At 34.0% G+C, this 72,089-nt stretch overlaps 1 protein-coding gene across 1 annotated transcript; it reads left to right on the top strand.

The window, feature by feature from the left end:
• The first annotated feature begins 36,337 nt into the window (after positions 1–36,337).
• Positions 36,338–70,695, top strand: LOC113491883. Its single transcript, XM_026869078.1, has 4 exons — positions 36,338–37,120; positions 60,879–60,983; positions 61,392–61,490; positions 70,100–70,695. Exons 2-4 carry the CDS (start codon positions 60,968–60,970, stop codon positions 70,243–70,245), a joined length of 261 nt encoding a protein of 86 aa, XP_026724879.1. The 5' UTR covers positions 36,338–37,120; positions 60,879–60,967; the 3' UTR covers positions 70,246–70,695.
• Positions 70,696–72,089: the final 1,394 nt, after the last annotated feature.

Genomic DNA, 72,089 nt, shown 5'->3' with positions numbered 1-72,089 from the left:
CTAATCTTTACAATTCCATTTCAAATGTAAATAATATTTGTTCATTTGGATACAAGAACAATCCTTCTTGATTCTGATTTAGTAGAATACATATACTCAAATCAACCAATACAATCATATTCATTCATCAGTCGACGTCGACTACCAATTTACGATTTCTTTTGCAAAATTTATTCTGGTGAGAGTAAATTACCTCGGTATTTTTATCTTTTGACTTACAGGTTTATATTGCATATTATTCTCGTTGTGCAGCATACAGCAAAGATGTAAAACAAATGTCATTCACCGGAGATTGTCATATCATTTTTCACAGAACACTAGAAAATTAAATCCTATTTCACGTTCTTTAATTTTATCATTTCGTTTAGCGCAGTTATAGCTACTGCTTTCACTGATATACATTTACAAAGAACTTATTGCTTGTCTTCTTCCAAGAAAATATCAACAAGACCTGTTTTCTTGATTAAATTTAAAACGAAGTTTTATTTTATTTATTTTTATTACAATTTGAAGTTTACTATATTATAATACATATATTTCTCTTTACGTTGATTGTCTATTGTTATAAGTTGTCAAGTCTTATTAAGGTCTGACTGCAATTATTTAAAGTATCAAACATTTTACAGTAAACTTTTCACAAACTGGCACCTGTCAATCTTTGTCGGATAAGTAGTCTTAGTTGGAGGGCTTGTTTTGTCCAAGTTTTAGAGGTTGAATAAAATTTTCAATTAAACATCAGAATTCTTTACATATTTATATTGTACGTAATTTTATGGCCTCGAATCGTGTCCTACCATAAATATGCTACTCAAGGTCTCTCCTGCTGTAGCAATGTAATGTGTGTGAATATCATAAATCGTTGTCTATTGGGCGTGAAAATAAACCCTTATCCTTACGCGCACCCCTCAGCGCTCTCACTATGAACTCCTTAGGCGGGACTGATTCCACTGTGGAAGCGAGACGCCGTTACATAGAGCAAGAGCAACAAGCTCTTTCTCCTACAATAGCTGTAGAGTTTTTTTTAGATCTCATCCCATAGTACGGGTAAAGAATCTGATAACAATATCTGTTGTGAAAACCTTCACCACGAACCTTCAAAGATAATTACTATAATTCAAACTCCTTGTTATTTTTTAATCTGTACCTCAAATTTACCAATTAATTTGGTATACAGCTCCCGTATAGGATTGGCGCCGGACTACGTAAACAGAAAATTAAGTGGAAAGTATTTGTTTACTGGTGTGGGTAAATTAGAAGGCACTTTTCATTAATCGAATAATTTATCTCAGGTAGATATTTCTATTGTTTTCTTTTTTACTGCTCCGAAATTTAAAAAGCTAAAAATACGTTAACATTTCAGACCTTACATTACTAATATAATAATGGAATATAATACCGATATTCTTCTATTCAAGCCTTAAATTTCGTGACGTAAGAAAAAAGGAATTATTTTTAATGGCCATCATAGCATCCCAATATTACAGCCGCCGTCTTTTTACAGATTTCTGGGAAGCGGAGCTTTTGTAACTGTAGTTAAAGAAAAATGATGTAGGTAGTAGTAAAAATAAAAATCTTTTTTTATTTTTCTTTCTCGTCAGTACATATACCCCAATTTTTAAAAGTAAAAATTTCAAATTATTTCATTCATTGTATTCTAACCACACACAAGCGCGAGTAAAACAACACTCCAGAATATTTACTATGAAAATTAGAATTTAAATGACGCTTTGAAATAATAATGGTGTACAAGTAAACGTGCTATCTGCATATTCACGTAGTAAAATTAATTCTAGTGAAATATAGTTATTACTTATTATATATGTTATCTTGTGTACGCTGAATTTATGGGAAAATGTATTATACAGTCGATTTAACTCGGGTATGGCGTTATTCACCGATAATCTCTTGTTTCAGAGAGTTACCGTAAATTTGATAACGCCTATTATGAAATATGGTCTGCTCCCAAGATTGCGCGGGTGGAATGAAGTTAGTCGATGCTTCCGTTGGAGCAGAAGTCACAGACCTAAATACTTAGTGAACTTAGTAATATTTGGTCTAGCTTTGATATAACCTTTGTGATGTTAAAATGAAGTTCACTCATAGAAGTCTCTATTTTATCGATTGAGTTTTCTGTCAAAACTGATATCTAAATATTTATATAAAGAATGTTAACACATAATAAAATGTATTCGGAACACAACATCTTGTTAACTTTTTCTCTATTTTTAACATTTGTGATGCATACATTGTGTATGCTACTGACAAATATGAACAAGATTTGAGCTTCTGATTTTCTTGGCTCTACATATCAAATGTAGAGCCACAATTTAGTACTCATAACGCTACTATTACGTGCTGAAATTCACAAATACAAGTAAATTTTAAAGTGAAGCCTTGATAAAAAAAGAGTTTTCTGTAATAGCTTCTACCTACTCACATCTTTTGTCTTTTACCGATAGAATAGAATTGAAGTAAGATAAACACTGTAATATATTTAAGATCCATTCTAGAGTAAATTGATACTGTAAAAATTCAGTCTTCTTAACAAAAGTGCTCCGTTTAAGGTTACGTAATTGAATCTAAAAGGCTGCCAACTCCAGATGTGTTTAACGTTCATCCTTTACATGTAGAATTTTGATAAGAGTTTCCAACATCTTATTTTGTATATCTGTTTTAACTAATTCATTATTTGACACATTGACAAATGCTTAAACTCCTATAAAAACAGATAATCTTTATCGTTATTTGGTGATAAAATGATAAAAACATTTCAATCCAATTTGCGACAAGCATTTTCCTGTTCTTACCCTTATTCCATTATACTCAGGTGAAAACGTCTTCCACGATATCGGACCCTTCGTATATAAGTTCATCTAAATGTGGAGAGTACCTTTTCAACGCAGCTTCGTTATTTGAAAGGGTTTCTCGTGACTGGAGTTTACGGTATATGTGATTGCTGATAAGGATTAGAAAAAACATGATTGGAGAGGGAAATAAAAGTTTGGCTTGCATCATTGCCGTTGCGATGATGCAAGTTGCGCGTTCGGTTTATGATTAACGACTTATTTACACATCAGCTGAAATAAATCTTAAGTATTTGAGAAAACTATAAAAGAATATAGTTTCATAAAAATCCATAACAATCAATAATTTTCTAAATTATAGTTCAAATATTTTCGCCACTCTGTTGCACAATAAGGGTTCGAGAAAAAGAAAACAATTTTATTACGAAGCTTATGAGCGAACGTTTTATTCGTCAATAAATTGTTCGATCTGTCAACCACAAAGAAGCATCGTATAAAATGCCAATACTCTTTAATTCAAGGAAAGTTGACGAAATGTTTACTTCGTTTTACGAGGTGCTACTTCGAATACAATAAAACAGAAGGAATCATTCGTCACCCAGGGTTGCGAGGAAATGTATTTCCGAAGCTGGCGACCAATTAATTAGTCCGTAAAAGTGCCGTCACATGGCCCACCAGCAGTATGTAATAAACTTGATTACAGGGAATATTTTTAAGTAAAATTTGGTAAACATGTTGCTTATTGTATTTAATTTTGACATTCGGGAAAGGCTTATTATTATCTATTTATTAAAGAAGCAACAAACGAAATTCAACTATCTATCCAACAGGAAACCAAGTCACATATGATTAAAGTAGTCTGATAGGTTACTTCAAATAGTAGCGGGAAATACTATTATACAATGTGTACATTTGCTTCACGCCTCCTACTGTAGGAGTGGATACTCCCCGGTGCGACAAGCTTATTTACGAGCTGTGGTATCCTGGCCATAATTACGACTGTTAGATCCTCAAAATACGTATAAAATGTTATAGCTGAGTAAACGACTGACTCCCGGAGGTTGAACGACGTCATATAATATAAGGGTATGGTGGTTCTCTTACGATAATAATTACGTTACGTTTTTCCCCATGAGAAACAACTTGCAGCTTTGAATGAAGGTGCGATGGCGATGATTTTACTGCATGATACTGGTCTGAAGAACAGATATGGAGGCGAGTTTACAGATAATCTGAAATTTGAAGTACCGATAGTACGGAATCATGAGGATTCGATATTAAACCAGCTGACAGTTGCGTTTCTGATTTGTATGTGTGTGTGCGTGCATGCACCGCCATCTTGTGACCTTGGTCATTCATAAATTATCTAGAATACATTGACTAGAGTGGTTTTATTTGGAAGTTGATAGTTCAGTTTCATGTTGCTATTAGGAATTTAAAATTATAAACTTTAAAACTACCGTTTAGCTCTTTTCCTCTAAGCTATGATCTCTCGCCTAACTTTTCTAGAACCCCGTGTGGATCGATTAACTTCATTAGTGGTCTCGTACCCCTCCGAAACGTCTCCCCAGCGACTACCCTCACTACGCTGGTACAAATCGAATCCATTTGCATTTCTAAGTTTCGTACTAATCACTAAATGTAGCACTTGAAACTAAGGTATATATACATTGTATGTGTACTTAAACATACATATAAACATGTACAAGTGAACATAATTTAATTACAATACAATGTAGGTATTGATATGTGGGTTCAACCGTTTTTACCAAAGAACCCTTGCAGGTACATAAGTCAACTTTATTAAAAAAAAAACTATATCGAAATCGCTTCATCCGTTCTTGACCTACGGTGCCACAGAGAAACACACACGTCAAACGTATAACAACCATCTTTTTGCGTCAGGGATAAAAAGTATGTACAATTTAAAACTGTGTGTATACAATAAGAATACAATGGTATACCTTCGTTAATACATAATACATACATATATGATATGAATGTATGTTGTATATTTTGTTAGGGGAAACCCACTTCACACGAGTGCCCATTCTATTGGATTGTACGGATGTGAAGGTTAGAGGAAAGATTGGTACTCAATGAGGAAATATATTTACGTTGTTCAATGATATACTTTTAAAATTTCTTTAATATTTTTTTATGTGACTTACATCATGTATTGAGTAAAAGGCTAGGGATGATTACGTTTTTAATGCTAATAAGGCGTGTTGCAAAAGAGGGTTCTATAACTATGCGAGTATACTGCGAAAAACACTATTAAAAGCGTCATCATTCAAACGTAACGATTCGCCCAGTCGTAAATATTTAAAAGCATAAAATAAAACAATATAGATATACAAAATACATAGCTGGGAACAAAATTGGTAAACAGTTGCGCACTTTACTGGAAATGTAGTGATGTAAAAAACAGTTTCGAAATACGATTGGAATTCAAATATCGAAAATGTAAACAAACTTTTTCGAAAACAAATCCACTATGAAAAATATGATGGAACAATTTTTTTTTTGTAATCTTGTTGAGGTTGAATATGTAGTTTTTACTTACATTTTTTGTTTTAATTAACTGAGTACAAAAAGGTTTATCGGATGTTAATCAAATAAGATAAATGCAAAGGGTTTATTATACAAAAATGTAAACATAGATAACACAAATACAAAGAGTTTATAATACAAATAAGATATGCGTATCCACTAAGACATTTTACAACTATTGTATTCACAAGACATAAGTTGTGGCTTTAGTATCGCTTTAGTTTACAAGTACGCAACAGCATCTACTAGTACCTAACTATAGGTGTTTATTAAATTGGTTCATAACCTGTTTGTTACAATCCGAGGAGAATTAATATCAAGGAGATTTCCACGAGAGCATTAATGGAAGCGTGACAGCGCATTACAAGGTGAGCGCGGCTTCTCTCTCTCACAACTGCAATAAATATTTTGATAGTAACTATCACTATATTCACGATATTTGATCACATAGTGTCGCTACCATTAACTTATCAAAATAATGTAATCGTATATCGTAATGTTGGTATGTCCGTCTTTTTCAATCTGATTCCGTGTACCGTTTTGACCGCACCTTTTGTGTTGTTTGCTTGCTTTTGTTTGATGAAAACGTTCAAACGCTTCCGATATGATCGCAATTTAGCTCTAATTACAGTTTGTGTACTGATCTCATCAGCTAATATGGCTGGAAACTTCCTCTTCGGAGGGGGGGGGGGGGTTGCCAGGACGTGATGGGGTTGTGTTCAGTGAATCGTTATTGCTAAGTTTTGAAGTATTTGTAATTGTGACAGGATAAATGAGCCTGCTAATGAGATAGGCGATTTACAACAGCACCGGTATGCCTTGACCCAGACCTCATGTCACATAGGTACGTAAAACATCCTGTGACGCCTAACACGTGAATATTCACTTGACGGTATGGTCTAGTGGTGCCTTTTCCTTTATTACAATCGTTCATCGTGTACCAGGTATACCACTTATTATTCTTGAAAGAAAAGGTAACCTTTTGAAGGAGATAACACATCTACTCCTTCAACTTACTGCTTTTAAAGAAGCAGTCATGGAAAAGGAATTTATAATACAGAAAAACATGCATACGAACCTTCTCTTTTTGAAAAAGAAAAATAAAATGTGGATTGTTGAGCTAGTTACCAAATGACGGTACACCCGGACGGACTAAGTGCATCTATCGATTGGTATAAAGTAACATTAGGTAAAGTGCTCACGTAGTGACAGTTCCCGGCTTACGAGCACCGGCCAGCCCGCATCAGCTGACGTGTGACACGCTTACCTTAAAAACTTGGGACGAAATACTCGAGAAGAGATGAGAGACAGTTTCAACCTGTTTGGTTTCTTTTTGTTTGTTTGTTGTCATTTACACAACTGGTAATTATATAAGGTACTTTCCGTTTATTTAATGAAAATTCTTGCGGTAGATCTGCCAAAAGTGATTTTAGTCCGATATGAAAACAAAAACGCGCTTCTATACTCAAGTATTACAAGAGCGTAGAGTCACGCATTTTTTTTTTAACTGGATAAAAAATTCCAAGCAAATAACATCAAGTAAAACCTACTTGCTGTACAAGTAGTGGCAACTAACCTTGATTTATTAAACATTGAGCTCCGCAAATGCACTAGATATTATTTTAATATTTATAGTTTTAATGCATACTTAAGAAGCAAATATCTTTATACCTGTTCTATCATAAATCTCTATTTCACGTTTAATCATGAACGCTACGAACTTGGTCAGTATGATAGGCTATGTTTGAAGCAGAATTATTAGGATCTGTTAGCCTTTAACTTGACGTAGCCGTCCACTTTCACAGTGAGTCTGTGCCGATCAGAGGCCTTTGACGTGGCCTAATTACTAGTCAGCTCGTTAGTGACGCCCACCGGGACCGACTCACACAGCCTCAACACTTCTGTCATATAGAAATTATTGTAAACTGAACGTGCTATGGGAATGGGTACAATGTTATTGATGACGCTCAAAGACTGATCGTTACAAAAATATGTAGGCACTTCTTCTAATAGATCAGTTGTTGTTATCTGGTTTTAGAGTTTAAGTCAAATGTTTGACCAACAGATTCGTGAAAAAGCTTGGCTGTCTTGGTATCCATACGAACAAAAACTGTTCCGAATAAAAAAAAGACTGTTTGAATTTAAAGGATTGTTATGTTCCATTTTCAAGATTTAACAAACGTGGGAATGTTGACATAGTGTATGCACAATAACCGGGCGTAATCATTCAGTGCCCGGAGGGAGTCCTATCGCGCCGGCAACATGTAACGTATATACAGCTTTACAACCTTCTCCGTATAAAGTGTTATCGCCATTTTATGCTCCTCCACATATGTACAACTGAGATAAGCATATACAACCCGTATACTGTTGTCTTCTAAATGGGGTAATAACATCGGTATGTACCTACCTATTCATAAACAATAGGTTTTAATTGCAACCTTCGTTCGACGTAATAACCTTAGATTCCTCTCAATGCCTCTTTGCATACATAAGCAAGTTTTGAATCCATACGACCCACAATCTTGACACATGAAACTTATCTCATTAATTATTACTTTCTAACTTCTACTGATTACACGCGTCGAATAAAGTAATTCAATTACTGACAAGTTCTCGATTCTCGCGGGAAACGAGCGAAAAAACGAGCAGCGATAAATAGGCGAACAAACAAACTCGACGAGTGAAATTGAGTTTCGCAGAGGCTGCGGGACCTTGGCCGAAAATAAACAATTGAGGAAGGAGTAGGATAAAGTAGGTTGGTGTTAGAATTCTGCACTATGACCACACGGAGAAGTAATTAGACTACGACCTGATTAGCCGGCTAGGTGGCGAGTTAATTTCCGGACGGAACAAATATCTATTCCTATTGCATCGGGTTTCGGTCTCTGTAAATGTTATTTAATTTAATTCTTTATTATACACAAATACATATCAATAATGAAGTAACATTGAACGTAAGTAGAATATGCGAGCTTAACCCAGTAATGGGTTTTCTTCCAGCAAATCTTAATGAAAGAAAATATTAACGTTAATGTAATATTAATTTACAAAAATTACTTTATTATGTGTAGAAATTAGAAATGCCTTATTGCGTATCTATTAAATTACCCATAATCCCTGTAGTAACTTGTATTTTTCTTTTTGTGTTATTACTTTAACCACGTCTAAGACAATTATTTCGCAAAGACACTAATTAGACGTGAGGTAAACTCAAGAAATGTAAAGTCTTTTCTCTTTATTTTTCTTTAGGTAAGTCTTGTAACAAAGACTCGTTTTCTTTTTGTAGTCGTTCTAGGACAGCAATATTTTCTGTGTCGTGCACCCTTTTTCTTTGTAGTGTTAGAAAATACAAATAATATCTGTGTTGTATTGAGCCAGCACAAATATGGGGTGAAAAATAATCCTGCTCCTTATGTGGCATTTTGAGTTGATACTTGGCGATGACAGATGACAGTCTCAAGACTAATTGACACGAAATGTCATATGTATATATACATTTGAGCTACCGATTTCAGTAGAAATGTTACGGCGCTACGGTGGCCGGAGTCCTTGAGAGAGCGTGGCGTGTGCAGAATACTTTGTTAGTGCAAATTGTATGTTATTCAGGTCGAGTGCGTATAATCTGCAACCACCATTTGCCTCGAAGCCTAAAAAGCAAATGGCGGATTATGAAAGCAATTTTGGTTTTGTTGTTTACTCTTTTATATGACGAGAAGTTTTGGTTATTTAAATACTATTTTTTTTCAGTGGTTTTTATTTTGAGAATGAAATACAAAACGATAGTTAAGTACAAGAATAAGTTCATCACAAATCAAATGATATTGCATTTTTTCGGAACCTTTTTTATTTCTACTTCATACTTCGTTTCTATGTTCAAATGTAATTGCTAGATTCAAAATTTACTATAAAAGTCCCGCTCAACAGTGTTACTTTGGACGTGATAGAAATACAGAAAACAGGGATCGTAAACACTTGGGTACCATAAATCTTCTAATCATGAACGCAATGCTTGAAAACGTAGAGAAAAATGTAGGTGTTTTTGAAAGGTGCGATATATTCTGGTCAATTGAAGAGTTCCAATTTGTTGAATCTGCAAATGACGCAACTTGGCATCAAATAAGTATCGCTTTAAACGGTGAATGTTTCGCGAATCGCATGACATCTGGCCGTCCGGGCGCGGCAACAGCTGCCACATATTGGACGGGTTCCATCACAACCATAAAAATCCCACTGTTTATTGCCTTTGAAAATCCTTACTATACCTCGTACAATTTTGGGATGAACATAAAATGACTATTACTTTCCCACTTTGTTAGACCGTTATAAACCTGTCCTCACAGTAATAAAGTGTTTTGATCGGAAAACTTCGTCGCTGATGTTAATATCTACCCGTTTATTCTATATTGCTGAAGTTTTCCTGTGTAATTGCTTTAGTTTGATCCGATAATCAGATTCATTAGTACGGAAATTACATTGAACCGTTATAATTCCTTGGAGAATGTAGAACGTTTCGGCCTCATTAGTGGATACGTGGTTGGTATAGTTCTAGCCTAGATTTTACAATTTTCAGCACTTGTGGAGGAGTTCTTAAGAGTAAACGAGGAAAAGGCGGTCGCGAACGCTGCGCTCGAGTGATCTTGACTTACCATCTTTACCACACTCTTAAATTATAGCCGATTCGTTTTTAATTTTACATAAGTCAAGATAAGAGCCATTGACTATTAACTTTGTTGGTTTACTTGAACATATTAATGTAAGCTTTTTTAAGAGAATCATATCCAATTCTTTTTATTCGATATATTCAGAATGCAAGTCGTGAAATCTTTTAGACGGGTGTGCTTGGAAGTGGAAGGAACTGGAATATGTTTTCGTTGTCAAGTTAAATGCAAAAGCTATATGAATATACCGACTTGGATCTTATGTAACAGTTTAAAACGACTTTATGTCCAGTAACTTTACTAAATTTGGTTTTAAATCAAATTGTTGTTGATTTATCTAAGTTGGTTGCTGTGTTTGCTTAGTGTCCGAAAGCAGTAGAATTTGACCGCAACGCTTCGAATTACTTCGCCAAACTAACTAGAAACTTGTACGTGACAAATGGTACTGATGCGTTCATCTCACTAGCGGGATATTTATTCAGAGCGTGTCAGCGATTTATGTAGTGATGATGTAAGGCCGCGTCGTTAACGTACGCATGACGTATTCTAACCTAGTAATCAAAATATATTCATCTCCCTTTCGTATATACATAGAGTGGTAATGAAGTATCGTGGGCAAACAAGGAGTCTTTGAGAGTCATTATGTGGTACTATCCTTTTCATGCATATAAAGTGGTGTGAAAGTTTTGGACAGCCAAACTAAGTATTTCCAAGATATCAGTAAAACCTCTTTAAAAGTCATTACGGTACGGTGAAGTATCGAAACTCGTAAAAAAATGTTTCTTCTTCGGACTTTTGTGGAATACAATTGGGATTTGAATCTCAAATTCATTTCGCAAAGTTTTCGAAAAAGGTACGATTAAGGTGGGCGTGCCGATAAAAGTTGTATTCCAACAATTAAAACTTTTTTGGTTACGTTTTGATATTTATAATTTTACTCAACCTCGGCAACTTGAGATGTCAAGACTAAATCTCAGTTCATTTAAGTAAATAGGTAAGTAGGTACCTATATTTAAGTTAGATTTATTCTCAAAGTGAAACTGATCTTCTTGATCGAGTTATTATTAAAACTCTACTTTTGGGAAAACAATAAACTTTCACTAGAATTTGACACTGTTGATCAGAATTTGGCGAAAATGTTTTCAACAAGATCCATCGTTTAAACTCCGTTTCATCTTTGTAGCTCTCAGTAGGCTTTAAATGACAGCTACAAAGAAGACTAAATACTTTTCAACCTTTTCTTACCGAAATATTTACGGAAATCAGTTAAATATGTAGCGTATACTTTGTTATTAACCTCCTTACCAATTCATAACTGAGTAGTTGCGTCTTGCGATTCTCATGTTTATTAGCCGTGCTTATTACCGTCATATATCACATTACCCAACGTAATTAATGTTCTAATAACGACGTGGCCTGCGTATTGTGTAAGTGGAGCCGTGCAACATTAGTTACGTAGACTCTGACGTCACGAAAACTTTGTAGGCTACCAGTAAGTTGTGAAGATCTACAACCTAGGGTCCTAGCACTAACTCCTACAATTATACTGTTGACTTGTGGGAGCGAGACGATGCGCTACACTGTACGTATGCTGTCTCGTTTTTACTTCTTCAACTGAATTTCATTGAGAGGTAGTGGCAGGACTTAGTAACAAGATTATCGTTCTCCGATTTCCAGAAGCTAATTTATAGTGTGGAATTAAATATATGTGTTTTCAAAGAAAAGTGACTGTTTACAGAAACATGTAGTATAGAAGGCAAAAGCTATAAGTATTGTTCCACAAAGGCGGAAAATGAAAGACTTGCTGACGTTATAAGCCATTAGGGAAATGTTTCTAATGCGAGTGCATTAGAGCATGGTAACAACATCTTCATAATGAGTAACTATACTTCGTCCATATACTGGTCTTTTGAAGAATTTCTTTGTGTGTTCTATGTGTATTAGAAAAAACTGCTACAAATAATAAGTACGTGAATAATAAATGCTATAATGTTAATAATGATAAATTGCAATTTAATGTTGCGAAAACCCGTTCCCTTTTATAAATGTCGCTTCGGACTTTAGAATGCTTACTTGGACTCGACACCATTAAGGCCACCTTTCGGCCCACGCTGTATATTTATTATCTTGTTTACTCACGTCCGTAACAAATGGAACTACTCACTTATATTATGCTTATATTGAAAGTTTGTGTTTTAATTCATAGTGATGTCAAAATTGTAACTATAGCCGCAACAGTTCAGCGGTTATACGTCTGACACTCGTTCCATGTTTTAATTTTCAATCTTTAGTTCGCAGACAAAATAGAGTCAAATAAATAAATATGTAGCAAGACACAATGTACATATGTACGTCAAAACTACGCAAGCATGTTGAGTAAAATTTTTAATTAAAGCAAAAAAGTCTTGCTCTTTAAAGTTGCAATTCTAAGGGACATTTGCAAAACTTATAGGTACTACTACAGTAACATTAAAATGTAGCATGTTATATAAAAGATCATTTTACAAATTATGTTTTGGAACAATGCCACAGCAATCACTTCTTATTTTAGTGTCACAATGTTGACCTAGTGTTTATATCACTTGATGGTCTGAAATGTATGCCCGCAATAGCGAGTAAACAAGCATGCTACATAATATCCCTCCTCCCAAACTCTAAGCTTTGAACTGCTAAACATTAGCACAAGTGTTTGGTTAGTTAGCTGATACTCGGATACTGTGCTAGCGGATTCTAGAATAAACAGAATACATCTTCGTTGGCTATTGGTATAAAGCTTAAGACAAATATTCCAGAGATTCTATCTTAGAGAAATGTCTATTTCTATGTGTCATCGCTATTTGGAGTAGGTATATTTGCAGCGCTACTTTTTATTTAGTAAAGAATATGGTCGATTGTTAATTTATGATCGCTTGAAATTCGCAATCGAAAAGAACTTTAATTAGTGCTTATCCTTTGCCAAGTTTAACTTTCAAATCTACTGAATTCTAATCGCTTAACGTTTAGCTGAGTAGTAAATATTTGTTGCTATAGTAGATACCTACTTATAAAAAATAAAGATGATAAAATTTCCATGATTGTTCCATGTTTTCCCAATTAAATTTTCAAGACACATTATTAAAGTCAAATCAAGGACTCCATCTTGATTGTGCTCGTTAGGAGATCGTCTAAAGCCTGCATAAATACAATACTCTCGTCTGTTTGCCACAAGTGGACTGCGACGAACAAAACAGTACTCTAACTTCGTTTGACTGCGAGGGCTTAATTTTTTGCGGTATTTGTTGTCCTGTAGCGTCGGTCTGAGCGAACGGACAAAGCTCGGCTTTTGATGTAGTGCATATGTAAATACAAGGGAGTACAGCGAACAAACAGCTGAGTAAATACTGCTTCCAATAGAATTTAAATATTGGTCGTGTTTTTCATCACTACTAATAAATTTATCACTTTTGTAGTTGTATTGTTCCAAACCAGAATTTAGGTACGGTTTTCAGTTAGTTACTAGGATTATAATAGGCTTATAATGATGTGGAAAAATAGCCTGATTTCCATGGTTATAGTCCAAACCAAGCCAGGCTAGAGCGTAATCTAAAATTAGTTTCGGCCACAGACCCTTACATTTCTTTGGCCATCCTACCATTAAAAGTGGTTGATTTACATAACACAGAGGTGGTATTTGGGTCACAACCTTCTAACGTATACACGCGTTGTGGGTATTCAATGTATCGCGGTCGAGTTGCGAGTCAGGGAAATTAGGCTCGCCACTAGGCACTGCGAACGGTGCGATATTTTGTTCCCTGACCGACTTGTGACTACCATACAATTTTCACGCTAGTTTCATTCATAATCTGAAAATACTCGCTGAATATAAGGCGAAGATGACCAATGTAGGTCATATGTTATTCTGCTAGTGTTACGAATTTGCTTGGGCGAGTAATGCTTATTTAACAATACTATGAACAACAACAGGTATGGCTTAGAATTTGAAGACTAGTAAAACATTTTCTACCTTGATTAGCAAACGTAACGAGACCACAGTGTCTAGTTTGCACTAGACAGTAGTGCAAACTTAACGAGAATAGTTGCTGTCTACTAGTTGGTTATTCTATTGTTTCTGTTCAGAAGGGGGGTTAATGCCCATAATCCCCACGCTGGGCATGCGGGATGGGGATCGCGTTTCAGTGGCGTTAGTCTGCGAGGGACGCTGCTGCCCGTCCCCAGGTGATTGTCCCTTAGTCGCCTCTTACGACACCCACGGGAAGGAGATGGGGTGGTGCTATTATGGATTCTGGCTGCAGCAAGCCGAAGACACTATGGCGCACATTGTTGGAGGCCTATGTCCAGCAGTGGACTACTAAAGGCTGATGATGATGATGAATTGGTTATTCAAAAGAAGAATATCATTTCCCCGTATCCATTTTATTTCGAGTACTGTTTAGTTGTATCTGTTTCTTCCCAACATTTCAAGTCATATATCACTTTTAAACTTTGTACTTTTATCCAACAGAAAGTGTGCAAAGCGCAATATAAAGTGTAGAATGCTTCTAACATCTCTCCAGGGACAAGTAAGCCTCCTTCATAATCATGACACGTCCGCACGCGGCTGTCAGCGACACCGCTCTGACAGGACTCGACATGTTCCTGCGTTCCATTACACTCATGACACCGCGGACGTGTCAGCATTTCCTTAGAAACGTTGATAAAGGGAAGTTGGCGTGTAAAGGAGAATTGTAATACGTGGATCATTTCAGATGAATAATTTCACGAGCTACTTTCATGAATGTGTGAAGATCGATAAGTTACATCCTGACTCCAAGCACGTTATATATTATCCGGCAAAAAAATATTGATAAGGAATTAGGTATAAAGTGGTTATCATCAATTGTAGTATTTTGAACAAAGATTAGAATGAAAATACCTACCTGATGAAACGTGCTTTGGAAGTAATGAAGTTTACTTCAATTCCTTTTGTGAATACGTGAAGACTGCCATGGAGCGAAATTAAAAATATCGCAGTCAGTTGGAATTGTGTCGTGCCAAGTACTTAGGGTATTTATTCGGTAGATAAAGATATATTTTCTATACAGTTATATTGTTAACAGAAATAAAAAAGATTCAAACTATATCAATTTAGTGCTGTTTTATTTTAATCAATAAAATCCTAAAACTATGTTGTGCGAAATCACATTCTAAAATAAGTTCTTATTAGCTTTTCAATAAGATATTAATATCGTTAAACTCCAAGCAGCTCTGTCAAATACAGCTCGGAAGAATCACAGTTTAATTACTTTTTTGTGGACCCTCATCCAGAGTTTGTAGCCACTCAAGGGTTGGATTTCAATTTCGAACCACTTGAGAAAAGATGTCGACGCTTAACGATAAATATTTCTTTTCTTTACGTTATTTTTAATTTAACGTTTAATGAATGATGCCGCTTTAAGTTGATAAATTATTTTGAAGTTTTTAAGTCCTTTTTTATTAAGTTTTTAAGTACTAGTTTGTCTTTACTGAATTTTATTACTTATTCTGTTTATGTCTTCGTTATGTCTTGCTTGCTGGACACTTTATTTTTATTATGAAAACATGGATGAAAAAGTTTTATGTCTTAATAACTTTTGTGCATAATATACTTTGCTCAATAGTCGTATATTCTAGAGTTTTATTTCAACACAAACGCATAACAATTTTAATAAACATTCAGATTAGGAAACGTTCCTATCTTATCCGTGTTAACATGTTATAATGGTTTCAAACGGAAAATGAATAATTAAATTTTCTCAATAATAAAAATACGAACGCACTAGTTCACATAGCACTTCAGCTTTGAAAATCTTTTTTTTATTCAAAAAAAAAAAAAAGAGTAAACTTAAACACTTGTCATGTATATTTTATCACCCCGAACAAATATCTTCAGAATGCACAAATAAACCCTGAACTGAAGGTTACTTTAATACATAGGTGCAAGGAGTTACCACTGACTCAGATGTTGAAAGCTTAACTTATTTTGTAGAACGTAAAACTTGTTACAAGTGGCAAGTCGTTAGCGCGACAGTGACGCGATATTAAATCAACTGTGTAGCGGCGCCGACGCCGTGCAATTTGTTCAATCCGAGTTTATTGGCATAAAGCCAACTGTAGAAACAAACAGTTGCTCATAGAGTACCCAAAATATAAGATCGCAATCGTTTTTGATCGTCTAAAGGTACTTTAAATCGTATTTCGTTTTGCATTCCAATTCCAAATCAGATTCAGGTGTCGCTTCGATAGGTTTTAACGAATTTGCATTTATCCAATTTAAATTTTGAACGTGGAACGGACGTGGGTTGCCATGTAACCGCAATTAGAGTTGTATTTTTTTTATAAGCAGTGCTTTGATCACCTGTGGATTCGCGTGACAATTATTGGCAGTTTGCCAGCTAAGCGGCCGCGTTTACCACATGAAACAATTACCCAGTAACCTGACCTGGAAGTAATTTCGCCCGGAGCTATTAATTTTGCAGTAACGCATTAACCCGTGATTGTCGAAAATATGCAAATATGTCAACGTTTAATTAAATGCAGAATTATATAACGTGACTGAATGATGTTATGTATAGGTTACTTGCAATATCTAATTGGGAAGTACAATTATTCGTTGCCAGTATAAATTACTTCATAACGCAGTGTTAAATTATTTTTAACTTTTTAATGATACTTCTAGATCCTCATTAGACTCTTGGGAAGTAACGAGCGGAAAAAGTTATTAAATTATTATAAAGTGTTCGTAATAAAAATATATTCGTCGTCATTTTGGGCTCATCTTTTATGTTGGCATTCTTTATGCAAATGTTTTCCGTCGGCAACAACACTTGGCCGTAACAAAGCAGAGCTTGAAATTGTCTTGAATTTCCTTATTAAGTTTTCTGGACTACGTATGTTTCTTTTTTAAAACAAAATCGTTGGAAAGTTAATGATATTATTTAATACACTAGATTTAATGGAAATACTGATACAAGAGTGTTCAATTTTAACAACAAAATAAAAAGAAAAATCTGAATACGAATTTTACTTTTCCAAGAATACATATAAATGAATTTTCGTTTTCACCAAGGGATAGATGAAAATTACACAAATGCCGAAGCCGAATTTCATGAAAAAAACACACTACAAAATCTCCACGTTAGCTGTAGTGTCAAACAACGTGACACCTTTTATTGTGCAATGCGTAACATAAGCTCAATACGGAAAGTAATGACTACAAAGTTCCGCATGATTTAGTAGCTATTACAGCAAACGTCACTCCGTCAAAGGCCTTTGCTTCGTTTGTGACATTCACGGGATTCATGAACGAAATCGTTTCATGTGTAGCCTTTTGACTTAATAAGCCTAATGTTCACTGTGCAGGCCGAGACCTCTTTCACTGTTTGAAGTACCCATAATGGACATAATAATATCATGGTAGTTTAAACCTAATTGATGACTCAGCATAAACTTCTGTATTCAGGAACACAATGTTGCAAGGATGTGTTGTTAGTTAGATTTAAAGTACTGAGTTGTCTCCATAGAAAGTCACGTTCTTTGAAATACCTATTTGTATGTATAAACAAGTAAAATAACAATGACAGTAATGGACAAGAAGTAAAAAGCAAATAACTTTTCTATTTTTATACACAATTAATTAGAGCGTCAGAATTTGGTTAGTTTATTTTTGATAAAATATTTTCAACATTTTTTTGCACTTCAACCTTCTCACTTGTCGCTTAATTAGTACTTCAGACAAGTGGCTCATCAGCGTCCTGATTTGTCATTGAGACGCGTTTATTTTCGTAGTATTCGCAGGATTTATGAAATACCGTGTATTTACGCTACGCTGAAATCAGTTATATTAAAAGTCGTTATATTATAGGCTCTCTCAGAGTTGTAGAAAATATAATACTATCTTTATAGTTTCATGTCGCGGTGATGCAATTTTTGTTGAAATAAATTCGTCTGCGCTGTGTCTTTTGGGAAATTATTGTTAGGCAGAAAATAAACTTATGTTGGCTACTGAAGTCCTGACATGAACATAATTGTTTAGAATACTGCATTAATAGCAAATAACTTTTAGTAACTTAATTGTTAACCTGAGAAATGTTTACCATTGAGTTGATAAAATAATATTAATTTAATAGTACCGTTATTAGTATGCAAATATGTTTTGACCACGATCACGTTTTGATTAAATAGCTTTGACCACATCAAACAGTCCAAATGCTGTTCATTTATAGTCTAAAACGTGTGATACACTTATTTTACCAGTTTAACTCACATATATTTTCACTAATTTTTATGAGGTTTAATGTGGTAGGTCAAATAATAATTTTAATATTTTCAAATTCGATGTTTTAAATTTCAAATATTGCAAACAAAAAGTCGTTTTTTAAGTGTTGATATTAATAAATAAAACAGTCGAGTAAATTAATTACAACCTTCAAGTAGTAAAAAGTGTGTACAATAAAGATCTCGTTTCGATTGTTGTGATTAGATGCCAGAATTAAAAGCCAAAATGATTTGACGCCATCTTTGGATCCCACGCTCTATTTACCGAAGATTTGTGTCACGCGCGAGTTACGACTAATTTACCGAATATATGATGAGCTCGGTAAATCTGCCTTATTTACAGAAGCGATTTTCACAGACTGAAAAAATGTAGACGTCGTCTTGAGGTCTAAAAACGAAGGCGCATTTGAATAGGTCGACGTTGTTCGTGTAGCAAATAATTTCATATATATATAAAATGTATTTTAAAAAGTCTCGAGTTTTTGAATTCCAACCTATACGTAACCAATTAAAGTCTAAATTACTATTCTCTTGAGTAGTAGTATTGTCATACAGACATTACTACTTACTACATACAGACATATTTTGTTTTTTTTTCAATTGTTTATATCATCACGTCACCTTTTCGTCGTACACTCTATTTTGTTTCTCACCTGTATTTCGTGTATACTTGCTTCGAGAATCATTAATTCGAAGTTACTCTCGTTATTAAAGCATTGGTGGTTTACATGTGAATGTGGCGGCGACAAGTACCTTATGTGCGAGATTCATTATTTATTCAAGAGTTGTGAGGTAATTATATAAATTATTTATATATCTAGTTAGCTGTTTCGACTTTGACATTCTGTTATGTTTAGTTTGTAAAAGAACGAAAATGCTTTTTGACTTTTATTTGTTATTACACTACAAGAATAATATATTTATTTTTAGGTTAGTTCCTTTAGTTAAAATGCTGTTCAAAAAACATGAAATACACAAAATTGTTTTGTAACTTCGGAAAATGTGTCCTAAATATACAAAAAAAATATGTCAGGGTTTGTTTAAAGTGCTTTAAACTTGTTCACATTTTATCTTTGTTTAAAAAAGTATCTGACAGCTTTCAAAAGTTTAAATTCTTAGCTGCAAAAGTAGGTCAATAATTTAATAATGGAGAGTGTTGGAAATAAAGTTACATGTGAAGCTTCCAGAACACACTAATGTTTCAAAATGTTTCAGCAAAGTTCAATTTTCCAATAGAAGAAAACAATGTTGGAATTTCGTAGACACATATGACGAAATGATCCACCTACCTAGTTAATAAGCCTAGTAAAAGCGAGAGATTGCCATTCCGGCGTCGGTATACGTAGCGAGTGGCTACGGCGTAGCAGTCGTAGGTAGCGGGCGTAGCTTCCGCCGCCCGCTCGCCACAGAGCGCTGACGTGTATCACGATGTAGCATACATTAGATACGAACTCGTGTTTGTGTCGTGTACATATGGAATAGAAATATTCACTTTATGACCTACTTTCTACATTTCTATTAGATATTTGAGTATATTTTTGAATAAAACATACGAGGTCGGACCAAAAGAAAAGGTGAATTTTGACCACATTTCGGTTTTTTTTTGTTTTGTTTTGTTAGTATTTTTTGATATTATCATCCAGTCATGTTGATCACGTTTTCGTTTTCGATTTTGTTCTTTTTATCGGTGTATCACTATTAGAAAAGTTGTAGAGTATGAAGCCATTTTTTATTGACTTGAATATGAAGATTTACCAATATTGCATATCAATCGGTTCATGCAATTTAATTCTCTCAAATGTTTTGTTAGCTAAATTTTGTTCGTCTTTTTAATACATTTCGTACATTAGCTATGTTTTGTGAGTTTAGTCATTACAATTTCAAATTTATGGAAATGAGATCTTCAATCTCAATACATGCTTTATAAAATTAAGATTATAAGTATAGGAAGTAGGCAGTCCAACAAATTTCAACAATGTATTCGTTATTTTATTTTCATTCATTCAAAAAGTGTATATATCAGTGCGTTACCTTAAAATCCTGGGTTGCTGATATAAAAACTCCTTACGCACAACTCGTTACACCAAAACAACAGACATCAGCGTATATACTTTGACTTCTCCTTTATCCCGAGCTCAAGCTTTTCCGATTTTCCAAAGCCCTACTTGTATTGAGGCAATAAACAAGAATAAACTGTTGTATTAACTCCTTAGCTGAAGATAACTTTAAACAAGACAAATATGTTTAGTTGCTGCTTTCTGAACTCAGCTTAAAGGGGCTAAAGAGGCCTGTTTGCAGAATCATAATATTAACTGTACTCCTTAATACTCAGCAATTTTGAATAAACGAACCGTAGCACGTAGTTGAGTTACAAGTTGAGTTGTTTAGGAAGTACTCATTCATATATTCTTCTTAGCCATTTATGCTTTATGAGGAGCTCGTGGCTCAGCTATAACTGAATAAGTTGATCGATCACAGGTTACGCCTGATGCGGTCGGTCCGTAGATGGGTCACCGTTTTTGTCTTAACACCTTCCTCCGTGTTTCGGAAGGCACATTAATCCCGGGTAACTGAGTTGAGGAGGTCAGATTGGCTGGCGCTCCTTGTAAAACAATGGTTCTTTTCTGCATCCTAGTTTAGTTAGGAAAAGGCATTTAAGCCTTACGAAAGTGTACGTACTACAGATGCAATTAATTTTACGATCTTTATCATTGCGATTATTTTATGTTATGATTCTACTAAAGCACCCTTTTAGCGCCCCGGGTCGGCAAAGGAATGATTGCGCGCATTAGCAACTGCAGCCATATTCTCGGCTGTTAATCCGAATAACAGACGATACTCCATAATAATAAACATTAATGTTCACTGCATGAAGTAATATACTATTAGAACTATAAACACTGGATCTCAAGTTTAGTACCGAGTGAGTTATAAACGGAATATGTTGTATTAATTACAAAGTAAACGGATGAAAGTTTTTGAGTACTATGCAAATTGTACTCATTAAATTTGAAACTAATGTTTTGAAGAAACGCATGTTACAGTGCTCTTGAGTTTTTTCTTGCCCCATTTACATTTTGAAGTGACAATAACTTGCTAGAGCAAAATCGAGTGTGATTTTTAAACTCACATACCGATGTCTTTTAAAGAAGAAAAAATGGCATCACTTCATCTTTTTCTTCAAAATGTCGAAAAGATAGAGACAGAAAAAATATTGCCGTTACAATTATTATACCGTTACAACTGTATGTTAACCGGATTTATGTTAAGTAGTTTATCCTTCTTATACCTGCATTGACCTAGAAAAACTCTTCAAAAGAATCTCGGAATAAGCAATATGAGGCCAGACATAAGGAAAAATACCACAGAAACACCGATACCCAGATGGCCACAGATTGCGATTGAAAGGGCCAACCCTTTCTCAATCCATTGTTACGAATCCAAGGGACAAGAGGTATAACAAATTTATATGATAAGGCCATGTGTACCTGCTGCCTTATGTACATTCTTAACTATTTTTGTCCATAGGAAAGGTTTTCTAGGAAACAGACGAGGAAACGATGTGCCTTTTCTTTTCTCTTCCGCAATTTTTCAAAAGCTCATCACAGTTCAAACTGTTTAACTTGGTCTCTTAAAATAAGATACAAAATACTGTGTGTCAAATGGTTTGATCATCTTAGCTGGGTTTTGTGTCTAAACAAATAATCTATAAAATAAACAAGGAGGATATAAAACGCTAGCTAAGTTAATGCATGCGCGCATAAACAGGGGCTTTGCATGACGGCTTAACAGCAGAAAATATGGTCACCACATTATGGTAATGTTGATAGCTTCAGTTAACTTGTTCCACAGGCTGTGCATTCAAATTTTCAGGCTATTTGCTTAACAAGCAGCGGCGGCAAGCTGGAATCTGTTACTTACATGCGCATAATATTTGACGCCGACACCAAACGCGATTGAGTTACCTTGTAACAACAGCACTACGTGTTAATATGTACATTCATAATTTTATTTCAGTTCATTTCAAAACATACATCCTTTGAAATTTGGTTGCTATGACATTTCTATAAAAACAGTTACTGTAATATAAAAACATGAATCTTAAGTGATATTAAATACGGTAAAGTTTATTATTACCTGAATATTAATTGAACCATAATGACCCTTATTTGTTCAGTCTGGCGTGCTCCGTCATAATAAATTTTCCAGGGGTGTTAATCGACCTATATACTCTTTTATACGGCGATGGATGCCCTACGGCAATATCAACTTTTAACAGGCAACGCGAAAATTTAAATCGTAATAAAGACATTTTTACTCCGCGCAAAGAATGCCGGTCCAATTACCTTTTGATATAAATATTTTCTCATTCAATTTATAACATTTATTTAACAACAGATATTTAATTATTCGTTGTAAAAATAAGCCTCAAAAACAATACAACGGAAGTATTTACATGTTGATACAATATAAATATGTCGACAAAGACTTTAGATAAACATTTGAATACGAACGCGGCGAGGGAATAAATCGCAAACAAATAAATTTTCGGTAGGCTACACAAAGAAATGGAATTGGAATGATGAAACGTATCGGCCGTACATCCCTGAAGGTTTAGTGAGAAACATTGGTAAGATTTATTAGTCAGCAAGTTAAAGGAACAAGGAAATTGCGAGTTAGTGTTTCATCTAATAAAAAGGAGCAAGAAATTCTGCAAATATTTTATATTTTTTTATCAGTGTCGGTCTCGGAATTAAGTTTCTGAAATTAGTTATTATCAGTAATTTAGACTTTCTATTAAGATTTTCAACAACGTCTATACAATACAGTTATGGTTCCATAGGTAGTGTCATTATTTGACATAATAAATACCATATGGTAACAAATAGCAGGTAACTTCATGTTACAAAACTGCCAAAATGCCGAAAACTGCAATTAACCTACATTTTGAACAAAAATATGTTACGACAAAATTTTACGTAATTTCAAATTTTCAACCGCAGCACATTTGTGGCACTCCTGCCTTCTCTGCATATAAATTTAGTTATTACACAGAAGGAAAAAAACACTTGAAATTATATTAGAATTTTCGCTGTTATCAGCATAATAAACGGGGAAAGTAAGTTATGAAGATTAGATATTTTATCAAAAGATATAAGAAAGAATGAGAAATCGAAAAGTCGAAAACCCGGTCATATTTACAATTCTCGTGTGTTTTCGGAAGTCTAAAATCCTGCATCCATTGTTTTTTGTTCAAGTCATAAGAACTTAAGTTCATGCAATAATTTAATTAGTTTTTTCACTTGGAAATAGAATGAAATGTCTGCTTATTTGAATACCCAGTTTAACGATCTTGCTTCCTATTACTCTTTCAGAAATATGTTTGTATTCTGTTGAAAATATCTCAATAATAAAATCATTTTTTTACTTTGTATTAAATTGAGTATTAGTTGTTTGGTTACAGTTAAGTATTAATTGGTTACCGTATGTGAGTAAAGATAATCGTTTGTAAAGTGAATGAATGTTTAAATGCTTTCTTAAAGTAAACCTTATTTTCTCCTTTCATGAACATTAAATCTTATTATTATAGCCTTACTCGTAGCTGTGTTAATAAAATAATCTTAAAGTTTTAAAATGTTTATACAATTTGATTTGCCGCCTTAATTTTCATCAAACTATGTGAATAGATAGAAATCCTTCAAAGAACTTCATTTGTTTCGCTTTGAGAACCACATGAAACAAATGGTGACGTTGTTTCCAAGCTGAAACTAGTTCTGTGTGCACGTTATTAAGTTTATTATGTGGCAACCTGTTACTTTTGTGCGAACTAAAACTTGTCAGCACATTATCAAATATTCACGTTGAAAGCAAACGTGGTTTAAAGCAAATTGCTTTTGCTAAGTAATATAATAACGTCTAGTAATGGGAGTTATCGCAAAACCAGTAAAAGACCTTAGCGTTTCAATCAAGTTACACGTCCACGGTCGCTAGCAGGGGCTTAACCAAATAGAAGTGACGGCAAAGAAATTCAACGTATAGAAATAAAATGTTTTTTTTTTTCTTAACTGCACTTGGAATCATAAAGACTGCGTGCCATCAAGTTAAGAAAAAAGAACATTTTAAAACTACACTTAAAATACCGTCGTAAAACCGGAATCTCAGAATATCAGAAGAGAAAAGTGAATGATAAGAGCGCGGAAATTTTTCAGTAGTTTATTACCTTATTTGTTCTACTTTCATCGCAGGCTTTAGAACAAATACTACGGTACGGTAATAAACTCGAACATAGAACAGTTTTGCATAATAAAACAGGTAGCATGCACTGGCCGGGGTACCTAATACCACGTTTCTCTCTCGCTCACTCGTAAGGCTATTGCAATTGTTGGAGAGAGATGCCGCTATATACCGTGTAGTAAACTATCTCGCTCGCAATTTTAAGCGATTTGGAGGAAGTTCTTCACTTCCTCCACTGTTTAATTAATATGCTAAATTCTCTATTCACAGACAGAGCTGACTTATCATTTATGTTTATTTAGACATCGGTCTTATCTTAATGTTTTTCAGCTCGACGACTACGGACTAAAATTCCGAAAATGGGTCGAGTTTCAAATAAGTAGGTTTTGTTGTTCTCAACAAATGTTTATGGTGTTCGAATTCTTTTTGTATTATTTTCACCAAAATAGTTACAATTAGTCAGTCCGTTTTGAAATGATGAAACATACAATTTTGATATTTGACACATTTATTTAGACGGTGATATAGACTAACATAAAGTTAAAAATGGTCAGTATCGCAAATATTACGCACCCTTTTTGAAGTTTAAAATCAATTTGTGAAACGGACTAATTTTGTGTAAATTGGTTAAATTGAAGAATAAAGCACAACTGATATCTATGTAATATTAATCGTCAGACACAATTTCATCGAAATTTATTGTTGTAAAACCTTCTCTTGTTTACTTCAAGTTGTTGACGGAGATGGTTGGGAAATATAATTGGATTACGTCAAAACCAAGTAGTTGGTTGACTTAGTATTAATCCGATGCAAAAGTTTTGGTTTGAAGGTTAAATAAAGACGGATATTCAAATCGTATTCAAGTTTACAACTGTGTACATTGTGCGTTAATTGCTTTGTATTTGAAATTGAATTAATTGAGGCCCTTTGGATCCAGGTAGAAGATAGAATGTAGGGTTAATAGATATGGGTAAATACTCTGCTTGGTTTATTGTAATTAGTAGGATGCGTTATACTCCTTTTTAATTCAGAAAGTTTTAGGCTAAATTATGAGCTATGATCACAATTGTACATTAAATTTCATTTTCATGACGCTGTAAGAAGAATGGTGGTGTGAATTAAATTTACGACTTGACGTTATAATGTTACTCTTTATAAATGTTTTCGTTGATTTTATTCTTGTTGCCTTTAGTCGTTGTTATCAAATAACTTAATAACTCTTAAATGTGGTTTGTCAAGAACAGACCACTTGCCATAAAAGTTTTTGTTAATAGGAGGATATGATGCCACTTAACATTATCTTTAAAAATGTCTTCCTCAGAGCTTTGTCCCGTAATGTTGGGTCGGCCCCTTTTGTCAGCATTTTTTTAAAGCTGAGTAATGAATGACCGTGGAATATTATTAAATTCAGAACATTTCCTAAAATTACACGGCGAATGTAAAGTGAATGTAAAGGCGCAAAAGTTTAGTAATATATATCTTAATATTAACTAGAAATAGCTCTAACAACATTATAAATAACCCTACGACTCTAATAGAACTGAGAAATAACAACCCATGTACTCAAATCCCCCTGTAACACTACACTTTGTAAAGAATGTGTTGAAGCCACCCTCGTCAACAGTCGCAGTCTATGCGGCGTGAGACTGTGACAGCTGAATGAATAAAGGTACGGAGCGTATCAAGTTAGTCTCTCCATTAATCAAACGAAGATTCATTACAATTTTGAGATCTAGTTGGCCTACAGCCAGACGCCTGGAAGTCTCCTGTCATATTTCCAAGAATTTAAAAATAATTTTCATTTACCAATATTCTTCACGTGCCAATTCACTTCCTTAGTAACTGGATAAACTTATACATTTATTAGATAGTTTGGCGGTTGAATTGTTTAAGTTTTGCAAGTGGTCGACGGAGTTACAAAACTACTACAGTGCTGTCTTGTTTTATGTGGTCGGGTGTGGAACTTTGATTTGCGTATTCAATATAACTTCGTCAATAAATCTCCGAAAACGGTACCGTTGCTAACTGGCTACGTTCTATTAGTAGTTTCACCTACAGGTAGTGTTTGTTTTTCCCGCTGGAACCATGTTGTTCTTTCATTAAAAGACGAATGTGGACGTACATTTTTAAACGCTCCCTTTCATACGCTAGCTGTGTTCCAATTTGGACGGTCTGCATGTTTCAGTCCGTATATCACGACCTTAGTCCACCCTGATATATTGTGCTTAGTCGAGGATCCTTGTGAAAACAGTATAACTTGCAATTTTGCTCGGCAAAATGTACTTAATATTCAATGAACGTGGGAATCTAAATGGACGTTCTGTTATCGTTGTTAAAGAGAAAATACAGATGGCAGTTTGAAATGATTTATCCTCTAGAACAGGTTTAAGTAGGTTGCCTTTTAAAGAATATTTCCGCAGTCACTATTGCACGTCTTACTGATACTACAAAAGAATTTATCATCGATTGAATCCTATAAGCTCTTTGATTTGGACCGAAGCCAGGCCGTAAATCGTGGACGAAGAAAAAACAAAATTAAGATTCAAAGTGTGCCTTCACATTTAAATGTCCATTATTGTCACTCAGTTTTCAATTAATTACTTAGCACTTCGGAGTGCTAAGTAAAACTCGTGTTTTGTTTTATTACATGTGTAAGAAAGTCTAACTCAAGACTAGATAAAGAAGGAGCTGGATAATTTAAAGTAAAGCTGGTGGTAACCCAATGAGCTAACTCACTGCATAGTTGACGTTCCGGTCCCGAAGGAATCGAGATCTGTAAACCCCGGTCGAATAGAATTCCAGTGTCGTCGACCAGCGGTCCCAGACAATCTTGAGGCAAACATAGCTGCTATATACAAAACACAGCGAGGTCAATAATAAAGGGAGTTGTATGTGTATTTCTATTGAAATAAATACTTGAATAACCTTGCTTTTATTTGCCTTATGTGGGATAAAAGGTTGTTTTTGTTATTTTTTTTCTTAAAAGTGTATGAACCTAAATGTTTTTTTTTAAATAAAGAGTGGTTTGTTACTCTCTTCCATTTTCAATTTAATTAATCTTTACTGTTGTATGCCGTAAAATTTACAACATAAAGGTGGGAAATATTTTTTTAAAGCTCCGTATAATGCTAATTACGTAGCAGGTATAAAGTATAAATAACGTTTATGGAAGCCTGAACAGTACGGTACATCATTTTATATTTAAATATAAAAAGTAGGTCAGTCTGTTTCAATATTGGAATAGAAATAAAACTTACGGAGTAAAAATTCCTTTACTTTGGATCGGCTTTGAACTTATAAGATAAATTTGAAACCGAGACTGCCGTAACGATTGAAATATTCAGTGTTGATTTAAGAATATCTATTTTTATCAAGTAGTACTTCTTTTATTTCAATACAAAATAATAATACCAAGACTGTTTTAAATAATTAGTTACACCAAAGAGACCGGATACAATTTTATGAAAGTATTTTTTTTTTATGTCTTGACAGGAATTCACCTGATTCTTGAGAAGTTACACTAACTCCTTTAGTGTAACAGCGCACATCTATAACGAGAATATAAACGTGACACACAGCCTACCGAAGGCCATTAATTACATAACAGAGCACTGTTCTCAGCTGACAAACACGACGCTCCTGTGTTACATCAATAGTTACATCCTCGTACCTGTCCTATGTTCACAAATTATGTTGGCGACTGGCAAATATTGATGACGTATACATATGTCAATATAACCATGGAAAATGGCAGAGCAGAGGGAAGTGCCTACAATGTACTTGAAACAGTGTTGCTAAACATACACTTTCGGTCTGCAATATACATAATACATTAAAAACTACGCCTAGAAAGGGTTTGGCATGACAATATCACGAAGAAAGAATAAGAGTATTGTGGGGTTAATTTATGCATACCATTATGCATTTATGAAAGCTAAAACTATGAATATAAAAAAATACTATTGCAATTCAGGAACGATACTTAAGGAAAAAAGCATTTTAAAAAAAATAATTTTATGCGTGTTCTCACTCTCAGACCAAATGTGTATTTTTACACTTTATTGTAAAATACAGCTTCTTTCTTCTTCAATATAGTGTCTCCCTAATGTCCCTAGTTTCGGCCCGTTAGTAAATATTCAAATGCGTAATTTTTTCATACGCTGGTTCAACATCTGAAGCGCGTGAAGCCTGAGTGCCACTTCCTTCAATTCGTCCATGTTCCATGCATACAACTTTACATATTCTCTCTATAGCTTTCTCGATGGCACACACTGTCGTGGTCCCGTACATGCAGGTATTTTCCATTTGCGTCGGTATGACCGCACCTTTGTCTGGTCGGTAGAATTCTCCGATAAGACGGGTATTTTCGAATATTTCCAATATTATAAATAAAGGGCAGGCAGAGTTCTAGGTTAACATTCATGTTGTTACGCACGAACGATATAAGGTCAATACTCATGGAAACTTGGTATGTTATTAACGCCTGTTTAGCTTGAATGCACATCAATAAGTAACTCTACATGAATTATGAAACAAGTGTAGTTAGGTAAATTGTATGCGAAAAAATGATTTTTGGATTTGTGTTGATACAAATGTGTGTGTATGGGAGGTTCTATGCACCCTCATAACTACTGAACGGCTCAGCTGATTTGATAAAATATTGTCGCCAGAGAAAGGCTTCCCAGAACTTGCAAGTTCTCCAACTGCAGTTATAATAAAACTTTTTTTATACTACCAAATAAAAAAAAACTATTTATCTTCCTGACGCTACTATGTGGGTAAACGTTACAACGAGACCTTAAAGTTAGTTTTCAAGTGGTATTAAGTTTAGTCCAGAGCAACTTCGATTAAATATAGGTATTAAAGTGTAAGTAATCTTGTTATCTGGTACTTCGGTGGGCGGGAGAGTCCCCGAGGATCGCCTGATAAAATTTTCATGAAGTGAAGAGAACAAACAGATTGTCTGCGAACTTTACTAGGATTCTACCGCAATTTGCGACGTAATACTATAGTCTGAGAGATACGACGGCTTTTAGGGTATCCTAAGAGAAAAAAAATACTTTCGATTCCACCGGAAAATATTCGAGAACACAAAAATACTATTAGAATGAAATAGTCTTTTGGTTGTAAATTTGAGCAACTAGCCCGCAGCTTGGTAAACTCGAATGTATAGCTTTTTAATTGAGTGCAACTGGTTTTAAAACTGGCTAACAACGTCATGCCCTCGAGTGCTGAAAAAAGTAGCAACTGTTGTTCCAGGTAGTGCAGGCGAGTTGGTATGTACCAATTAATGTACTACACGGACTGTACAATGAACTTGTACATGGAATTATAACAATGAATTAGTAGTTATATAATCTAAGAATTACTCTACGAAATGTATTTAATAGTTCTCTTACGATCAGGATTATGGCGTTTCATGCCGGTTCTTCTCCAGAAGAGTGACACTTTGGAACCGCGCAACTAGAGCTATTAGGGATCACCTTAACGTTTTGAAAGTGCCTGGAAAACTTGAATTTTGATAGTAACTGTCGTGAGAATTATTCATTTTTAAATGATGTAACGGTTTACTCACTTGAAATAAAAACTTTTGATTTTGATTTTGATCAATTTATGTAAGCTCATAGTAGTGTAGTAGTTTGTCCATTATAAATGACGTAACAGTCGTTCGCTATTTGCAGTATAAGTGTATTTTCTTGACAGACCCCGATGTAAGAAAAAGCGCTCACTCCTGACACATTTTATGTAATTGCTACAATCTCCTACATTATTCATGATGTGTGATTATCTGATTTCACAATTATACCATCCCTTCTGTGGCAGCGTAGCCTGGTTAATGTAAATATAGTCGGCGACGTCGAGAGAGCGCCTCGCTAATTAGTATTCATTATTGCATATTGAAATGTTACGGGCTAATTACTATTAATTAATTAACTAATCTTTTATTATTTAGTAAAATATATCAAAACGCCAAGGAACCTAAGAAAACATGGAACTGATCCAAAAGCATAATCTCATAACCCTCATATTTAATGTTAGATTTATGGTCTACGAACGCAATATTGTTTTATTGTCTTGGCAATGATCAGCTGTCTTATTTTGTCGATTGTTAGTGCTGGTAAAACTAGAGGTCAAAGTTCTGCGACTGGCGATCGGCCGCCTCTACGCCGTAGAACGTCCTTGAGCTACGAGTACGACTGAATGTAGGCTACGCTGCTACGTCGCTTGAATAAACCCCACTACAGAACTGGCGTAAAAGAATAATGCTATGGTATATATCATTCGGGTTATGGGCTCGAGGTGTTTTGTTTCACTGAAACATATGACCACAGATATTATAACTGGGAATTTTTACGTATAAAAATCCAAAATGTGTATTACTGTAATGGATATTAATTACAGAATTCATCAGAGATTTTTACGTTACTATAGAGTTGGTGCTTTTATAGTGGGTGGAATTCGTTGTGAAAGCTTTTAACATTAATGTGTTGTGCTTTTAATATGGTCAGATTTATTGTGGTTTGGAAACTTCAAAATAAAATATTTTTAAAATGAAAATGTATAAAGTGTATTTTGCAAAATACATAATTTAAATAAGTGAGCATAATAAAAAGTTTAATAGTTTAACAACGCATTTGTAACGGAGATCCATATTATGAATGTATGTATATTTTATATACATAAATGTATTACTAAAGTTACTTTAGCCGTCGAGTTACTACACAGTTTCCGTTTATCCAAGCATAAAATATAGCATAAAACACTTTTCTCATTTTCATATATTCAGACAAACTAATAAACGAAAAATATGTCTTGTAATCTTAGCTTATATTACTGTAACCTATTTCATACAAGAAAAAGACGCAAGAATACTACATTCTGAAAACGATAAATGTGATCTGGATACATATACAAACACACATACATCTATATCTATATCTATACTTCTACACTAATATATAAAGCTGAAGAGTTTGTTTGATTGTTTGTTTGTTTGAACCTGCTAATCTCAGGAACTACTGGTTCAAATCGAAATATGTTTGTGTTGAATAGACCATTCATCGAGGGAGGTTTTAGGCTATTTACCATCACGCTGCGACTAATAGGAGCGAAGATACAATGGAAAATGTGGAAAAAACAGGGTAGGTATAAATCATAACTTATATTTACTAACCATGCGGACGAAGTCGCGGGCAACAGCTAGTATTAAAATAAACAAAATACATCGACAAAACCAGGACAATTCTATAACTATAAAAACAGACTTCAGTTGTTTCTCTCACAAGCTCCTCTCCTATATTGGCATACATCCACAGAAATGAAAAGCTATATTTAAACGAGCTGCCGGTTGCACAGATTTCACAAAACGCTCTTTAAAACTCTCATTCCTGTTGCAATACTGGAACTTTTGTTACTGAAACCAACACAATATCTATGCGCCAAACTTTGCTCCGACCTCATATTTTCACCTCTAACTGTTGTAATTTGTGAGCTAGAAAGTTAACGATAGAAATAGGTATCTATTTGATGTGTAATATTGTTCTTTTAACAAAAATCTGAGTTATAATTTACCCTGAAAATATGTTTAACCATTTTTCCTGGATTCTTGAGTTTACCATATACATAGTTCAACGTTCAGCAACGTTCTACGTTCTACAGTTCTACGTCCTGGGACTGCTCGTGCATGACGACACGGAATGGTTTTACATGGTCATCGATGCCAGAGAAGAGCACTCAGAATCAACAAAAATAATTTATTCTATGAAATTACGGCCTGGAAAGTCGTTTCCGTTAACGATTTCAATCCGTCTTTCATAATATTATGAAACATGCTACTCTCATTACTGTAATGGTGGCAGAAATAACATTATAAAAGAACGCCTACTAAAACAACAACCTGATTTATTTAAACTGTCTCCCTGTAATCAATCTTAATTCTTTTTATTCAGAGGTTATCTTTTGTTCTTGGGTTTTGTACAAGAAAGTTTCTGTAAGTAATTAAACTTAAATGTCTCTTACTTGCAAAGCCTTTGAGTTCATTTTGCAATAGTTGTTTTAATTATAGGTCCTTTATATTTGACTGACTGAATTTTGTTTATATAAAGGAAGGTCTTTTACTTCGTGTAAAGACAATCAATCGCTGATTGTGAAAATAGTCGAAGATAAAAGGATCGTTTGTCGCCAGTTCCGATTCGTTCGTGTTTTGTCATTACTTTAAGATGGCCGTTTGATCGTCCTTCAAACGCAGACGCCTTGCTATTGAATAATTATCACGCACAATTTGGTATTCTATTATGCGCGCAATTTGTATAAGGGTATGATTTTGTATCTGTTATTCAATTAATATAATGTGTTTGAGGTTACTATTATTTATAGCTAATACAGCTGCGGCATTAGTAGAACTTAAAAATGAGTGATACATTGTAATATCTGAACCTATCGTAATTAGTTTATATTACCACACTAAAGTGTATAAGAGACACTTTATCATTGAAGTGTTACAAAGAGCGGTTTCTTAATAAACTGGTTAAAGTTTAAACATGTTAATTTATGTAGACGCCAGCTTTATATCTTTGATAGTTTAAGTAAGCCACAGATTATGACGTTAAAGTTTCAGGTTACTCGTAATCAGATTTGGGCGAAGTCTTAACAGTTTAATTAATTTAAAAGCTTTTAACAATTCGTTGGACAGTTCTCATTTGATTTAAAGGTCCGGGTTTGCCTAATTATGTTCCGTGGCCGATAGTCTATCCTTTTACTTCGACATAGTTTGGGTGTAGACTAAGCAGAAAAAGTTGTCTAGTTAATTAAATCAATGTTAATTCGATAGGTGATATTATAAACGCAAAGTTTTCACTGTTACATCATTAGGAGATAGCTCTACAATCGAAATTTCAACAACGTTATATACTCGTATAACGTTAAGTATAGTACTTAAAGATACAAAATGTAAAGCAGAAATATTCAAATGGAAACGTTGCTCCGTACATTTATAAATTACCAATCGCGTTGAAAATATTCGTAATATTGACATTGATTGGCTCATTTCAGTTGGTTACCGAAAGCGGGTGGGAAATGTATACATGAACGATTTCATATTACTCTGCATCGTAAGATATTTTTCTGACCGAAGCTATATTATTTAGAGTAGAATAGTTGTATAGATTGGATAGGAGGGGATGAGGGTGTTGTCCGGCAAACCAAGTGAGGTTAACCTTTTCACACGATGTTGGAAAAACATGCATATTGTACTAGTCGTATTTTCCATTTTCATTTAATGCTTGTACGTTAAACTAAATATTTAGTTGATCTCATATATTAGGTAGCTTATTTTGTTTAAATTAAATTAAAGGTTGTCCGATTCTTAGTTGTAATAGTAATGATGGATCGATATCCGATATCGATGTTAGTTTTAGATAGCCAGTTACTGATCTATGTATGAAATATGTTCTTTCGTTCGTCCGGCCTATGAACAAAAGAACATATTTTCTTATTTTCCCATTGCAAGCGTACATTCTTATGCTAAAGACGACGAGTATTCAGAAGTGTTTCCTCACAGAGTTACAAAAGCCCCAACAGGATAACCAATCACAACAAACTGTCTGATATTTAAGAGATTTACATGAAAGCCTACAATTTGACGCTTAAATTATCCGTTTTCATGTAAACGAGGGGACAAAACGTTGAAAAAGGTTCCTCCATTAAATCCGGAGTTGTAGAGGTGGACATTTAAGCCTCTACACGTCGCTGGTTGAATTTTCCTTCGGGATTTAAAAAGAGAAGGTATGTAGGCACAAACATACTTAATGATGAGAATAGTAAACTTAAATTGAGGATTAAAACAGTTCAAATATAAGTGTTGATTGTTGATTGGGTTGATTGTTTATTCTTATATTATTCTTTGCTCCCTCAACAAAATCAAGATATAGCATTTAAAAGCCTTTCAAATAAAAAAGGTGACAAAACGATGAGCTAAATGTTATACGAAAAATACGCCAAAATGCGAAAATTTGGATGATAAGGTGTCACTTGTGGTAAACCGTTAAGCATTAATCAAAGTTGGTGACTTTGATGAACGCTTAACTGTTTGGCTGAGGCTTGCTCAGGTTGGCTTAATAATACAAATATTTCTGAAAGATGAAAACACGTAGGTACATGAATAATAGGTAATGCCCTTGTTCTAATACAAATGGAATGTCATAAATCACAGTCACAGTCTAACAAAAGGTTATTGTTTCCATAGGCAGGGCTACCTACTGGCCTTTAATTTATTGGCGAATGAGAATAACAAGTTTTTTTCTAATAAATCTACGGTAAGTAATGTATCAAAATTTGAGATATAGAACTATTGTAGTTGAGTATTGAATACCTGAAGTTTGTATCTCTAAGTGGCTTGTAACGAATTGTTTATCCCGACTTTGGGAGAGACTAGTTTTTGCCAGGACATATATGATGGGGACAGGCTTGAGGGTCTACTACCAAGTCTTAAAGTAAAACTATTATGGTTGTGAAAGTCTGAAAGAGCAATGCACGGCGTAGAGCGATCTTTACCAAGATAGCTAAGGAAAAGACAGACAGAAGTTGATAAAGTTTCAGAACCGGTGAAACTCCAAGAAATTAGTTTTCTCTGTTAGTTTTGCAGGCTAAGAAGAATCCGGCTAACTAGGGAATATGCTAGGCTGGTAAATTAAGAAAGTTCTCGTCATGGAATAAAAGAAGCAAGAAAGGTAAATCGATTTGAAACTAAGGATTTTAATTTTTAAGTTAGGTACGTTCTTTTTTAAGACTTTTTCTGCTATTATCTCCACTCATGTAGCTACGAAAGTTATAAGGGCATCAACAAACCCTACTTATAAACTTGGTATAATTTGCCATTGCAGAGGAACTGGGTCTGTATTCACATACAATTATTATTTGTTCCGAGAAATCAAATAAATTCTATCAATATACGATACCTCAGTTTTTATAAAAGCCTTTAATAAAGCTATGCACACACATATCACGTATTGCGAGCAGTCCGTGTAAACTACCACGAGATTTCTCTTCGCAACCTAAACATGGCTGTTAAAAAAATATTTACCTTTGTTTTTCTTCACTTTTATTTATTTTGATATTTCCATCTGTGCTTCCGTTTTCGGGAATACCTCAGGGCACGGCTCTGAGCTTCTTATATTTATTATCCTTTCAAGTTAAGTGTGACGGGCTTTATTTTCATCAAAAGACATTTTTGAGATGAAAAGGACTTACCTAAAGCTATACTCAAAATTCTTTATTGGTAAACAGATCACATATAAATATAATAATAATATTCATAGTTAGTACAAACCGCGCACATAAACACCTGTGATATCTGGAATTTGAACGAAATCGATAATCGGGAGGCGGCGTTATAAGCCTCTGACATTTATATATGAACGATCGGAAATGACAGTTTTATTGGGGTTCCGTTTTCGCTTTTGTTTACGGAACCTTAAAATGAAACTGTTAGACCTAAATTCCTTGAATCAATCGGATCAAATAAGAGTTATCACTTCATACTATATTCATAGAGCCTTGTATCACACTTACACAAGGAACTAATATATTGTGATAGTTTTACAATGTATCTTACAACTTTGTTGAGGCTGAAGGAATATTCCAGTTCATTTAAGGCGTACATTCTATTTCACGTGACTAACCTTTTGTCCATTTGATACTTTACAAGAGCCTTTCAATATAAACTCGGCTTAAATATTTGTTATTAAGAACCAGTCTATTTCCACATGTGAGGGCAAAGTTATATTGATGCACGTACAGGAACTTTCAGTTTTCGGGCACGTTTCCAAATTCAACTAACGGAACGAATTTCCGAAAATAAAATTTCAATCACACAATAGTCACAATTTTGTGTTTATTGTGGTGAAGATTTCGATATCGGATGTTCTGATTTTAGTCTTAATTGAATGGAGTGCAACTGACAAAAATAAAAATAAATATTTTTACGCGGCACTTACTTAATAAACTGTTCTTAACTGAATGAATTGTTGGAATCACTCCAAGAAACATTTTTTTTTCACCTCATCTGAGAAACACGACAGGTAAAATTAATGTACAAAAGTTTGCTATCCGAAAGCCCTTACTCGTTAATTCATACTTATCTCGAGGGCGCACAGTCGTTAAATATCAAAACGATTTCATTCGCAGACATCTCAAAAGTTCATGAAACATGCCTTTCAAACGTAAGGTACAGCTAAATGCTAAAGTGAAACAAGGGTGAAAACACGAGAGAAACTGAAAGCGTGCGTTGTAGGGGGCCGGGCGCGGCTGGGCGCAGCCGGGTCGGCTCGAGCAGTACTCTCCGGGACGTCGCCCCGACCGCACGGCCGTGTCCCGTGCTCCCGCCCACCGCGATCTAACTTCGTCACTCGTCAACAATTGCACAATGGGAACAAACGGGATCACTGCGTTCGATGGCGCTAGTTCGAATATGTGAAGTGATCCAATTGTGTTCTACTGTGCCGTGTGTTGCACACGTGATTGTTTTCGCAAGTGTTTATATCATGTAGATGGCTGATTAATTAGCAATTGATTTTAATGGTACAGTATATTTTACAGAATTTTTGTATTTAACTAGAATGTCAAATGAAAAATGAGACCGACATTTTTATAACGACCTTTTAAGTTTTGAAGCTAGATACGATATATATGTACGTTTATGATTAAACTGTAATATCTAATCGACTAAACTGGTAAATTATGACACAGTTTAAAAAAAAGCGTTGATTTAACTTCGACGAACGACATTTTCGATTTAGATTAAAACTTAAAGATTTTTATTACACCGACACCACAGATGTAAAAGAAACGTCTTAACCAAATAAGATAAGAAAAAATAAGGGCGCTTTACGGGATTTAAGTAAATTGGCCTTTCTTCTGCCTTTGGATTTGGCTAGGATTAAGGATTAAGTATAAAAACTGAATGATTACTACGCCGCGAAAGGTGAGTTTTACTTTGAAGTTATCAATACCAATATGTATCGTGCAATGCAATTGATTATTCACGAACGTCGGGCATGCGACAGATAGATGTACCTTCATGAATAATGCTTAACATGCAACCTTACGTTTCATTTAATTCTCTCTTATTAAGTGCTTGGAAGGTATCTCGGGTCTAGTAGTTTCTTTCTCGTTAACGTTGTCCGAAAATTTGAAGACCATATATTTTTTCTCATAAGTACCTTTTTTATTTGTTCGGGTAACTACCTAAATAAATGAAAAACGGTTAACTCTTTTCTCTTTTTTGTTTGAATGATACTTATTAGCTTTTTCCAATTAGTGCTGTAAGTAAGGATACGGGCAAACCTTTCCAATTTTGTATACATAAAACATTTTTAAGAATCCTTTTAGCCTATTAATTTACGTCTGCGTTGCTTAGCTCTGTCTTCATCCCACTTTAAAAGAGGTTATACGCAATATTTGATATGCCGCCGTAAATACATATTACCCACGTACGATGTAAAGATGCAATTTTTCTTTGTGCTTATCCTTTGACTAAGTTGTTCTTGCGATGTCATTTCAATACTATAGTTATAGTAGTCAGGTAATATTATTATAAAAAAATTTATTTTACGATAATTTCTGTAATTTGATTAAACGCAAATTTGACGATCTTCGAGGCAGTCAATAGGTACCGATTAAAAATCTCATTTAAAACATATTATCTAAACATGTGTGGTCAAGGTAAAAAAAAAAAGCCTTGCTTGCTGTGTTTTCATCGCTCAATTGCACCCTAAAGCTAAACTCAAACCGATTATGTTATTCTTTTTGTAATATTCATAAAATCAGTGAATGTTTTTTCAGAAACTATACGGTATGATAGAAAAACGTCAAAAGCAAGTGAATAAGCTTCGTACCTTTTACATTCGTCAAAAGCAAAAACAAATGAATATTATTCTGTTTTCATAAGTGGTAAACAAGTGTAGGTGTAAACTTAAAGTAAGTAACATGTTTATTATGTCACAAACACAAAAACAGTTTATCTATACTATACTATACTATCTATACTAATCTATACTAATATATAAACCTGAAGAGTTTGTTTGTTTGTTTGTTTGTTTGTTTGAACGCGCTAATCTCAGGAACTACTGGTCCAAATTGAAAAATTCTTTTTGTTTTGAGTAGACAATTAATCGAGGAAGGCTTTAGGCTATAAACCGTCACGCTGCGACTAATAGGAGCGAAGATACAATGGAAAATGTGAAAAAAAAAACAGGACGGGTATAAATCATAACTTACATCTTCTTCTACCCACGGGAACGAAGTCGCGGGCAACAGCTAGTTTTAATATATAAAGCTGAAGAGTTTGTTTGTTTGTTTGTTTGAACGCGCTAATCTCAGGAACTACTGGTCCAAATTGAAAAAATATTTTTGCGTTGAATAGAACATTCATTGAGGAAGGCTTTAGGCTATAAACCATCACGCTGCGACTTATAGGAGCGAAGATACAATGGAAAATGTGAAAAAAGCAGGGCAGGTATAAATCATAACTTATATCTTCTACCCACGGGGACGAAGTCGTGGGCAACAGCTAGTCTTACATAAAAACCTGTTTTCTGTAAGAGTATGTGTGTACCTGTACTCGGAAAGAAGTTACTTTGTGGTAATAAGTAAAAGTTGTACACAGAAACACTAAAGGCTTAAAAGTATATGTGTGTTGTTTCCCTGTACACACACAAAACGCTGGACTGATTTTATCAAAATTTGGTGTAGATCGGTCACCTTTAACTAACACATCCACTAGTTTTATCTGACTTCTTTACAGGAGCATAAATTACATTAAAAGAAACTAAATACATTAAAAGTAGAATAGAATACAAACCCCTGTTTACATGGTTTACATTGCACTGCCATCTCGCACCATATTTTTAGAAATAGCGGTCTTTCTTATTTAGCTAGTCTAGACTATACTTTGCTGAAAGCTTTTTGGAAACACATCGCTTGTGTGTTATTTTTATAGCAAACTACTTATCTTTCGACACTTACAATTGATGGATCATTCGTTTTGAGGCTTCCGTATCCAAGGGGTAAAAATCCGAGAAGTACACGTGAATTAATTTCTGCAATATTTATGATGAACATCTAATTTAATGCCAACTTCTTTAAGTTACATCGCCACTGAAATACACCCACCTACTTGGTACCTATTTTGTTCAAAAACTATGAAACTCCTTGGAAATGAGTTGTTTGCGTACCCGTCTCGGTCAAACTTTAAATTGGTTTCTGTGGGTTCCCTATTCCCATGTATAAGTGCATTGGAAAACATTTCCGAGTAATAAACCATTTTATATGTAGTAAGATATTCTAAAGGACACTTCTGAAATTCAATTATAAAACAAGAGGCACGAATTTAAGATACATAGATAAACGGATGAAACATTTCAAATGTAACCGACGACTCGACTGATGAAGGGCAGGTCCCTTCATCAGTCGTCTAACGTTATATTATTCCTCTCATCGCTTAATGTGCAAAATAATTAAATTATCTCTTGTTTGTTTTCCGAACCGAGCATAAAATATGTTAGAAACAAAATTTGGTGGAGCTTTTATAGACAAAACAACAATATAGTACAAGGGAACTGAAAAAAGGGATCAATTTAATTGGAAAACAATATTGCGAAAACGTAAGCTTAGAATCGGTAAACAGTTAACATATTTCGCATCACTACGGTGTAACGGTTAATAAAATCGGTAAATGGAGCGTAACTACATTAAGCTTGATGTGCGGGTCAATCGTGTTGGGGCCATGTAATGTCAGATGGTCACAGAGGTTTTAACTTAATTTCTCTTTCTTTTACGGGATAATACCAAAACGCGACTGGCTTTTTCATTCAAGATGGAGACCAATCGAGATTTGGAGCAACCCTGACTGAATTAATAATTTTATTCTGTGCTCTTCAGTTGAACAAGAGTCGTGATTTAAAGTAATGAATTAGATTATTACACTGGGGTTTTGGTAGGCGTAAGGCGTAACTCTTGCTGTTTTACAGAATATACTAGTACGTTTAACATCATCATCTTCTCATCTCAGTTCACTGCTGAACATATACCTTTCCTATTTGACATATAAAACTATACAGGTATAGTATGGCTCTTCCTAAAAGCTCAAATAGAAACAACAGCGCTTTTAAGTAATATTAAACAGATTTGCGAGAACTTTGCATATCTTATAGTTAAATTATGAAATAGAGGTCATATTTTAAAGACCAAGAAAGTAGCGTACCGCCTCCCGTGTCGCCTGCCCGGAAATAGGGCTTCAAAACGTTGGCCGGTTTTAATAAATGTATTTAATTATATTATAGATACAAACATGATACTTAGCATTTAGCTTATTCAACATTTAAGCTTACAAAATTTTATTAAAGGAAGCAATTACCTAAAAATATGTTGTACTAGGAATAAGTATTTAATTATACATTAACAGTAAAATACTCACTTCATAAATGTTGAAACGTTAAGTTATTGCAGATAAAATCTACTAAAAGTCTGCTGAAACACCCTATTTTAACCAAATATTCGCTCGAAATATTACTAAATTTTAAAGTAAGAGATTAACGGATACATTCAGCCGTTATCTACAGAACCTAGTAACCAAAAATAGCTGCGGTCAAAGATCCTGCCTCCACCTCCTAAACCAATAGTATTACAATTGTGAAAGCGTGACAGCGAGATACACAATACAGATCGCCGTCTTTCTTTCGGAGGAGGTGGGATCTCTGGCCCTTGGTAACAAACAAATGTCGATAGCTTAATGGCAGAAGTTATATAGAAATTGTAGAGCAAATATATCAGTCAGAGTAAATTAGGCCTAAGGCTTTGTTGAAAAATCACGACACCGGGTTAAATTTATTTGGTCATATAAATCCTATCTTTAATTCCCAGATGTATGAAATTATAAATTTAACTCTATTTGTCTTTGTCAGATTATTGTGCAACATAGTGTCAGTTAGACAATTAAGCACATTTTAAACTCCATATGTAAGTAAGAGTGTTCGTGTATTCGATTACTGCTCAGAAAAAAGAGAATATCTTGAACTCAGAATGTAAGATATATAAGGCATGTTTAAACAGTTAAACAATACAAATTGAATTGTTTTAATTATTAGAATTTTATTTAACAGGTAAGTTTTCCTCTCATGGTTTTCTCTCCTAATTTGCTAGTTAATCTTGTACATTAAACATGTATATATACAAAATTAATTTTGTAACACGTAGTTCTTTTGCTACTTATATATTTGGTTTTGGCTGTTCCAATATTAGGTACTAAATCTAAAAAACAAAAATATTCTGTGTTTCAACGCAATGCCATGAGAGTATTAAGCTAATAGCATTGACTATTCACTGGTTGTTTTGTTTGTCGATAATCCGAAACCAATAATTTCATATAGTTGTTAGATAGGTCAAATTTTCTGGGTTCGTAAAATTCCGTCGCCACGCTATATCTTATAAGCCGTGATGGCTAGACAGCTGAAATATTCAAGGACGGTGTATTTCTTTTGCCGCTATGACAAAAAACTAGAAATTAACATCCAGGTGGAGTAACAGTTTTTAATGTCATATTTTCTTAAGGGACCCTCAACCGATTTTTTTTATCCATAGCCTATTTATACGGAACCCTCAGTGTTGGGAATGTTTAACCAATGTCTAATGTATTACTTTGTATATCCCATATGACTGTCATACAGGGATTATTATAAAAGGAATCGTACAATGGGCAGTGTTATCGTTAATTGAGATCTTAAAGAGAACCTTTGAAGCTCTCTTGGACAACCGCAGATAAGGGCAACAACGACCCTAACTAAATCGGTACAGGGATATAACACTTATCTTATACACGTAGAACTGGGATTGGCAGAAGAATATATTAAATTTTACTCCCATGTGAGGTTATGGACCTCTGTCGTGTAATAACCGTTGATAATAAAGTTGGTATGATAGTGAGAATGCAACCTCTTTGTTGATTGGTACTTGTCCATGTTAAGAATATAACTAGTATATTAAAACTGCGATTTTCTTTTTGAAAACAGAATCCGGCCTGAGTAATTTAATCCGTATGCCGTCGCCGTTTACAATCAAGGCACAGGCACGAAAGACGGCTTTCTTTTCTCTGAAAAAAAAAACACGAATCAATTCAATAATATGAATAGTAACATTATTCCAATAACTCGTTAAAGGCCAGTCAGTAACGAAGTTTACCTATGCTCCTGTTACCTTTACACAAAGAAAAAGGTCTGGATTATAGTGAAAAGTTCAGTATCATTTATTGCTCTATAAAACAAAGAAAACATCTGCTCTGAAGCACTCTTGCGATAATTATGCAAATGTTAAAACGATACTGTGTGAACCTACCTACGTGCTTGTATAAACTGGATTGTATAATATATCAAGTATGTATATGTAATTACTGTGTTAGTGTAAGATAATATTGATAATTACCGTTGTGTACACGTAATCGGATTGCTCTAACTACATCAACTGGACAGTTGTCGATGAAGCAATTTCTATCTTTCTCTAACCTATGCCATCTCTTTCACTTCCTTATATGTTGTCACTTATGAAATTTTCTTCGGCTGGTCTATGTACTTCCTTCTTGGCCTTCCTCCGAATCTTTGAGCCTCGATTTGACCTTCTATGATATTAGTAATATATGAGAGTTGACAAAGAAGGTGCGTTCATTCATGCTTGCCCTTTTTCTATAATAATATATTTTTTACGATTTTTTCATTAGGAAAATAATTCCTTGTGTCGCGGGGGGTTTCACAAACATTCAAGTCACATGCGCAAAGACACCCAGATTGTACCACGCTGGGTTTGAACCCGGCTATTCGTGCAGGAATAGTATTCCTCTGGTTTCAATACTCTCTGAATTAGTCGCGCACGGCTTGTTTGACCAAATATTGTGTGCCAGCAAATGTCCTATAAATACCGCTTAAGGATTTATTTGAGATTTGTTCAGCTAAATTATTTATTTGAACTCCACCAAAACTTTACGCCCTATGTTAATAGATATTTATTTATCCGTGTTCATTTTTCTTGCAATCGCGACTTGATAGTTTCTCGTCCTGAACGTCTATCCTATTTCATTTCCTTTCATAATTCAATCAAATTGAAAATGTTTTTATTTCAACTGGCAAGAAACACCATAAACTCAACACAGAAATTCAACTATCAGTATTACAGCTTTAAAGGAAACAACTTAAACGCGATTATTGATTTTAAAACTAGCTCCCGGACCTTTATTGAAAATGTTGACGTGGAGCGCATTGTTGGACATTTGAAAAATACTCGATATAAAGTTTCGAATTTAGTTTCACAAGCCATTACACTAACTAAAGTCAATGCTATAGCCTGTAGATGGCAAGGAATGGCTAATGGATCGGAAAATGAAACCCGAAACTTCGACTTGGTATATTTGAAACAGAAATAAAAAACACCTACTGATGAATACCGTTTAACTTTGCTTTAAAACAAACGTCTTGTCAACTGTGATCGATTGAATAAAGCAGTGATTTGTAGTTCAGATGAATAAGAATGAAAACAATTTACTTCCTATTTAAGAATTTTTTTGCTTTAATAAATGAAAATACATTTCTGAAGTACGCTTTTACTTTTGTTTGCTATCATTTTAATTCGTTGTTAAACTAGACAACAACTATATTACGGGCATTGCGCTAGGTATATGCAGTAGGTAATGATTACAATACATTGAAATAATTTCATATTTCATTCTATAACTTTCAAAAACAGATATTATTCCTCAATCAACTTAACAACATTTCTGTTAATAATCAAAAGTTGGGTATATTAAGCCGAAGTTATTAACAAACGTACCCCAGAAATAGGTCGTTTTGTAAACGCGAAGATCCCCATTACAAACATTATCTTGTTAGTTAAATACGAGGTGTAAGTAACAGAGACATAACAGCCGCACATTAATTCACCGTCACGTGTCTCTGTAGCTCTCTATCTATCTATCTATCTATCTATCTATTTACGTACATATCTATCTACGAGTAGTAACGAACGCCCATCAGCCGAGCTCTGGTTTCCTCACATTTTCCTCCAAGCGATACTCTCGCGTAACGTTGCATCTAACTTATAATGGAACGTCATATTTCATATTTATCACCGTAACGAAACTATTATGACAGTAAGTTGAGGGCTAACAGTAATATTGGAGTGAAACTACAACGTATTAAGAGGTGAAGTTTGTTATGAACGTCGCCGATATTTTAGCTAAAATAGTACCTACACTACACTGAGAAAACTGAAATAAATGAATATGGGCAAAATTGAGATGATAGTATTTGTGAGTCGAAGAAAATATGGTTATTGAATATACCAAACAATTTATTCACAGAAATATTAATAACAGATAAAGTCTTAGTTCAATAGTTTTGGCAAATGCTATATGATGAAGAATCACGGCGAGCTGTAATGCTGCCAAGTCTGTAACTTCTTAAATATACGTCTAACTCGATAGGAGGTCATTGTTCATAGACCGCCGATCTTTCGCATTGTAGGTGAGGGGACAAAATAAATAGACTTGGATTTATATAATAAATAATTATGAAAATCCGGCTTAAAAGGCTATAATCGCCTGTTTAAATTACGATTATGGTCTTTTAAACTGAAGGGTTTAGGCGCAGCTGTGACGATTAATCTGTTCGCAATTCGTATAATCGATTCCACGGTAATTTGTTTTACACTAAAGGCATTATTGAAATTGCTTCCATTTGAATAACCGCTTAATGGTTTCATAATATAAATTCAGTGATGACGTAGCTTGATGGATTTAGCGATGGAATTATTTGATATAGGTACATATTTGACATAACTAATATCATGTTATTATTCATATCTATTTGTAGTATGTATTGGTATCATGGTTTAATAATACAAATTCAGTAATGACGAAAATGGTTGATGGTTTTAGCAATTGAATTACTCGGTAAAAGGACATATTTAACATAATAAACTTAAACATAAGATATTATTCACTAAGTATGACATAACCAATATAATTTGATGTCATCATTCACCTAGTACATATATTTGTATGTACACCTATTCATTTTTTACTGTACACCTATAAATCGATACAAAACCAATATACATTATCAGTTCAACAAATCACAACTCTCTCAACCCTCAGCTGTTATAAACCATTAATAAATTCTCATATTTTGCCAACAATATCACAATCAAGCACGTCGCTGGGTTCAAAAAGCCTGACGCTCCACTTCCCAACTATCCCGGTGCTCCCGGTATTTACGTTAATGTTTCCTCAGACCCACCAGCGCTAACATCTCTGATTCCTTTTTCTTTGTTACCGCTTTCTTTCGCAACTTAAGCTGAGTCTTCATTTTTGTACGGAAGTTCGGTTTAAGGTTCTGGAGTACTAAGTTTTCTGGCGTTTTTAGTGAACCAAAATTTTTATTAAATATTGTAGAGTTTATAAAATGCTTGCATAAGTTTTCTTAGACATCTTTTGTACTAAATATCTATATGTTTTAACCAAATGCATTATCTTCTAAATGTATATTTCTTAATAAAACGAGAACGTAAAATTGTTGCTAAATGCATTTGGCAACAATCCGGTCTACAATTTACTTTTTACTTTGTAGAACGCGCGAAATTTACTTATTTGGTTTTGGCAATGGTTTAGTCTTATTTTTGTCGTAGTCACTCTTTGTGTGTGTACGAAGATAAGCAGAATCGTGTGTTCCCGGATTAAGTACGATGGTGTTGTTTGTGAACCTATTATTTTTACAAGCGACACATGGCGTATGGCACATGCTCACGGCAGGGTAGGGTTTTGAACGATCGACGGCACGTAGGCAGAGCCATTTTTCAAAACATAGATTTTTCTAACACAAAAGTCACATATTGTAAAGCATTTGACGAAAAGAACCTTGAAAACGGTTTTATAAAAACCCTCAATAGGTATTTGTGAATAAATCTGAACATAAATGGAGACGTTAGTAATAAATATTCGGGAGAACCGCCTAACAACTCAATAATACTACACGATATTATAATAACGTATATGACCTTTTTGCGGCAAACGAGGTGGCACCACAATCTATACGGACTTTATTAAACTTTTGATTGGTAGCCACGGCAACGTTACAAAAAGCTGGAAAGGCCTCTAGAGTATCGCATGTAAGGCCCGCTCGCCCTGAGGTTAGTAATGAACTTGCTGACTATTTCACAAACTCACTCGTTGTTTCCCGAACTGAACTTCTATAACAATTTAAGAAAAGTCTTTCTATCTGATTTTTTTTAAAGACACTTTTCTTGCATTTCCAAAAAAGACTTGCAGTCTATGTGACAGTATGCAATGGTATTTTTGAATATGTTTAAAAAACGTTCTTATTTTAAAGGACCACATACCTACATGAAACGAAAAACAAACACTTTTTATTATGAACAAAAGAACACCACACAAAACTGTACTTGAACTAAATATCCACCTATACACCTATGTATACAAATATTAATTTTTAACATTATAAGCAACAAATGAAAATGCATGTTCAGCGTACACCGTTAAGCATTATTAACAGTATATTCTCCGTATAAAATAACCAATGTACCTGGAATATTTTATGTCTCATTAACGGTGACGTGGTAATGGATATTTCGTGTCGGAATGATTTGATGTAACAAACATTATCCTAAAGAGTAAAGCTAAATACGGTGAAGGTTTTACGCGGAAAACTGTTCAATTTATCAGAATTTGAGAATGCCAATTCCATGTGAACAAGCATTACCTCTTTGTCTGTTCCATATAAGAAGAGATCTAAATCCGTCAATGGATTAGTAATGTCAAGTATCTTATAAAGAACGAATACCAATCGATTATCCCATTCGTCGATTAAAATCCAATAAACAATTTAGATATTCAATGTTGTAACCTACATTTCACAACTCCATTACTAGTAACCGATTGACAGATTTATTTAAACCATTAGTCGTTGCTAAATTACTGCGATTTTTTGTTTGGCTCCCAGTTTCGATAAATCTTATAGGTTTCTTGTGAAAAAATCTCAGTAGCTCTCTATCGGACGTCTCCGATTGCGCCTGATTAATGGCAATGAGTCCGCCCCTATTACGTCACACTGAACGAACCTTTTTCCCAAGTTCATTCGGTATAAGTGACGATACGGTACAAACTGAAAGCTCTGTAATGGTGTTACCTGCGATTTTGTCACAGGTTGACAGTCAAAGGGAAAAATCATGCGGACTTCCGAAAATTGCGTCGACACGTATCTGAAAAATTACTGGAATCTAGCCTGTGCAGTGTACTGTGCAGGCCAATAGGCTTATAGGAGAATGTGGGCATGGCATAACAGAGTTTATATCACGGCATCGCATCTAGGTAATGTTCACGGGCGACGGTTTTTGTTATCTGTTTGTCACACGCATCATAAAACCTCGGACTTATAGTCTCTATATTTTTTTCCCCAACGCAAGTACAACCATTTACTCGACATCTATCTACCTGTTGCAGCACACATAGCAACAGGAACGAATATGATATGCTGTTGCAACCCACGAAAATCAATATTATAGGCTTAGCCTACTATAGCGTGAGCGTTACTGAACAAAAGGAATATGGAATAACGGCGTGTGACGTGTTACTACACGTTATAAATGATTGCGTAAAAATATAACTACGTTTAAACCCGTATATAGTATTTAGTGTATTATGTAGGATAAGTTAAGGCTTTCCTTATGAACATAGGGTAGGTACTAAAAATATTACATGAGTAATAAACTAGGTGGCGAGTTAACGCCGAGTTCAGCGTCACTTTCATTTCGTTTCCCGGCGAGAATAGGGAATTGTGTTATGAAGTCGTCCCCAAAGGAACAATAACAGAAAAAAGTAATTTTAGAATTCCTTTGGTTTTCGACCAGCACTCTGTCAACAATTTTATATGTTTTTTGTTTTATTTATTCAAATTAAGAACGTCATTGTCTATACATATTATTATAAGGTTTACACGAATGCTGTTTTGGGAGCGTTCGACGTTCTTACTTCTATTCATGAATTCGTGAAGTAAAACAGGTAAGGTAAGGCTTTCACGGAGAATCAATCAACCAAAACTGACCGGGAGGTAGAGATTCAAATTTCAATCCAGCCTTGTTTGTGTTCGAGAAACTGCTTTCATAAGTTCAATGAATTTCTGAATGCAATATTTACATCGTATTTCTCTACTCGGAAATAACTGAAACAAAGCTACAGCGAAGTCTTGCGGTAGCCTCCCGAAATGGACTATTTTGTGAATTTATAATGTTGCGGGTACTAGATCAACTGCGTTCAAATTGATCAGTTATTTTCCTTCTTACCTAGTAAACGTGTCAGTTTTGACTTTTGTGCTAATAAATCTTAAAGAAAAGCAGCCCTGCCAAGATCTTAGGATCATAAATTAAGGACTAGATATACAAACTTCTTGGTGCCAAAACTATTATTTTAAGGTGGCGTAAATCCAACGCTTTATATTAATTGAATTAAAATTATCCTAATTTATTTAATGCACGTATATGAAACAACAAAAACCAGGACGAAAATAATTAGCATACCTAATTTAATTAACAGAATGTTGTAGAATGGAAATAAAATAAAATATTTGAATAACGAATTTAGTATTTCATTTATTAACATTTAATATAAAACATCGTAATCCGTTTTGAAAGTAAAATTAAGTTAAATTATTGAATAACGAATGTAGTCCTACATTTTTGTTTTATAATACCAGCATACGTGCCCTGCATGCATTAAGGTTGTATTTATGAAAATTAATTTTAAATTATATAAATTTATAATTTCTCGAAGTAAATACTAGACTTAAAGATAAGTAATTAACAGTGACATTAAGTCTAAGTTATCAAAGAAAGTCTCTTTAACGGTAAGCTGCTCCTTGAAACGGCCTTACCCAATTAACGCCGGGCACTATTTCTATAAATGTAATTTATATTTTTCTCTCTTTCATTTAACTTTTATATCATCGTATTAAATCCCTAATTTTATTTTTGAGATAACTGTATAACTTTGTATTTTTCTTATGTCTGTACTTAAGTAAAAACCTAGCAACTGTAACTAAACTACTTATAATGAAAGAATGAATTGGCTTAAATAAATATTTTTTGGATCACAAAGTAACTCCCTTTTTAAGACGATTTTCTGCGTCTTATATTAAAATCTATTTGCTTTGATACTGGTTAACAATAAATTAAAGCAAGTAGAACTAAATAATCTTTTTTTTACCGTAAACACTATTAAGTAATGTTAAAATTTCAAAACATGTTTTCTTTTTAAAACGGTATTTCCGCGCGTAGTTTATCCTTGCCGTCTTCTTTCACACACGTGTGAAAGCAAATTCAATTTAAGTGTTGGCATTTACTGCTTAACTGACGCCAGTTACGTTATTATACTGGAGTTAAAAGGGTTCATAGTTCTAACGGAGAACAAAGTTGCTCAAACGTGCCGCAGTTTTGTAGTTTATTTTTATAAAGGAAAGTTTAAGCGTGACGAAGGCTTACTCTATAAATTGTTGCTGATTAAGGATATATTGTAACTTAGTTGGAAATATGACCCATAACTATGTCACAAATGTTATTGTTTTAGGGCTGAATAAATGTGACTATTGAAATGCTTAAATCAAATGCTCGATCACCTTTCTTTCAAGCCTTTATGTATAAGCATAGCTATAAATAAAAAAATAAAACAAAAGCAATATGTGTAAGCCGATATTCTTTGAAAAACATACACACTGCATACGTTGCGAGTGAAAGATGTGTATTTGTGAGTGTTGCATACACACATAATGTCGATAAACATTACTACCCACACATTTATAGTTCCTATACACCGCGACATAGTAAACATGAAAGTGTAGTACTTACTTACGAAGAAGCCTTTTATCTTTTTATTAGCAAGACACGTCGCAGGAGATGTGCTAAAACGTCATTCACGACGACAAACAAAAGTTTAAGGCGAACCTTTTTGTTTTATTAGGGTTCAATATTTGTACTGAACCTTCATAAAACAAAAACTTGTTACTTGTTGGGACATTTGGTAATAAGTTTCTATGAGACGCCCACAAGTTGGTACGAGCAGGGTTTTAATAGGCCTTTTGTCACTGCATATAATTTTAGTGCTTCTTTGAAATGATTTATTGAAAACTTTTTGGATTATTTCTATTATAATAAGAACGACTCTTGAATGTATGCGCACGAAAAGCCTTTAGCCAAGTAGCCCAAGGATAGTAGGCGAGATGATCTCGATTGTTACGTGGATAGCTGGGAAATACTTGCCATAGAAATAGGAGAGGGAAGCTTTTTCCCAGCAGTAGGCACATGGGCCGGGTATATTCTCAAAAGTATGAACTTTAAATCGCAAACGTACGGAATAGACTGTCGTTAAAAAAACCACCCTGTATAATAATATAAAATCAGAATAAGATGCGTAACATGTTCAGTACATTTTGTGTATTTTCTTCTCATACAATGTAACGTCTCATCTTGCAAGTGACATCTCGTACGTGACGTGACATAAATCCTGCTTACGAGGTTTTTATAACTCCCATGGTTGAAAATTGTGAAAGCAGACCTCGTATTACACGCCTGGAAATCTACACCGAATTGAACTTTCATATACTAAAGGTAACAGTTAATTACGTTTACGATTACGTGAATAGCGCTAGTAAATCAATAGAAAAATCTTTTGTAGAGTACAAAGAAAAAATGCGTCACGTAGCAAATATTCAAGAGAATACATTCATTATCATCATCATCATCTCAGCCTATTGAAGTCCACTGCTGAACGAAGGCCCCCAAAGAGCGCCAACCATCCCGGTCCTGGGCAGCCCGCATCCATCCGCTACCAGCAACCTTCTCAATACATACTAAAATACAATGAATACATTCAATACTTAGTATTTGCGTATGTGTAGTATGTAGGATATTAAAATGAAAACTCGAAAACAATTGGAAGCTCGCAAACAATACGGCTCTACATACAATGCTAGTCAGCGTTTTCAGTAGAAACGCCTTCGCATTATTTTGTAAAATGATAGTGAACAAATATGTCTTAATATTGTACAACGTTCAAAAACTTCCACTTAATATAATTTGTTTTGAAAATGATTAATCAAAGTTTTGTAAGATTCTACGACACTTACAGCTTTTATCATAGTACTATCTTGTTTCAACTTTATACTGGTGCATATAATGTAGCTACTTTCCTTATTAGGCGCTCTACCAGCATGTCTTGAAGTAATATGTAGAGATACATAGAGCGGAATCTTTCTTCCACACGTGCCCTAATATTACCAATGGTAAGCCCCTGGTCTGTATTTGATCTGCGTAAAAAATACTAGTAAATAAATAATTTGAGTGTTATTCTGTACCATACAATACGAGTATACCTACTTACTTTTTATATAACACTATAAACATAAGGATCAAAATGTGAAATATAGATTTTTATCTGTATGTTCACATTTATGCAAGTGAAACATCAACTCAGTTGTACAGGCGGATTTGCTTGTAATATTATAAAAGCGCTAATTCAGAAACAATAAAAGTAGTCATGGTTTTCTTTTCATAATATCTGGGGACAAAGCGTTAAGATTATTAAGAACGAAAGATAAATAATGCTGTAAAATGAGATAAAACAAAACCTCACCTATTATTTCTGTGAAAGAGCTTCACAAGAGAAAAAAGATTACTCAATAACCCACGCAACCTTCAGTCAAAGATAACGTGTCTGGTGCTGTTGCCTAAAATAATATTGCTGTATGTTTTACGAATTTTGGTTCGTATTTTTTTTAGGTCCATACATTTACACCCTCATATAATGTTTTTTAAGTATTAGAACAATAACAATCCTTTTGCCATTTCAGTCCTGTACATGTTATTCTTTGTAGTTCGATGTATACGCAATGCTCTATCAAAAGATAAAGTATTGTTTTTAACTTACTCATGTTCTGACGCAGTTAAGAAATGTTGTAGTACTGAATAATCTTATTCTACTGTGTTTTAGTCAGGTTACTTAGGGTTTTTGTAAAAATAACTCTGAAAATATGAATCAAAAATAATAGCTGTAGATACTTTATTGCGAACGGTATAGGTAAAATGAATACATTCAACAAATTATGGAGACTCCATTTAACCACTCAGCCTAACAATTTTGGCAAAGAATTTTGTATAAGTTTGTAGAGAAAAACAACTGAGCACCGTCTATGCGATCAATCATTCGATGGCTGTTAGCTATTGCTCTCATGTTTTTGTGATGAAACACAAGATTTTTTGTCAGATAAAGGAAAATATTGTCTCTTTTGGGGTTTTTCATGTTCGCCCCATGACTCTCAAGTTTTGCCAAACATGTAATAAAATGGTAACTTTTCTCATCTCTATATAGTTTGTTGACTCTACCTTGCTCTTAAAGTTATTTAGTGATACAGGAGGAGCACTACTGTACAGCAGTGTCACATTTTTCGTTAAATTTTCATCTTTCGAGGCAAAGTTTCGGATTGTTGTGAGAGCCCATTATTTTGCACGAAAATTTGCTTTTCTTAGAAGAAAATACAATATTACGTTTATTTATTCATGAAAATGTATGCTTATATTTTGTTTTCTTATAGCAGAAGCTATCTATGCTAGCTAGCTAAACTATCTGTGTTTTGGAAAAAGGACCTTAATTACCTCATGCTAGGCATAAAATTACTAACTTTCTAGTCCATAAGATGCCTTTGAGGCAACTAAAGATTCTGTAAAAGATATTCCATTTAGCGCAGCATGAATTTATGTAACAAGTTATTTTCTATTTCTTTGCTCGAAAGATATAACGATCTCAATTTACTTGATTGATAACATCAACCCCGGCTGCGTGTAATTGTATACCATATATTATGTGGTATTGCGAAAGCACTTTGGCAATAATTATAGTATACTCCAAGCATTCGATAAATAACATGACTGGATAAACTTACCAAGTAAACATGATTTGCAGGCAGTCGTGTACTAGATAGGTACTAATTCAATTCAAAGAGCAAGCCACCATATTATTATTTAAAAATATTGAAAAGTTTATTGGAAATATTAAATAAAAATAACAAGAAAATAAACAAAAGAGCTATCCCTCTCTCTTTTTAATTTTATTTTTAACTGCCTGTCAGTGTACATTATAGATCGCAATAAGTAAACGATTTGATTTAGTGGCTTACGAGATGCCAAACGAGAGGTCTTTTTTGGAAAAATGTGCCAGTTTATAATGTTAATAACAAGCTCGATACTGTTTTTCAATGAATTCATCATTCATCAATGCTATTAACATTTTGACTATTCGAAGCCAACATGACAGTTTACATATGTGAAACAACAGCAATCTCAGGTTTAACTCCTTGATACCTCTGCCAATAACTATTAAATCAAGTTGAGACGTGGTTACATCGATTAAGGTATAATCTCTATTACTAGATAAGACACACGCACACATACATTATCTATAGAAATATTGGAGGCCTACCAAAACCTCTTAACTGAAACACTGCTGTTTTGTGTGGGAGTGGGATAGTGCATTACACGGCGTAAAGTAGCGTCTTGCTTCTACAATAGCTTGATTTACTTCTTCTTACTTCAATATATAGATGTTCCTTTACACACCAATACTTATCTAAAGCTTTAGAAACTATCGATCGCTTTACAAATTGAAGATGGATACTCGTCAATAAACACTTTGAACATAGAGCCGTGATTTTCAATTGTTTGACAGACAATCTGTGTCCGTCACGGTGTTCAAATTTAAACAAAACACTGTGAGATTGACAGCCTGAATTTTTCCACTATTGGATAAAACTTTTCTCTCAAATGTGGGAAAAAAATCCATTGATGACAAATTCAAAATAATAGAGAAAGAATATAAAAATGTAATGTAAAAGAGAAATGTTGGCATAAAATAAAATTATTTTCATATCTACATGTAATAAAAAAAAGTTCTTATACCAAGTTTAATATTCGAAGAGACATAAACATTTTATAGTTCAATGTTTCCATTCCATGTGTACCAAGTTTATCGTAAGACAAAGCCGCGGTAACAGGGTTAATCCAACGCCGGTTTCTGAGCCATTGCTTCTAATTCGAGTGCGTATGTATCGTTTAATAGGCTTGAGTTATTCCATAACGGTTTTATGTTGGATCCACAGACTGGAATGAGGGACCTCAAACCTATGTCTTGAAGTGGAAAAGAACATGCTTTAAAAAAAATCATTTGTACTTGTAATAAGCTGTAATGCTATAATGTTTAACCATTTTCGTGTTAATTTATGTGCTCGTAGAAAAAGTAAGGTGTCGCTAGCTCTTAGGTCCCGGGTTCGGTCCCCGTTCGGTTCAATGTAAAATATCACATTTCTACATTGTCTCGGGTCTGGGTGTTTGTGGTACCTTCGTTGTATCTGAATTCCATAACACAAGTGCTTTAGCAACTTACTTTGGGTTCAGAACAATGTATGTGATGTTGTCCGCATTTATTTATTCACTTTATTTATTTAAATACACAAGCCTCTCAATTATGGGGTCTATAACTGGCCGTAATAATAGCTGATTATACTGTAGATACTTACTCATATATCATATATAGATGCATGTAACTTAAGCACTCAGTACTATAAAATTTTAAACTGTTATCAATGATTTAAAACTTTTACTAAGGTTCTTCATTATCAGCCATTCAGCGTCTCTAAGAAGGATTTATGCGCTACTTTTGTACCTTTCTCACTGTTCACGTCAATACCCTCCAAATCTCCCACTAATCCCTTTAAACCGTTATCTCTGGTTTAAGTTTGCACCTCTATTACTTTCCTTTCATTACTTTTAGTATCACTTTTAAAAGAACTTACTTAACTTGTTTGATTTAATGTTTTCATTTAACGACTCTCACTTTGAGGTATTTAATCCATGTGTCGTGGATAGTTTTACAAATATTCATTTACATGCACAAGACACCCAGACTCAGAAGTAGCACGTATAAATCACACAAAAATGATGCCGAGACACTCAAAAACTCAGCTATCCAGGCAGTCTAGTTAGTTTACTTTTAATTCAAAAACTGTTTTGGTAATTCGCCCTGTAATTATTTCAGTATGCAATGAATAAGCAAACAATTTACTTGTTGTCGTGGAAAACTTTTAATTCAGAGGACTTCTGAGGTTCCATTTGATTTTATAAAATTTTCCTGCAATCAATTACATAATTCTGATAATTGCTATCTGCTATATAAGCTAACCTACCACCTATCATATTTAATTATTCAACGAATAGTGCACACTACACGCAGCAAACATGACAGAAAATGGAACGTGGTATTGTTGAAATTTAAAACTCATTGCTTTGCCAGAAAACATCGATACTGCTGTCAAGCCCAGGCCACAGATACTTCACAAAATGTAGGTAAATAGAGAAACAACCATGACCAATATTTATGAAGCGGCTCGACCAAATGCTGTGTTCTCTCTCATTGCGGTCGCGACGCCGGAAAACATTTTAATTGGGGATAAACGCAGCCTGTAACGCAAATAAATAAAAGTGTATTTTACTTTCCTTTGAGTAACATCACTCCCAGATTTTGTTTATTCGGTGTTGATACAACGAAACCAAATTATACTATGCTTTTAATGAATACCTATCTAGCAATATACCTTATTTCATGGTTTAATTTATTTTAGGGCTTCATACCGAAAGGGTAAGAAAGGAACCCCATTACTGAGGCACCGCTCTCAGTTCGTCTCTCACCAGGCTGTGTGTCAAAAACCATGAAAGCTCGACTATCAAGCTTTTTGGAATTTTTACGAATGATTTTCTCTGACCACGAAACAAAATTTCTCAAGCAACGTTTGGTACGGTCAAATCGTTGATGGGTGACAATTTCTCTTTTAATAAGCATACAGAACCCTGCATGCCGTGAGTCGACCTCGTACTTGACGGTTATTTTTTATATTAACAAAGACACGTACGTGTCTCAAAGTATACCTGCTCGCGTATTAAGATTGTAAAACCGACCTATTTTCTTTTTTACAGTTTCCACATTTACAATATGAAGTTTATACGACCAGTCAACCACAGTCTACTAAGTTATGCATTGCCATAGCTTAAAAGTATGTGACGGAGTAGTGTTTTAAAAACGAAAACTCCACCAAGTAATTAAATACAATTTGTAGCATCAGTATATAGCTTTATACCTACATCATTTGATTTCATTATAGAATGCAATTTTTTTAAATATTCGGTAGTATATTTTCATTTTGCTTTTAAATCTTTATATTTATTTTTTATTTTTAGTTGCATATTATTATATGGCTATAGTTTTTTTTTTACTTTAAAACAGCCAGAAGCTTATTATTGTACATGTGTGACTAGCAAAATAATCTATCAATCACGGATATTCGTGTTCAACTACAAAATTGACAAACGTATATTCAATTAAATTGAATACACAGATATTTTGATATGTTTTTATCAAATTGAGTTTTTGAACAAAGCTTCATATTTGAATAGTTGTCTTTAAATCAGAGAGAGGAGCTCTCGTTTGTTTTTCAAAGTTTCAACAAGTTTCTAAACGAGCCTTTGCTCGAAAATCACTTGTGTATTCCAAATATAATCGGTTTCTATATACTTAAAGTGTTCTTTAACGCACAAAGGCGGTACGAAACTAATATATTCAAAAATAATTATTATTTTCATCAATCAGCTCACTATTTAACTAATTACGCTTTATTTAATCAGACGCATACATAAGAGTACTCAATATGACTAGACATCATATTGTCTGTGGTTACGACACCATTGTTCTACATCAACTGAATTGAATATTCTTTATTTTATACAATGGAAGATGTGGCATTCAGATATACAGAGTATAGGTATTTTATGTTACTAAGAATATAATAGCACTGTCATTTAGAAAATCTATGAATAACAGACTGAATATAAATATCCCATGTATCAATGTCAAGAACTCCAGGGCTGTTAATTAAACATCCTAATTTAAATGGCCAGCTCAAACAATCAACCAAAGGTCAAAGTGGGGTCTGACAAATGAGGTGAATAAGTCAACATTACGACACGAACTGAAACCTTAGCTAAACCTCCGGACAGCGTCTGTGTGCTGAAGATTTATGACAGTCAACTAACTGTTACTACCTAGTACCCTAGCCTAGATTTGAATGGATTAAAGTTAATTTATACATTAGAAAACGTTTTCTATAAAATAGTTGAAGCGCAATATAAATTGTCAATTAAACAATTTGAATTTACTCACCTACCTAATTAACGTAAGCTTAAATATTCAAATAATAGACATTTACTTAAACTACATCTACAAGCGAATAAATACAAATCTAGATCCGTTATATGTATAAATTAATTTTACCTATACATGTACCCATACTTTTTACACCCCTGAATCTCTTGGCAAACGGACATGTCTATAGTTTTTAATAAATGTATTTTATTGTTTCTCGGACAATATCTTTGCGCAATTGTCAGACCCTCGATTAAATAATAAACGAAAAGCGACAGAGTAACCACTCAGAGGTACCAACATGCTTAGACGTTTATATGTCACACGATATTTTTCTACAGAAATGCTCTCATATTTGCTTCCCTTTATTATTTGTTACGATGTTCTTGCCATAACAATGTGTAATAAGGATGAGACCTGTCTCGCCTTAACGTAATGGGGAATATGCACGTGACTTAAATATGGACAAAATATTTTTTTTTGTAATATTTATTGCTACTGAAAACACACTATACAATTATTTTTAGAATTTATTTTAATTTAATAATGAAATTTAATCATCAAAAAGTAGCTGTTTTGAAATTACCGCGCAAATTTTCGAAACGCAACACTATTGGTGGAACAAAACGTGACGTCAGTTTTACACGAGACGTCTGCTGTCAACAAGCTATTTGTATGGTTTCTTTTTGGAGGAATAATTGTTATTGTATTGTGTCGCTGTTTTTTTATCTTAAGTTAATAGTTTTATGTGTTCAAAATATTAATTAATTGTGAAGAAGGACTTAGAGAATGACTGAAACCGGTTTCGTAAAAGCGCAGTCGGATAATCTTCCGAAAATCAAATGTAAACAAAACAAGTAGGTAGGTAAAAGTAAGAATGATTTGTATATGTATTTTACTTTTTTGATATCCTTACTTACATTGAAATGATCTTCACAACAGTATAAACAGCTCAAACACGATACATTGTCTCTTCTCATCGCCTTGCACCACTTTTTCCTTAGATTTTCACCTTTCGGCATAAGGAAATACACTTTGTCAGGTGCAGTGTTGATGTTATTTGGACACATAGGAACGACACAATATTTATAATATGGTTTTTTGTGCTTTTCCATGGTAATTAAGTCGATATTCACTCACTTTATTTATTTTTTGGTAATTTTGTAAACCAATCACTTTGCTGTTGACATCGAACTCGTGTAATGGTGACGTCACGAGCAAGCGCGCCAAAATGGCCGCGTTTAAATTGATCGCGATTTTAATATTTAATTTTTTGCATAATAGTTTATATTTTGGACGTGATATTTGTATGTTTGGTAATGTAATAACTAGTAGAAACATATAAAAAATAAAAAAAAAATCATGCATATTCCCCATTCAATATCGATTTATACAAAGTATTTTGGCGAAACCCGATTACATATTTAATATCGCATCTGTCCATAAAAAAACCAACGAATTTCCGTTATAAAAATTGCTACAGATTCAATTCTCATAGAAATTTAGATCACAATTGTAAGAGCAGATTTCAATTTGGTATGGAACACCATTTTCTTTTTAAATAGGTTTTTTTATGCACAAAAGCTGTACGTAAAATGACCGAGGCCTGATTAAAAAAGTTGCATAAAAGTGTCATGAATAAAAGATTAGAAATTTCATGGTACATCTACTCGGTACCTAGTCTTATACAATTTAATATTAAATTACGTCGAACACTGGAAAAATTTGCAATTTCTACTGTATCATGAAAAGAATTCCTATACTTTTACCTTTGGGACGCAAAAATTCATCAACTTTTCGCGCGAGTTTGTGTCCTATGATAAAAATACTCCGTCTGGCATAACAATATATTAAAAGTTTTACATAGTACACAACAATAACAACAAAGGAGTAAAAAAGTACCCGAAAATGTTTGGGAATTAAAGCATGCTTAATAATAAGAGAATAATTAATAAAGTACCTACTGGTATGCCTCCTGTACATCGATCTTAAATTTCAATTAATGAAATAAGGTTTTTATTTCATTAATTGAAATTTAAGATCGATGTTTTTGCATACCTTTTTTTCTATAAAATTCTGTATTACTTTAGGATGGTGTTATATAAAAATCTGATTTAAGCATGTAGTTGAAATTCTTATAAACTCCTTACTGGGCCTCCGAACTATTTAATATATACCAAAAAATATACAGCCAGTGCCACCAAAATAACGAGACTCAAGAAAACGTTGACAAATTTCCGAAAGTCGCCTACATCCTTATTTAGCTACAATCTTCAATTTGCGAAGATTATAATCTCGGAGCGTCGAAAATGTTTTCATCAATACAACTTTTTACGTCCTTTCATCTGTGAATGTCGTAAAGAGCGAGTCCTTAAGGGATCATGCCAGAAAGATCAAATCTTTAACGGAACAGTAAGTCACCATCCACCCCATAAATTTCGTGAGGGCATTTCTTTCGCGATGACAATTTTCACTCGTCCGTGGACTTGATCCCGGGTTTATCAAAAATTGTTTCACGATCCGTGTCTCGACGGCAAGGGAAATAAATTATCTACTGACTTATTTGAGTCTCCGTTGAAAACCTTGAATACATGATTCAGTAGTAGAAAAATATAAAGTACTAAACGTTCTTATTTTGTTTTTTTTTCTATTTTTCATGTCGAAGTTCTATAACTCTTATAAGGCATAGCAAGGTAATAAGAACTGATTTCATGGAAACAGTGGTCGCCTTGCATTTTATGAAAAAATAAAATAAAAAGAACTATGTTATTACTTTAACACTGAATTTTTTTTATATAAGTTAAGTTATTCTACGGGTTCTGCTACCTAAGAAATAAATTTATTTATGAGGAATAAATAAATTAATTTATGAGGAATAAATAAATTAATTTATGAGGAATAAATAAATTTATTTCTTGCAAATTGCATAATATATGTCATTTTACTGGATGAAAAAACTACACATATTCTCTAAATATCTTTTTTTTGGTGCAGGTGCTGCAAAGGTCTGTAACGAAGAGACAATATCTTCATCGATGTAAATAAGGAGCTGGTTCGTTTCGAGAGTACGGGAACAAGAGAAGATGGCCATCATGATTCGTGAGTAGCCGCATTACCTACAGAAATACAATCTGAGAGTTAAGAAAAGTTTGAAAAACAGAACTTTATTAAACTTTTACTTCAATAGCATAATTTTTACATATTTTTCAATTTGGTTTGTAACTTTTTAGCCACTGCAGGTGTTTCCTCAAAGAATATTTCTTTAAACCATACCTCTCGCTCCTACCTTTCTGTTTCTTTTACTTTGTGCAATTCTGATGGCTTAATATCAGTTTAATGAATACATAAATGACTACGAATAACATCCTGTCAAACTCTTGTAGATTTTAGACAAGCATAGATATTAAATTATTTTAATTATTACGTATTACGAAAGCAGTGCCTAGTATTTTAATTATGCATATTAATAATCACGTATGAATTAATAAAATTATTTTCTATTATCAGGTTACACGGTGCATACAGGAGCCATGGTGCTGGTCATGGCGGGCGGCGCCACGGCCAGGGTCGCCGGCAAGATGGGTGGCTACTCCAACAAAAAGGGAGGCAAGTAACGGTGTTTATACTAGTACAACCTTTTTCCGTCGCAGCTAAAAATAACGTCTACATTATGTTCAGAACAGGATAATACAAAAGTTTTCATTGTAGATCTTATCGAGATCTAGTCAGACGCTTCGACATGATTGAGTAACTACCAGCCATCCGAAGTTTCGCCGTTATTGTTTTGATGGATCTGACCGCGAGACGAGCAAAAATAGTTCATACTTTGTTATTTGCTTCTCTGTTTTATTTATTGTACTTTCACCACAATTGTTTAGGAAATTTTCATAGCTGGAAAGTAGATATAATTTACCGCTAAATCTATGGAGATTCAAGACAAACTTGTGAACACATTTTATTTCTGTCGTAATAAAATGTGTACAATGGAATAATTGCGGTCCGTCTGTTTTTCGTTTATGAAATTCCCTTAATACGACATTTTGAAACTTCATTGTATGTATGTAGATAGAACAATGCGAGTCATGCTTTAGGGGATTTCGAAGTTATAAATGTGAGTGAAAATTCACATTTTAGAAAAGGAAAACCAGAAAATGTGTGTGGCTAATGTCGTCCCTATATGTTCTTAAGGTTTATTTTTCTTTGCGAGATGATATTTTAAGGATGAAGCAAAGAGTAAATACGATAGAAGAAAATAGCATCATTTCATAAAACTGGAGTAACAAAGCAATTTCGTCTTATCAAGCTCTTTGCCGTTGTCAAAGCACACACAAATCACGTTCCACGTCTTGACTTTTATGAGCCATTGACTGAGAACATTTATAACTGACTCTAACTGACTGTAGCATAAAACTTTAAAGCTTTGTCATGAAAAATAGCTTCGTCCACGTGGTTAGAAGTTAAGAATTTTTGAACGGAAGCCTTCGAAGATGATTAATTTTCCCTGTTTTTTCCAAATTTTTCATTGTATCTTCGCTCCTATTAGTCGCAGCGTGATGGTATATAGCCTAAAACCTTCCTCGATGAATGGTCTATTCAACACAAAAAAATTTCAATTTGAACCAGTAGTTCCTGAGATAAGCGCGTTCAAACAAACAAACAAACTCTTCAGCTTTATATATTAGTATAGATTTAACATGTATATCAACGATGCTTTGTTGTACTTAATCAGGAAAACAAGGTAAAAAAAAAGCAAATAGTGTGGTATTACATTAAGGGATCTATTTTGGAATATTTCAAGATAATTCAGCCAAAGGATTAAAATGGGCTATGCAGGCAGGTATAATATAATAGATTATAATCATGATCTAAATTAAGTACAACGTTAACACCATTGATTTGCTTCATAACTTAATAGATATTTCATCCCAAAAAGTATAATGAATTCGTGTCTATCTAAGAAACTCATCGTGACAGATTCTGCCTAATTAATATTGTTAGAGCCGTCGGACATTTTTCTTAGAAACAATGTTTTTCGTAATATTCAACTTTTCTATTATCAAATATTTCTTTTCATTTGGTATTCTTTTTATGATTCTATAGAGAACACTCTTACAAAGAAAAGTGATATAATTGTGAGTCGTCAAGTTGTAAAAACTGTGCTGTTAATTAGATACAATCCCATCAAGCCAAAAGCCCAAAAAAACAGTTCGTATTTGTTACAATAAGAGCCAGAAGCAAATTGTTCCCGAATTATTTATGTACATATAAAGTAGGCGGGACATTTCGGCAGAGAATTTTTATTCTGCTAAATGCGCATTCTCAGCGTCGCGTTGACGAAGGGTTAAAACTCGAGATATCTCGAAATGTGAACATTTGGCGGGACTTCGACAAATAAATGTAACGGAACGAATCGCTTAGTTTTTTCCCCTGTTGTTTTACTGACTAGAAAAGAATTATGTGCGGTTGTGGACCTTTTTTAATTACTTTTTATTGCTTCATTACACCTACACTCAGTCCGTGGTGAAGTTACTGATGATGTTACGACTAAATTGCTTGGAAAGGTTTTGTTTAAGTGCTATTTAGTTCAGACGTTGGTATTAGGTTTAATTTAATTACCGACGACGTAACTTTATTGAAAATTCCCACCACACTATACGTATATAGTTGTGAAGTAATTAACATTACAGTTCTACTGAAATTACTTTGTAGAAGTAATCTTGAATGCGTTACTTTCTTCATGGACGGTTGTGTACTCAACTATCTTTGATAGTTCTAGGAAAATGGCTAGGAAAATTAATTTAGGATACCTCACGTGCAACTCGCGAGCTTGCTTGCATAGCTGATACATCTCGCCGTAACTGCTCTTGTTTATTTAAATGATAAGGTACACTTTGAAACAATAGTCGACCGTTATAAATTATGCAATTATTTAAGTATAGAAAAGCGAGTAAAACTTTCACCAGTTGATATTTTCAAAGGATTCTTCATACATTAAACTCAAAGTCTTGTAGAATGCAAATGCTGATCATACTCGTATGAAATTAACATCAACTTTGATCTTATTTTGCAAATGCACTACGATAAGCTTTAAACTTTCTTAAGGAAGGAACTCGCAAGATATTTACATAGAAGTTCTCGGAGCATTAAACATATCCTGGCAACGGTATTACGTGTGTCGCAAAAGCAGAACGATTTACATTAATTTATGAGAAGACTTCTGCTGAATACTTAGATGTAACTTAATTGTTAGCTTACCTTGAAGAACAAGTGGTCTTCTAAAATGCCTAAAATTTACCCTAAAGTTAATTATACATCTACCCCTTCCAAAAAAAAAGAACAGTACAGTATATTGTTACTGTTGCCATTATGTCTACTTATTATTCAAATCTCATCTTCCGTTAACGATAACAAAGCAATTACGGTAATAATACGATATCATTATAATCCACCGTACAATTAAGGCGAAGTACCTGAGTCCTCGAATTCAAGATGTGTGCGCCTAAGGACAATACGAGCAGACAATTTTCCCTGTGTTGTGTACATAGGTTGAGATGACCGCAAACAATAGAATAAGGAGAGGAGTACTGCTACTGAAGTAAACGCAAACGTATATAAATAAATATGAACAAACATTTTAACGATAGCCGAGATTACACGAGTAAGAACTTTGTTATCACAGGATATAGTATGAAGCTATATTTTTATAATAACTATTGTGAGACTGATTCATTATTAAATGACTCGCGATCCCGCCGCTTTAGCTCATGATTAAGGACTCCGTTTCGTCCGTTTCGGTCCGAAACTAGTCGGGCACCCCCTATAAATACGCGTGAGTAAACCGTTACATCATTTAATATAGTATGAAGCTTTCTCGTATTCATTTTATGAGATTATTCAATTTCTGAGTATGAATGTTTGCAATTTAGTCAAAATTCTTCAAAGGGAATTAAATCATGTTTTTGACATAGAAATGTCGTCAGCTTATTTTCAAACCCTGGAAAATTCTAGTAAACGAGAAACAGTGAGACAAGCATATGCTTTAACTTCCACCTTAAATAGTATACCTCCTTTTTGCTAATTCATTTTTTATCGTCTAGTTCAAACCTCTGAAGTTATGCCTTTTTGAGACCAAATGAGATAAGACCATACCATAGAAATTATATGGGTTACAACACGGAGCAATAACACTATAATCATACAAGTAAAGGTCTTATAATCTAGAATGACATTGTAATATTTTCTTACTACGGCTCGTATAAGATGAATAAATGTGTGTAACAGCGCAGTTCCAGCGCTCGAATAAGAGTCATTTGTAAAATACGTTTCACTGACTACAATTTGTGCTGCAAATATCGCCGGTCGCCACATTCAGAACTTTTTTATTACAACTTAACAGCGTTGTTTTAGTATTTTTTCCTATTTTATTTGTACACTTAACAGTTTTGCTTCGAGATTTTCTTGTCAAACCTTTTTACTGAACACTTTTATTAAAATTTGAAGCTGTTTTTTTTTTAAGTGGATTGAAGTTGTGAACTTATATCATTAGAGAGATTTTTATTGCATACAAATAAAATCTCTCTTTGTAAAGTCATAAAAATAAAGTTCTGAACTGTTAAACCGACTAAGCGTCGCATGTTCAATTCAAACGACTATTACTATTTCTTTAGCATTATAAATTACATTACCAAAGCAATATTTTAAATTTCAAAGAAACAGTATTCATCCGTCTGTAAAGTTTTTAGCTAGACATCGAAAATTTCAACAAAGTTATCTTTAGATTTGGCCGTAGATTATCTTTCGTTCAAGAAACGTCGATAAATTCTAGAACTGACTGTAGCACAATAACAGAATATCCTATCAATAGATATTTTACAAACATTTTTAAACATAAGCAGCTTTGGCCATTAAAAAAATCTGTGGTCAACATCGATAAGTTATTAACGATACCTGACACCCTTTATTACAAATACATATATGCTCTTTAGTTAAAACTTGTCTAAAAAGTTTGCGATCACTATCAGAACACATTTGAATATTAAATATAGAATAGTAAATGAGATAAGGACAGATAGAGTTAGATTGACACAATCATGGGGCTTGAATGTGCGCGTATCGACAGCGCTCCACGCTTTCGAGAGCTAAGCCATTGTTCCCGTGGACACTCGAATGCCTGTGACAATTATTGTCTATAGGAATAAAGGCTGACAGTACGACTGTGGATTCAAAATATAAATTGAACAGTGACTATAGTTTGTAAAGCAGATGCGGGTAATATCCGCATTAATTTTGTGGTTTCTTTGAAAGTGTACACTAGACTTACATCACATATAATAAAAAGTTGTACGAACTTTAAATTTAAATGTTGACTCTGAACAGCAAATGCAGGTTTAGTATTGCTGTATGTAGTTTGCCAATGACAACGGCTCTCTTGATCTGTATTGAAAAATGCAGTTTTTGTTACAATAGTTTATTTTCTTGCCTAAATAGAAAAAAGCAATAAGTAATCACCGTGGGGAAAAGGCAAAATAGATTGGTAAGATCGATTATTAAGATCAATTTTCAGGGTAGGGTAATAGGGTTTCAAGTCAGGGTAATCCAAACATACATTCACACATATTTGTAAACATACGCAAAATTTAAAGCCTGTGAGATCTGAAGAGTTTAAAATGTAGAGATATCAGTTAAGTGTATACATTAAGTTCCCAGCTTTCAGCCAAAAGTGTAATTTAACTTTGTTACTGCATATTAAACGCACTTTGTAGGAAAGTTATATTAGATTATATTATGTTCTTTCGACACCAGCCTAAATTAAATACGAAAAGGAATGTCGTTTTCATCAGAGCTTAGTGCGAACATTACCCGAATAGTATTTAATTTTGAAAATAAACTTTACAATTCTTCATACAAATTATAGCATTTTATAAATCCTTTTTCCTTGGAAATCCTTCGAAGAGAAGTGTATGCTTTATACACGTGAATTTAGCGCTGATTGAATGTTGTCGTAAATGGTGGTGTGGTTGTGGCGGTGGTGGTAGTGGATTTGCAGCTCTATGCATGGATTTTTATGCACGAGGTGTCTGTTCGATCCTAACGCAGGCAAAGTAACAATGTGAGTTATTCAAAGTTATATATATTCTCTTAATTACTCTAAGACACCACTGACAAAATGGTGAAGCAAAATATCGTGAGGCAACCTGGATTCCTGAAGATCCTGGAATCTGATTTTGCAACCCTCAGTGAGCTAGTGGTCAATGCTGCAAAACCCTTTATACGACGAATATAGGCTAGTAATTTTTACCGTGTTTTCAGTATTCCCTAGCCGTTCTACAACCACACAAAAAAAGCAAGCACACATGTTTACCTCCACATTTCAGCTGATAATCAATCCACCATATATTCATCATATTTTTTTCAAACTACTACAGACTACCTTATACGTTGCGTCGCCTTTAACCCAATACGTTTCCATGTGACCTGTTTTTACTCAAACACCTTTTGAAAGTCTCGTTTACTTACCTTAGCCGTCCGTGCTCAATCTCCAAGTTTCAAATGAGATTTTACTCAGTCAGAATGTAAACAGATTATCCTTTTAAATCCAATTCAGTTTTATCTATTTCTTGCACCTTTTAGTAAATATTCACGTTTATACATCTGCAGATTTCACTCCAAATTTTCTCTAGTTTAATTAGAAGAATTTAACTTTTGCATCTGACTTCAAGTGAATTGATTCAGTTATGGTATTCGATTATGTCTATTTTGTTGCGTGTCAATGCAAACTAATTTTATCAAAATCAGCTTTGTAATTTAACTACAACAGTACGAACACAAAAACATGGATATTTATAATATTACTAGCTGACCCAGCAAACGTTGTTTTGCCGAATATTTTTTTTTCTAGTTGTATACATGTATTTTTAATGCTTCATTATAAAAAAAAGTAAAAACAAAAAATTTCGGTCTAAAAATAAAAAAATAAATTTTAGTGTGGACAACCCTTGTCACTTAGGGGTATGAAAAATAGATGTTGTTTTATTCTCAGTACTACTCAATATGTATACAAAATTTCATAAGAATCGGTCGAACCGTTTCGGAGGAGTACGGTAACTAACATCGTGACACGGGAATTTTATATATTAGATTATGGTTGAACAGATTCAATCATTGCTAATGAAAAGCGATGCGCAGAAGCCATATTATCCCTATTATCCCTTTTGTACTCGTAATTAAAACTCCCGAGATTGATGCCGTATAAGTCGATGCCATTGACAAGCTTCATCGAAATTTATAGCGAGGCTTAATGTAGAAGAACGAACTTATTGCTACGCTATTATGGCCCCGCGGTTTTACTCGAGTAACTCTCGTCTTTGTGAACTTAGTGGAATCGAATAGTATGGTGTATCGGCTTATGAATGTATTAAGGCGATTGCCAAATATTTAATATCTCTTATGCAGATTTTGATTTCAAAGTTAGAAATATTTACCTTCATAACTTTTACATTTTATTACTACCTTTACACCTGCTATATACGTACAGTAGGAATATTAAAACGTTAACGGTAAATCTTCTTAAAAGTTAATAACTTATTACCCTGGTCAGTTGCGCGGAAGAAATCTTTAAAAGTACCGAATACTTTGTACACTACAAGTCTTTGTTGTTCATTTTAAAGGAATCGAGTTATTAAAATGATGTAAACGAAATGAATAAAAGAATGGAATGAACAAAAATGCTTTATTAAATGTTCCTCTTTTGAAGAGGCAAACAATAGAGTTTTTTGAATTAAACTTTTTTCTTCGCCATTAAATAATATACACAACATAATACATACATAGGTACATACTTACTTCAACATTAAAATAAACCTTATTTCTCGAAAAGTACGTGTTTATTTATGTCAGCATTGCACTTAAACAACTAATAAATACAGTTTTCACTGTTATTTTCACTTTAAAGGGATCGAATGTCCTCGAAGCTCTTCAGATCTCGTGAACAGAATTGTAAGAGTTGATTGCGAAGAACGTTAGTGCTTTAACTTAGAAAGCTTTGTGATGCGTGTAATACTAAGGGGTTTACGGATTTTAAAGTAGTAATGCATAGGTACTTTCAGGCAAAGCAACATATTTTAAGAATAATTATATAATTCAAAATTCAGTGATAGAAAATGCAGAAGTATATGAAAATTATATTTCTTTTTGATAAGCGTTTTCTATCAACGCTAATGTTTTTCGAATGTCACGTGGTTAGAGGGGCAGCAAATCATTTCCAAATGCTGGTATTGTTAAATCACTAATTATTACATTATCTCGCGTACGGCAGATTAAAGGTACAAGTTGGCAGCCGACCGCAGGCGACAACTGCAGACGACGTGTCGCTACGACACTACTGGTTTCTATGTATTTCTATGAAATTCCCTCCGTAGTTAGCGACATGAAGCTAGCGACGCGTCGCCGAGCGGCAGATGGCAGTGTCGCCCGACCGCAGATCAGTAGTGTCGCTGACGCCGGAGCAACGATACGTCGAGCGTGTTTCATTTCAAAATGGATCGTCTATTTCTGTTTAATAAAAGCAAGTCATCATCATCTTCTTCCTCTTCTAATAAAAGACGTAAAAAATTGCGATCACTATTCTCGAACACGTCAGACATCTTATTTCACGGACCGCTCGGAATCAACTGGATGCCATCTGCAGTTGTCGTCTGCAGTCGGGATCGAAATCATGACTGCAGCGACAGGACGCAACGACGTGTCGCGACGACATGAAGCGACGACATGTCGTCTGCAGTTGTCGCCTGCGGTCGGCTGCCAACTTGTACCTTTAGGGTAAACTTAACGTTAAAAGCGAAGTTTCCACAAAGCAGTATTGTATCTTTCGACCAATTCTCATACAGCTTTGAATGATGAATAGAATCATAAGTTAATTTACAAAAATACAGACATATTTTTTCTTTGAAATTTCCATTGTATAATAAGATATCGAGAAAAGTTATAAACAAAGACAATATTTTTCAAAAGAAACTTTTCCTTTTTCTTTATGTAATATTAAACTTACTGAGAATCGAAAAATATATTAAAAGCAATAAATAAAATTTATAAATGACGTAAAAAGTAAAATCTATTAAATAAAAGATGAAATGTGAATGAAATAAACGAATATCTTTTTATCCTCAATCCTTTAGGCGTATTCAACCGCATAATACTAATAACATTTTTCCTTACAGGAAAATCAACAAGCGGCATCAACGAGGAGATTATCTGGATTAGCATAAGTATGGCGATCGCGATAGCCGTGCTCATAGCTATCGCGCTCTGCTATATACTGAAAGAGAAATGCTCGAAGCGGAAAGCGTACAGGGAACAGTCATGACGATACAAGGAGGAGTTTGCTAAGCACGCGCTAGCAGACTCCCTCACCGACCTAGACTTCGAGCTACCAGCCTACACCCTCTACCCACAGTACTCACCCGACGGCAAAGAATACTTCTACAACTTCCATCGCTTCTCATATATAAGAAACAGCTTCAAGCTACCGCCTAAAGACTATCCTGTGAAAACAAAAGAAGACATCTATATCAACGCGTGATTACCGATCGCGATGCTGTGTCAGTGTTGTGTACTATAGTGAGAGTAACTGTGTGTGTAGGTAAGTGTGTGTCTAGAATACATGTAAACATCGAATGATAGTAAAATTAATGTTATCTGTATACTTTTAAACATTGGTGAGATTATTACCGTATAAATTGTGTATATGCTCAACGGTTCGTTGCGACAACATAAGTTTAATATTTTAACGTTTTAAATATGAAAAATATTTTATGTATAAAATAAATTGAAGCTAACATAAGTTTTAAATTTTGCGAAATGAAAGTCCAATTTAGTTTAAATTAAAACGTCACGTTGTCAATTTCAACGTTATTCGAACTATAGAGATTTATTTAAGTAAAATTGAGAGTCAGACTACTCACAGAATAATAAAGAACTCATTAATAATTTCAAAGTCCTTCGACAAAAGGTAAGGGTATTAAATTCCATTTAACTGTGATAAAATACTGGCTCGAGGGACTAAGTAAATTAGGCCGAAAGAGTTTGTTGGAAATAAATCGAAGGAGACGAAGAAATGCTTTTGTTGTTATTGAATCATGATAAATCAATTTATGAGAAAACTCGTAGTCCGTATCGTAGTATGGACGCTACGCCGTAGTTAAAGCTTGGAGCTACGTAGTTAATTGAGCTACGAATAACTACGGGAGACGGTAGAAAAGCATTAAGTGGGATTTTTAATTTTAAAACTTTGATTAGTTTATTTAATGTTTAGTTTCCATAGGAAGGCTTATGAGTAACTGCTTTATTAAATGAAAAATGTTTAGCAAAGTTTGTGTTAATAAATGAATTCTATATTGGAATTTCTACATGCGTAATGCATTCGTAAGTTCTAAAAATTAAATGTATTGTATAAAAATTGAATGTTCTGAATACAGGAATTTTATAAGAAAATATAAAAATGTATTGCATATATTGAATATAAAATTAATTAATTAAAAATGATTTCGTATTTATGTGCCAAGTAGGTTTTAAATGTATATAGTAAAGTAAATAACATTGTATTATTATATAATGTGACTAAAGAGGTCATAATGTAAAAATAGTTTTAAATATTAGCTACGTATAAAAGCGAGTAAAAACAAGGAAATGTCTAAAGTAAGTGTAAGATAAAACACCAATTTTACTGTGTTCCAGCGACCAAGACATTTCTTGTGGAAAACGACTCATTTTAAAAACTTTATCTACAGTACTAATTCTAGTGGAGCTAAAACCACACGACGAATGAAATACTTGTACGTTTTAACTGCATAAATCTGGTGTGAAATATTTCAAATAGAATTCATTGGAAATTATTCAACACAATAATGACCAAGGATATGTATCCTGAACCCTTATCTGATTATTCCATGTTTTTTAGAAAGGAATAAAATTAATGATGTATTTTTGGTTGTTTTATTTACTCCGTAAATCTGCATTACTACCGACTGAAAAACTAGGAAAAAATCTTTTTATGTAGTAAGTATATATAAGGGTGAGCCAACCCTCAAAGCAAAAAAATTATACGATTTAATAATCGTAAATGTTTATAGAAAAACACTCAATTGTTTCAAATTCCAAGATCTCTTAGGCCTGAGTCACGTAATTCATCGAAACGAAATGTCATTAATC

This window comes from Trichoplusia ni, chromosome 3 (genome assembly GCF_003590095.1).
Source record: "Trichoplusia ni isolate ovarian cell line Hi5 chromosome 3, tn1, whole genome shotgun sequence".
In the NCBI taxonomy this organism is placed as follows: Eukaryota; Metazoa; Arthropoda; class Insecta; order Lepidoptera; family Noctuidae; genus Trichoplusia; species Trichoplusia ni.
Note: the sequence above shows the minus strand (reverse complement) of the source record. Positions and strands in the feature narration are given on the sequence as shown.

Excerpts from the sequence above, each read along its gene's own strand:
- LOC113491883 (XM_026869078.1), top strand. Across the intron at positions 61,491-70,099 it reads CTACTCCAACAAAAAGGGAG|GAAAATCAACAAGCGGCATC; the intron begins GCAAGTAACGGT and ends TTTTCCTTACAG.